Raw genomic sequence first — 60948 nt, forward strand, 5'->3', positions numbered from 1 at the left:
CCTCAAAAAAAAAAAAAAAAAAAAAAAAAAAAGATGAGGTTTGCAGGGATTGGGGACAGGTTTGGTGACGTGGAGGGAAGATGCATCCATTCAATCGTTCACTCAACGAATATTATGTATTGAGGGCTCCCTATGTGACAGTGTTGAAGACCCTGGAGATAAAATTGGTTTTGTTTTTGTTTTTTAATTTTATTTATTTATTTATTTATTGGCTGCATTGGGTCTTCGTTGCTGCGCGCGGGCTTTCTCTAGTTGCGGTGATCGGGAGCTACTCTTCTTTGCGGTGTGCGGGCTTCCCATTGCAGTGGCTTCTCTTGTTGTGGAGCATGGGTTCTAGGCACACAGGCTCAGTAGTTGTGGCACATGGGCTTAGTTGCTCCGTGGCATGTGGGATCTTCCTGGACCAGGGCTCGAACCCGTGTCCCCTGCATTAGCAGGCGGATTCTTAACCACTGCGCCACCAGGGAAGTCCCTGGAGATAAAGTTCTAAACAAAACAGACTAAAACACTTGCCCTCATGGAGTTTCCATTCTAGTGGGAGGTGGGGCTGGGGGCAGCCAGTGTCAGATGGTGAAAAGGGTAATATTAGGGGGGAAGAGAGCTAGAGAGTGAGGGATGGTTGCAATTTTTTTAAAGGGTGGTCAGAGAAGGCCTCAATGAGAAAGTGACACTTGAGCAAAAAACCCAAAGAAGGGGAGGGAGTGACCCATAGAGTGATTTGGGGGAAAAGAGTCCGGGCAGAAGAAACAGCAAGTGCAAAGGCCCAGAGGCAGGAGGGAGCCTAACAAGTCCAAGAAATAACAAGGACAACAGAGTGGCTAGAGCAGAGCAGCAAGGGGGAGAATAATCACAGGAGAGGGGCCAGGGAGGGAACGGGCCCCGGGTTCAGTAGGGCTTTGTAGGTCATTGAAAGGGCTTTGACTTTGAGTGAGATGAGAGCCCTTGGGAGTTTGGGGCAGAGGATGACATGAATTGACTTCTGTTTGATCAGTACCACACTGGCTGCTGAAGGAACAACAGACAGGTCGGGGGGATGAGGATGAATGGAAGTGGGAGACCAGGGAGGGGGCCACTGCAACGAATCAGGTAAGAGAAAGGATGGCTTAGAGCTGGCTGGTACTGGTTTAAGTGATATTTATATTCTCCAATTTTTCATCAGGAAAATATCCAAACATATGGCCAAGTTGAACTTTACAGTGAATACCTATCTACCCAGGATTCTAGTTATATTTTGAAAGAAGAGTCAGTGGGATTTGTTGAGCATGTGAGCCTTCTGGGACACCTCCGGGAGGTTGCTACAGACAGTTGGATATTTCGTACTGGAACGAGAAGTGGAGCCCAGGTCTGCCCCATCACAACAGACTCAGAAACCCACTTTTTCTAAAAAGGATCATATGTTATAGACACTCTGCTAGTCTGTTGGTACCTAATCTTTATTGCATCATAAACCCAATAAACTGTGAACAGTCTGAACCCTCTTTAGGAAAATGCACAGAAAATTATTTGTAAACAATTGCAGAGGAATTGTGAAAGACATAAAATGTAGTCTGTTTCACTCAATGAAAAAATATTCAGTTTGGCAGAATCACTGTGAGTTAACGTTACTAATCTCTAGTGAGCTGTGAAGACCAGAGCCTCACAGGCAATCCCCTGCCTTGTCCCCAGAGTCCGCATTCCTCTGTCTGTGTGGCCTTTGGGCAACAGTAAGGAACATGCCATGCAGAGGGAGTGGGGAGGAAGGTACTGTGTTACAGAATTCCCTGTAACCTGGAGGACGCCCCTCTGAATATTGGGAGGATCAGGGCCCCAAGGCTAGTGTTAAAAAGAGGCTTAGGGCCGAGCGAGCCTTCGAACCAGGGTCTGTCTCCAAGTGATGCTCCCCCAGGGCAGGGGGGTGCGGGGGCATGGGAATGGCACCCAAGCGGGTTGGAGCCTGGGCCCTGCCAGCTTCAGAGCTTTGAGGTCAGGAAATCCGGAGGCAGAGGAGGGGGACAACGTTGCCACATCCCTCTGCCCCTTTAAGACCCCCGAGGCAGGAAGGCTGCCCGGGCCTCACCAGCTTCCCTCCTAGGCTCCTTCCTGGGAGGAAGGGGCTGCCCATGCCAGCTTCAACAATGCAAGGGCGGGAAGGAGGCTGGGCAGGTGTTGCAATCCGCAGCCCCTGCGCCTGTCAGAGGCCGAGCCATTAACGACAGGGCTGGGGAGAACAGCCGGGCTGTGGCTGTTTTCAGGAACTTGCCTTGAAGAGGAGAGCAGAGACCAGGGAGGCCAGGCGGGCGCCCAGCCGCAGGCTCCAACGTGAGTAGGGGAGCCCCAGGGAGGGCTGGGTCTTGGGCTCGAGGGGACCCTGGAGTCCCAGTTATGCTCCCCCCACCTCTGTCAAGGGCGTGCATATGCAGGGGGCCTGGGAGCAGAGCTCCTGCCTTTAGGATTTGTCCCTTGGTATCAAGAGCCCTGGACACTGAGTTACTTTTCCCAGGGTGCCCCTACTTTTATTTGCATTGGGGAAGTCACAGACAAATATCTCTTTGAGGACACTGTTCTGGGCTCAGGAAAGGGCTGGACTCAGCGAAGGGCATACTCATTGTCCCTCTCCCCGTCTCTCTCTCAGAACCTGTGTCTTACCTGCTCCCGGTCTCCATCCCTGTCTATTTCACTCTCCATCTCTCTTTCCTCCTCAGCCCCTCTCTGGCTTGCCATGCCTCTGAGCTTCTGTCTGTCTCAGAGTCTCTCTGTGCTTCTCTTTTTGTCTCTCACGGTTCCCTTTGTCTCTTGAATCTTAAAATCTCGAGTATCTCTTGCTTCTCGGCCTCTGAGTGCCTCGGTCTCTGTGTATCAGCATTCTTGTCTCCGGCTCTTTTCTCTCTCCTGCCTCAGTCTTTATCTCTGTGAGTCTCTCTCCATCGTTTTGGTCTGTGTATCTCACTTTCCTACTTTTTCCGCCCGTCTCCCTCTGTCTGAACCACATCTGGGAAGTCCTCTCCCTTTGTTCATTGCCAGCCTCCTCCTCCCCCCAACCCTCTTCCCATGGAAAGAATCCACGTGAAGGGGAGTAGAAAGGACAGGCGAGAGAGGGGTGTGAACTGGAGAAGGCTGAATGTGATGGGAGGGAAAGGAGAGGAAAGCAGAAAGGAGTGGGGGGTGATGCAGTGACCCCAGGGGCCAGCGTGGTGTGCTGGGACTCAGAGAGAGGCCAGAGAGTGAGCCGAGATGGCTGGAGCAAGAGGGGAGACTGGGGGGCCAAGGAGCAGGGGACTCAGAAATGGGGCTTTGGAACGTGCAGTGTGACACGGACAAAAGCAAGGTGGCAGTCCTAGGAGGCTGTGACCACGCAGCCTGTAAGCAGGGCAGGGAGGCACTAAACCATGCTGATTCCACAAGGCGGTGTCCCGCTTTATGGCATGTGAAAATAACATGGTTATTAAGTGCTTCCTCTTTGCAGGCTCCATATTAAGTGCTTTTATCAGGGACCATCTCATTTCATCCTCACCACAACCCTGAGAAGTGAGTGCTATTGTTATCCCTCTTTCACAGATGGGGTAACTGAGGCTCAGAAGAGTGAAGTAACTTGTCCAAGGTCACCAAGCTGGTAAGTGGCAGAGCCGGGGTTCAGACCAGGTGGTCTGACTCAGTGCTGGGCCCCCAGAGAGTGAGACCATGCTCTACCTGGCCCCAGATCCCCCTCAGCTGGGTAGGGAGCACCCAGGGCTGCCGTGGGGGACCAGGGACCGATGCCAAATGTGCCAACCCTTGGCAACCCTGGGAGAGGATGCCTGGGCCCCTGGGGGTTTGAGGTTGCATTGCCCACTCTGGACAGGAGCCAATGGAGAGGGATGAAGTGGTAATTCGCTGGGCAGGAGGGCTGGGATATGATCAAAAATACATGGAGATGGGCACCAGTGTCCCAAAATCTGGGCCAAGGAGGCTAAATCTTCCCCAACAAGTGTGCATGGTGGATAATCATACTGGCATGCTGTAAGAAGAAAGTTGCCAACCACTGATTGGTAGACTGGGGTGCTCTGAACAGTTGTGCAGGTTTCTCACTGCACAAAGCTGCCCAGCAAGCGGAGGTTGAAATTCAGCCTGTTCTCTAGTTGCCAGGTCCTAGTGTGGGGCTGCATTCATCCAGAGGAAGGGGCGCTTTTTTCTTGATTTGCAAAAAGGTGACTTATGGGCTAGCATTCACCTGGTGTCCTGATACTGCAACACATAAGGACAGACCAGGGGTTTAAGTAAGACCCAGGCAGGCAGGAATAGCCTTGGGTATCTGGGCATTTCTTATTCCCACCTCTGTCTTGGAGGGAGAGAAAAGGGAGAGGAGTTTAATTCTTTCTGAGCACAGGGGATCAGCTGAGACACCACGTACATGTATGTGTTCATGTATGTACAGGCTGGTGATTCCCACTGACCTGCCACCAAGAGCGTCAATTAGTGCTGGAGGATCAGGTGTCTGGCCCCGAGACCCCAGTGGGAGCAGAGTGGAAAGGCTGGAAGCCCACCCCAGCGGTAGAAACCCATGCATACTTCCTGAGACTAATGAACTAATTAGAGGGAACTAATGCTCCCTCCATCTGGGCACTGTCGCCATGACCACAGGATGCCTGGCCCCAGAAGGCCTCCAGAGGTCTGTGCCCAGAATTGGGGGTATCCTCCAGCCCACCTTCCCTTTAGCCATCTCTGCGGCAGCCAGCTTCCCAAGGTGTAACCTGTCCTCAGCTACTCTGTGGAGTTGTCCCTTTCTGCCAGGGAGCGTCTCTGATATTCACCAGCGTCAGAGGAAAGGACTTTGAGCATGGCTCACCCAGGAGAACCTGCCTGGTACTCATGCATGTGCAACATGGACATGCCAGAGAATTAATACACCAAGGGACAGCCCTTGACCAACGGGGGGCAGGAACTGGTGAATAAATGTTCCCATTCTCTCAGCCAGCCAAGGGATGAATTGTCCCTTGGGTGGACAGTTCTTGAGGCGTGTTCTACATGGCTCCTTGGAAGGTTCCAGCAGGACTGAGCCCCAGTTGTCCATAAATGTGACTGGCTTGATGACGAACCCTTGTGTTGGCTTTCCCTCCTTACCCATTTCATTCTCCCCACTCCCTCACTCTGCTCCTGGAACCTTCCCAAAAGAAACTCCCTTAATGCAAGCCTTCATCTCAGCCTCTGCTTTGTGGGGGAAACCCAGCTAAGACAGAACGGAAGTGGAGAAGAATACTGTTCCCTGCGGCTCCTTTCCCTGCTCTCTCCTGGAAGGCAAATAGAATAATCACAGTGGCTGTCACTTACAGAGTCGTCTCCTATGTGCCAGGCCCTGCGTGAAGCCCTTGACTTGTATCATTTTGGGTCCTCCCCCCAAAACCCTATGCAGTATAGGCTGTTGTTACCTCAATTTTGCAATGAAACTAGGCTCGGAGAGATCAAGTAACCTGGCCGAAGCCACACTGTGGCAGAGCAAGGACTAAGCTCAGCTCTGACTCCGAAGCCCATGACTTTAACCATCCCCCTCTGCCTCCAGGTGAGCACCAAGCCGGCACTATGGCGGGGCTGGGAGCCTGGAACCTAGCGAGAGCCGCTCTGATCGTCCTGCTGCTCCCCAGAAGTGAGTGTGGCCAGGAGCGAGGGTGCCGAGGGGAGGGGGGAGCACAGGGAGAGATGCTGGGGGTGGAGGAGGGAGGCATTTCCCAGCACTGCCACAGTGCTCCTGGGACTCCCAGAGAATCCCAAAAGAATCAACTGGGCCACAGATGTGGGGTAGCCAGGCTCCCATGCATAGACCTCTGTAGGCAAACCACCACCTCTGAGGAAAAGTGAGAGGACCTGGGCTGGCCAGCCCGGAGAAGGTGGGGTAGACCAAGGTCTTGCCTGCAAATCTGTGCCGTGTTGTCAGAAGGAACCCCTGAGTCCTGTGCAGCCTTCACGGGCAGCAAAGGGATCAGGGTGGAAGACGTAAGGAGGCAGCTTTAATCCTGAAATATAGAATCCCAGGGAATTCCCTGCCAGTCCAGTGGTTAGGACTCTACGCTTCCACTGCAGGGGGCATGGGTTTGATCCCTCCTCATGAAACTAAGATCCCGCATGCCACATGGCACGGCCAAAAAATAAATAAATAAAATAAAATAAAAAGAATCCCAGGTAGAGCTCTCCAGACTATGGAAACTCTATCTTGAGAGGTGGAGAGCCTCCCATCTCTGGGGGTATGCAAGCCAAGGCACAGCAGGGGTCGGCAAACTTTGATGTAATGTTCAGCTTTGCAGGCCACATACAGTCTCTGTTGCATGTTCTTGTTTGGTTTTTGTTTGGTTTGGTTTTCAACCCTTTAGACATATAAAAAATGTTCTTAGCTGGCAGGCCATACAAAACTAGGCCATCCTAGCCCTGCTGTGGAGGACTCAGTATCATGTGGAGTTTTGAAGTGAACAGTTGGCAAGTTTCCTTCTAGTCTGAAATTCTGAGTCTGTGGAGTAGTACAAGCCTCCATGAACTTGCTCTGTGACCCTAAACAAATTGCTCCTCCTCTTAAGGGCTCAGCATCCCCATCAGCAAAATGGGCTGAAGAACACCTGGGAGAGGAGAGAAGGCATCGTGGGCAAAGTGCAGTGCTTACTCATTTATTCCACATGTATCCACCAAGGGCCTGCTCTGGGCTAGGTGCTGGGAATGCAGCAATGAGTGAAACACCCAAGGTCTCTGGCCTCACAAAACCCATGGTCTAGTTTGGGGGACAAACAAGCAAATAATCACATGACTACATAATTATGAAGGACAATAAGAGCTTTGGGAAAGTTCAAGGGGCTTGGCCTGGTCTGGTTGGTCAGAACCTGACCAGGTTCAGGTCTGGTTCCCCGCAAGACGCCTAAATGTTAACCAGGTGAAGGAGGGGTGGGAGAGAAGCAAAGGAGCACCTCCAAAAGGATCAGCAGGTACAAAGATCCGGAGATTGGAGGGAGCATGGCGCTTTCAAGAAATAGCAAGAAGGCCAGAGTGATGGGAGCTGGAAAAGGATGGTCTGAGCTGGAACAAGGAGGGCTAGGCAGGGCCCAGGCCACAAGGGCTGTGAGAAGGATCTGAGTCTTTATCCTAATCACGGCAGCAAATATTTACATGACAGGCACTATTCTAAGTGCCTTACATGTGTTCTCACATCTAATCCTTCCAGCAAAACTAAGGTAGGGACTTTTTTATCCCCATTTTACAGATGAGAAAACTGAGGCACAGAAAGTCTCAGTGACACATCAAGGTCACATAATTAATAAGCAATAGAACCAGGCTCTAAACCTAGGCAGTCTAGTTCCAACATCCATGCTCTTACCCACATACCATACTGCCTTTCAGAGGAATAACGTACCATTGAAGTGCTATAATCAAGATGGGGTAACAGATTTGAAATCTGAAAAGATTGCTGTGGCTGTGGGGTTCTTATCATTCTAACCATTGTTTCACCACTGCTGGGGAGGGGAGTAATCTCCCATCTGGTGGCGTGCTGGGGTTGGCTTGCAAGCGCTGACTGTGTACATCTCTTCCCGGGTTCACATTCAGTGATGTCACACTGGTAGCTTGCAATCAGCCACGGTGGGAATATTTACACCAGGGAAAGCAGTCCAGGCTACAAACCAGGATCTGTCTCTCTCTGTATAGCCAGCTGATAAACATTTACCCACACACCGCTATCTTGATCTCACCCCCAGAGCCTCTCACGGTCCCCATACACATCCTCCCCATTCCAGTGACACATCTTGGGAGGTAAAGCATGAAGGTAACGGCACAGAGTCTAGGGGTACTGAGTCTAGGAGCCCAGCTCTGCCAGGCAGAGGAGTCACTTACGGCCCCTTCTCTTCCACCCCAGGCATGGAGCAGTGCGGGCACATCAGCCTCTCAGCCCCCATCGTCCGCCTGGGGGATCCAATCACAGCCTCCTGCACCATCAGCCAGAACTGCAGCCGCCTGGACTCGGAATCGCACATTGTATGGAAGTTGGAAGCAGAGCTTCAGCCCGGGGAGAGGCAGCAGTACCTGCCAAATGGGACCCTGCAGTCCACCATCACCTTGCCCCACCTCAACCGCTCTCGGGCCCTTCTCTCCTGCTGCCTGCACTGGGGCAACAGCCTGCAGATCCTGGACCAGGCTGAGCTACAGGCAGGCTGTGAGTCCCTGCAGCCATCCACCCACTCTGCCTCCAATGCCCTCCTGCCAATACTAATAAGAACTATTCTTTCTTAAGCTCTTGCTCAAGAAGCACTTTAAAGGCACAATATCATGTCATCTTCCCTACCAGTGGGTAGTGTTATTTAGCCCCATTTTGCAGATGGGGAAACCGAGGCTCGGGGAGGGTAAGTGACATGCTAAAGGTCACAAACCAATAAGGATGGAGCCAAGATTTATAACAGGCAGTGGGGCTCGAAAGCCAGTATAGTAACCACTACTCCATATGGCTGCCGAGTAAGCCCAAGCCCTCAGCCATAGGAGAGTGTCTCCAGGGAGGATATTCTCTATGAGCTGGGCTTGCTCCCAGCTTCTCCCCTACCCCAGTCTCAGCCTTCTGTTCAAACTGAGAAGGATGGATTTGGGCCAAGCCAATGCATAACTAAAAACAAAGAAAGACCAAGGTTCTCATTTAAGAATCAACAACAGTGAAAGCTAACACCACAGAGCACTCACTATATGCCAGGCACTGCTCCGAGCACTGTATACATAGTAAGTCACTCAGCCCTCACAAGAACCCTAGGGGGTAGGTACATTACCATTACCCCATTTTCCAGATGAGGAGACTGAGGCACAGAGCCGTTAGGTGACTTCAAGATCACACAGCTAATGAATGGCAGAACCAGGATGAAAACCAGATGCTACACTGTTACTGTCAAAGGGGACAGAGTTGAGAGGGTTGGAGACTCTGTGGTACTTATCCCTGTATGTGCCTGTAACTTAGCTTCCCCCAGGGCTGCCCCTCTGGGGTCACCCTGCATGGAGACAAGGGAATGACCCAGGGCAAGGAAACGAGGCCAAGTGGTCCCAGTAGGAGTTTTCTGAGTGGTCTTACCTGAAGCCCTCACTCTCCCCACCCCATACACAGACCCTCCCGCCACACCCCACAACCTGTCCTGCCTCATGAACCTCACAACCAACAGCCTCACCTGCCAGTGGGAGCCAGGCCCTAACACCCACCTGTCCACCAACTTCACCCTGAAGAGCTTCAAGTGAGTAGGGCTCTCTACGCCAGCCCCCATTCCTTTGGGTCCTGGGACAGAGCATGGGTAGGACTGTAGGGGTGGGGAGCGAGAGCCAGAGACGGGAGGGAGAAGGGAGCCTCTCTTTCTTCCCCCGCCTGACACCCAAGCCTGGTCCGTTGGCAGGAGCCGGGGCAACTGTCAGAGCCGGGAGGACTCCATCCCGGACTGTGTGCCTGAGGACGGGCAGAGCCACTGCTCCATCCCCCGCAAACACCTACAGCTGTACCAGAACATGGGCATCTGGGTGCAGGCCAAGAACGCGCTGGGAACCAGCGTGTCCCCGAAGCTGTGCCTTGTCCCCATGGACGTCGGTGGGTGACACTGAGTGTGGGGGAGGGGAGCGGCCCCCACCATGGGCGGACACAGAGAGGCACGGGGAGGGAAACACAGACCCAGCGACAGGCAATGAGACGCTGCAAGATCTAGAGGTAGAGGAGGAGGAGAGAGAAAAACAAAGTGGATGCAGTCGTAGACAGAGCTGTGGAGACCCAGACAAGGAGGCAGAAGAAACACAGAGGCAAAGAGATACACTCATTAATTCTTTCTGCAAATTTCTTGAAGTGCCCACTCTGCACTAGGCACTGTTCTAGGTGCTGGGGATATGGCAGTAAACAAAAAGGCAAAACCCTTGCCCCTGAAATGTTACATTCTAGTGGGCAAAATAGACAAAATAGAATGTCGGGTAACGGCAAGCATGAGGAGGAAATTGAGCAGGGGGACGCGACGGGGAGAGGGGGCTATTACTATTTCAGGAAGGTGGTCAGGGAAGGCCTCACTGAGAAGGTGACATTTGAGAAGATCCTTGGAGGAAATGAGGGAGCAAGCCGCTGGATATCCAGAAGGTAAGTGCTCCAGGCAGAGAGAACAACCAGTGCAAAGGCCCTGGGGCAAGAGTATGAAACAGAGAGAGAAACAGACACATATACAGAGACAGACCTGCAGAAACAGGATGACACAGAGATGAAGAGACACAGAGAGAAACAGAAAGACACAGAGATCCCATAAATGGAGACCCAGAGAAGAAATGGAACCACAGACAGGGAGACAAGTGGAAGCTAGGATAGAGCCCGATAGGACTGATCAGAGAAGGGGTCTGACTACACCTCTCTTTGCAGTGAAACTGGAGCCCCCCACACTGTGGGCCCTGGGGCCCAGCCCTGAGGTGGCCCCGCCCCAGCCAGGCTGCCTGAGGTTGCGCTGGGAGACCTGGAAGCCAAGCCTACACATAGATCAGAAGTGTGAGTTGCGCCATCAGCCTCTGCTTGGAGAAGCCAGCTGGGACCTGGTGAGGCGGAGGGCAACCTCAGGAGACTGGGGTGGGGCTGGCTGAGGGCAGGGTAAGTTGAGCTGGCATCGAAGGGCACAGAGATCCAGGCTCAGAGCCACACACACCCCCCACCAGGTGGGCGCCCTGCCCTCCAGGACCCTCCAGTATGAGCTATGCGGGCTCCTCCCATCCACAGCCTACGCCCTGCAGATGCGCTGCACCCGCTGGCGCCTGCCTGGCCACTGGAGCAACTGGAGCCCCAGCCTGGAGCTGACCACCACACAACGGGGTAAGTGGGTGGTGACAGGCTGGGAGCGACCATCAGGACCCAGTCTGGCCTCCAGGGCCCTCCCTGACCCTCTCTTCCTGCTCCACCCACAGCCCCCACTGTCAGAATGGACACATGGTGGCGGCAGAGGCAGCTGGACCCCAGGACGGTGAACGTGCAGCTGTTCTGGCAGGTAACCCCCTCTGAACGCCATCCCTCCACCTCTTTCAACCCAAACAGACCCCTGCAAGCTGGGGCTCAGGACCCCAACAGGTTTCCGAGGCTTGGATGCATTTGTAGGTGATTTGCACTCACTTTGCATGTGCCTGGGTAGGAAGCTGGGTAGGGCCCTTCTGGAGAGACTACAGTGGAGGACTCATCTAGTTTGCTGCCTGCTGCATACACCGACTTGCTTTTTCCTTCCCTCCTTCCTAGGACCTGGCACAGAGGGAGGAGGGCTGGCTCCCAGCCTGGGGGGCTTAGTCCTTGGGACATGGCCACCCCATCTAGAAGCTCTTCCCCACTCGAGTTGGGCATCCCCTTATCTTTTTCCCCCATGCCCACTGCAGCCAGTGCCCCTGGAGGAAGACAGCGGGCAGATCCAAGGGTACCTGGTCTCCTTGAGACCCTCAGACCAGGCTGGGGCAGATCCAATGCTCTGCAACACCACGGAGCTAAACTGTACCTTCCAACTGCCTTCAGAAGCCCGGGAGGTGATCCTTGAGGCCTATAACACAGCTGGGACCTCTCATCCCACCCCAGTGGTCTTCTTGGAGAGCGGAGGTAAAGGGGGCCAGCAGCTAGCAGAGCATGATGGTTACACATGTAAATTCGGAGGCTAGACTGCCTGGGTTCAAATCTAGCCCTGTCACTTGCTAGCAATGTGATCTGGGCAAGTTACTTACCCTCTCTGGCCTCAGTTTACTCATTTAGCAAATGGGAATGATACAGTATCTAACTCAAAGCATCGCTGTGAAGATTACGAGTTAAGACATGTGCCTGGCACAAAGTAACTGCTCCGTATGTGTTAGCTATTATTATTATCATTAGCCAGAACCAGGCTAAGCCGGTGGTGGTGCCTACACACACACCGTCTATTCTGCCAAGGAAATGGGAAAGAAAGCCCGAAGTTTTTCCAGCTCGAACACAGTCCCTGAGTGAAATGCTCATTCTCAGGGGATCAGCCACTACCAACCCCAGGTGCCCCTGAACATGGGTCCTCATGAAGTGAGACTCACAATAACAATAGCTAATATTCCCATTTCCCAGCCATGTGACCCTAGGCAAGTCACTTAACCTCCCTGTCTCAGTTTTCCCATTGCTAAGATGGGGACCGTAGCTGTGCCCCACAATGGGACTGTTGGCAGACTCCGTGAATTAATACATACCGAGAACCACACAGGGTTAGCTTTCATCATCACCGAGCACTACTCCATGCCAGGCCTGTTTCATGTACCACCTCATTTAATCTGCACCATGACCCTACGAGGTAGAAACTTTTATCATCGTTTCCACTTACAGATGAGGAAACTGAGGCTCAGATGTTGACTTACCCAAGGTCACCCAGCTTGTAAGTAGCAAAGGCCAGATTGAACCCAGGCATCTGGCTCCAGGGCCTGCATTCTTTTCATCTTCATGTCATCGTCTCCTACTCTGTCTCCAGGCCCACCCCTGGGCAGACTCCACACCGTGGCTCGAGACCCTCACAGCCTCTGGGTGGGCTGGGAGCCCCCCAGCCCTCAGCCTCGGGGCTATGTCATTGAGTGGGGCCTCGGTCCCCCCAGCCCCAGCGGCAGCCCTAAGATGTGGCGGATGGAGCATAATGGAAGCATTGCAGGGACCCTGCTGCAGGGTGAGGCAGGCCTGGGGGGCTGGGCAGGTGGGCAGGGCCCGGGAGAGGGGGGAGACATTTTACCTGCCTGACAGTAGGCAAGGGGCGAGCTGAACCACCCTAAAGACGCAGATTCCCCAGTCTTTCCTGTTCTTTCACTGTTCTCATCTCACATCCTCAGAATCAGGAAGTCCCTCCTGCAGTCTAACTGGATCCTCTGTTTCCAGCCCTGACTCTGCCACCTTCCTAGCTCTCTCTTCTACTCTTTGCCCCTTACCCGCACCAAATGGTCTGAAGAAGAGACTGCAGAGGCCAGCCCTGCAGAATGAGGCCCAGGTTACCCCTGAAGTCTGAGGTTAGCCCCCGACCATCATCAGAGGCTAGCCCCTAACCAGGGTGCCCCTATTTTCTCTCTACAGAGAACATCAGGCCCTTTCAGCTCTACGAGATCACTGTGACCCCCCTGTACCAGGACACCAAAGGACCCTCCCAGCACATCTATGCTTACTCCCAAGAGATGGGTTTGTCAGCCACCAAGCCTTTTCTCAGAATCCTCTCCTCTCTCTCAAGGCCTGTCTAGGCCCCCAAAATCAGGAATACGAGGGAACATTTTCTTCCTCCCCTACCTCTGGCTCAGAAGAGGGTCTCTCCCAATCCTAAGATTACCTCTGGCTTACACTGGACCCCTGCAGCTGGAAAGAAGTCAGGTGGTGGGGTAACAGAAATTGGGCAGTGAGCACGGCAGAATTCAGGGAGCCAGTCTGGCAAAAACTGATCCGGTGTCACATGTGATAGAAATTCAACTGAGGGCCTGGCATAAACTTAGAGAGTCAGTGGCAGAAATAATGAACCAGACAAAATCAGGCCTGGCAGAAATCAGGTAGCAAGGCTTTGGAGTCAAAGAGGAGCAGGTTCAAATCCCAGCTCAACCACTTATTAGCAGTCGGTGGGATTCAGGGAAAGTTCCTGGGATAATGAGGCTTGGACATGAGTCCCCCTGGACTCTCTCCTATCACCCACCCCCACAAAGTGTCCCAGTTCTTGGGTCTGGGGAGCCACAAGAAGTCCAACTGGGCTCTCCCCGCCGCCCCGCTCCCTGTCAGCCCCTGTACCTCTCTCTTCCGGCAGCCCCCTCCCATGGCCCAGAGCTGCATCTAAGGCACATTGGCAAGACTTGGGCCCAGCTGGAGTGGGCGCCCGAGGCCCCTGAGCTGGGGAGGAGCCCCCTTACCCACTACACTATCTTCTGGACCAATGCTCAGGACCGGTCCTTCTGTGAGTCTATCTTCAGTGCCCCACAGCCCCAGAAGGCCAGGGCGGGCGGGTTCAGAAGCCTTGGGGCAGCCCAGCAGCCAACCCAGACTCACCATTCTCCTCTCCTCCCAGCCACTGTCCTGAACGCCTCCTCCCATAGCTTTGTCCTCCGCGGCCTGGAGCCTTCCAGCTTGTACCATGTCCACCTCATGGCTGCCAGCCAGGCGTGGGCCACCAACAGTACAAGCCTCACCCTGATGACCTTGGCCCTAGGTGAGGGGAGAAGGGGGCTGGCAGGACAAGGCTGGTGGGAGGGTGCCTCACCCAAAGGATCTCCATTTTGCAAGTAGATAAGCCTTGCGTGGATCCCCTGATTTGAGGGAGGAGACCCAGCCCTGCCCTTGGACCCCAGTCTGAGGCAGGAGACCCAGCCCTGCCCTTGGACCCCAGTCTGAGGCAGGAGACCCAGCCCTGCCCTTGGACCCCAGTCTGAGGGAGGAAGCCCAGCCTTACCTACGTGCACTCTTGCCTCTTCTGGCTTTCCCCTCACTCTAGAGGAGTCTGAGCTGCACATCCTCCTGGGCCTCTTCGGCCTCCTGGTCTTGCTCATCTGCCTCTGTGGGGCTGCCCAGCTCTGCTGCAGACCCAGGTGAGTCCTTCTGAGAGTGCTGACACCCAACTAACCCTGCCTGCAGGGAAGTGCAGGCCTGAGTGAGCCGGTCTAGGCTCGTCTCAGCCTTGCCAGGCCTCAGGACCCAGGTCTGGGGGTCGGGCCCTCCACCTTCTCCTCTCTACATGAAGGGGTCGTCCCTTCAGCTGCTGTGAGTAGGTGGGAGAAAGGATGGAAAGATGGGAGGGCATGCCTGACCTAGCCTTCACCTGCCCCCTTCTCCAGCAGGAAGAATCCCCTCTGGCCAAGTGTTCCAGACCCAGCCCACAGCAGCCTGGGTTCCTGGGTGCCTACCATCACAACAGAGGTGAGAACACTGGAGGGAGAGGGAAATGGGGCTGGGGGTTAGGCTCCCAGCCCAGGCTCAAAGTGAAGGGATACCCCTCTGAGGATGAGTACTCAGGCCTTCCCATCTTCCCACTTCACCTCTTTGGAGCAAAGCAGACCTAAGTGCGAATCCCTGCTCTACCCATTCAAACCCTCAGTCACCTCACTGTGAAATGGGACTAATCCCATGCAGAAGCGTTGGGGAGATTCACCAGGCCAAGTCTAAACAGCACATAACACGTGTCAGGAACATATGAGATGCTTTGCATCCTTTGAGTAACCCTTTGAGTTTCAGCAAAGAGCAGCAGGAAGTGTCTGGGGCAGATATCTGAAATGAACCAGGCCCTCACCCCACATCCTTATGTCCAGGATACCTTCCAGCTGCCCAGCCTTCGGGACTCCAGCATGCCACCCATCACCAAGATCACGGTGCTGGAGGAGGAAGAGAAGAAACCAGGACCCTGGGAGTCCAATGACAGCTCAGGGACCTGTGGCCTCCCCAGCCTGGTCCAGGCCTATGTGCTCCAGGGGGACCCAAGAGTACCTCGTATCCAGCCCCAGCCCCAGTCTGGCACCAGTGACCAGGTCCTTTACGTGCAGGTGCTGGGCAGCCCCACAGGCCCACGGCCTGGGCACTACCTCCGCTGCGACTCCACTCAGCCCCTCTTGGGGGGCCTCACCCCCAGCCCCAAGTCCTATGAGAACCTCTGGTTCCAGACCAGCCCCCTGGGGACCCCAGAGCCCCTAGTCCCAAACCCGGAGGATGACTGTATCTTTGAGCCACTGCTTGACTTCCCTCTCCTGCAGGGGCTCCGGGTCAGTGGGGTGGAGGGTCTCGGGGGCTTCTAGGGCTTCCTAGAACTCCCCACCTGGGCCTGCTTCTTGATAAGCCTGGGCTATCCAGAGAAGAGGAGGTCAGTAAGCCCTTCACTAAAAAAACCCCAGCCCCAGGAAAGGCAGAAAGTCTCCCAGTGTCCCCCTATCTCTGGCGCCTAGCATCCCTCCCCCATCCCCCCAATTTCCATGGGCTGGGCCTCCCACTTCAAAGGCCAGAGAATGTTTTTCCAAGCCCTGCCCACTAGCTTTTTGTACTTGTTTCCTATAATTTCAGTCTCTTAAACTGGTTTATGGTCTGATTTGGTTTGGCTTGGTTTTGAGAAACTCTTGAGTGTGCTTGAATCTCTGTTCTTTTTCTTTTCAGAACCCTAGAAATCGGGGCGGGGGGGGGTTACTCCTTAGAATCATTCATTTATTTATCCTTTCCTTAATTCCTTCATTCAGCCAGCCCTCACCTAGCATCTAGGCCCTGTGCTGGCAGCGGGGGTTCCAAAATGACTAGGCTCAGTCCATCCTCAAAGAGTTCCCATTCTAGGGACTTCCCTGGCGGTCCAGTGGTTGGGACACCGCGCTTCCACTGCAGGGGGCATAGGTTCAATCCCTGGTGGGGGAACTAAGATCCCACATGCTGCACGGCGAGGCCAGGAAAAAAAAAGAGTTCCCATTCTAGTGATGGAGACTTGAGAAATGACCATTAGGGCACGGTGGCCAGGGTTACCGAGGGAGTCACAGAGAACTGTGGGACATGGGGAACAGACCTCAGAAAAGAGTAGCCCCTGTTGCAGAAATGTAATTAAAAACAAAATCTCCTGCCAACCTAGAAAACCTCTCCACAAGGGTAGAAGAGGAAGAAAACTTTTTTTTAATTGGATGAGAATTAAACCAGAATGTCACAGGCAATCAGCTCAAGAGTTTGGAAAGATGAAGAGAAATTGTATCTGTTTACACAGCCAAGTGGATACAACTCATTGCATACATTTTCTCAAGATAATCACTAGTCCTCAAGCAAGAGGACTTGACAGCACTACTTGTCACACAGGGGTCATCCTAAATTCAGCTGGGAAATAGGGTAGCCACCTGGGTTTGCTAATTGCCATTAACCAAAGGAAAAATAAATTTCTCATATCTTTATGAGCGGAGGGAGGTTTGCAACTTGGAGCTGGGCACCTGCTGAAGTTAGGCTCCTACCCTCCAGCAGAAACTGGGAGACAGGGGCTCTATCTTTCTTAATGATTATATTTCAAAGAGCCGGCTCCCAGGTCCTTGAAAAACACATTCCTGGGTTGTAAAACTGGCAAGAGGCTTATTTAGCTTTTAAAAAGATTTACATAGATCTCAAAAGGGCAGAGAAAGAACTCACAGTTACAGGTATTCTAAAGTAAATGCTCTAAGAAAAGCAAGGGGCAGAAGAGTCTTTCCCTTTTTTGCACCAGAGACAATTAAGATTTATTTTTCCTACTTTTAATTGGCATTTGTCCTTACACCCCTCATTTCACAAATATCAAAGCTAGTATTTCTTGAATACTTAACTATATTCCGGGTGCTTTGCACACAACTGCCTCCGTTAATCCTCTAACAACCTAAAAGATAAGACACGGTTATTACCACTCCCATTTCATGGTTGAGTAAGCACACTGTGGCCCAGAAAGGTCGAGCGACTTGCACACAGAATCACACAGCCAGTAAACAGCTGAGCTAGGCTTCCAGCCCAGGGCTGTCCAAAATCAGCGACCTTAATCACCACGCTGCAACACTGCCAGAGAAGAGGCTGAAACCTAGTAGTTCTTACAGGGGTCCATCCTGCACTCTGGAGGGAGAGGGGGTGGAAATGCTAGGTTGGGGGAAGAAGACACGACAGGCCCCAGGGAAGCCCCCAAGATAATCGGGGCCCAAGGTCAGGAACATGGAGTAGGATTAAGGGCGGGAGGCATGCTCAAGAAAACGTGGCATCTTAAGAGTTTATACAGCACCGCACGCCACTAACGATGTCAGGCGACGACCAAGCTCCCTCAATCTCGCGCTACAGCTAACCAGACCTCTCCCCTCGACCCAACTTCGCGTCATCACTGAGTCCGGCCTGCCAATCCATCATCTCGGTCCTCATCTGCTCATCCGGTCTCGCAACTGCACTCGATTGGTCGAGCCTGAGCCAATATGGCGGCGCCCTAAACCAAGTCCGTACCGCGAAGGCGACGGCGGCCGTGGGGCGGGCCCCTCGGGGGTGAGAAGCTACCATGCTGAGGGCGGCGTGGAGGGCGCTGAGTTCGATTCGGACCCAGGCAGTGACCCAGGCCCCAGTCCTCGGGCTGCCGGGCGGAGGGTGCGCCAAGCTTCTCTCCGTCCAGCGGGACCTTCCCTCACGTCCTGGAGGTAAGGAGCTGAGAAGCCGGACAGCGGAAGTAGGGAAATGGGGTTCGGCGGAGATAGAGGGTACGCGGGAAGAGGTTGGGGGGAGGGGGGGCGGAGTGTAGCGGCAGGAGAAAGAGTGGTGGGTGGGGAACAAGTAAGGCGCGGTGGGAGAGACATGGGGTATTCGGGGTGCGGAAGAAATGGGACTGTGGTCCTCGCAGAGAGGCCAAGACCTTGGAAGAAGGGTAACGCAAGGGCCGTAGACGAGAATCGAGGCTGGACTGTTGAAGGAGAATGTCCTCAGCCCCCACCCTTTTTTGTGTAGGTTTCATCCTCCGGGCCGCCCGCGGATATGCCACCCAGAAACCAGGTAGGAGCTCTTGGGTGGGATTTGGGGCGGAAGAGAGATTAGATTGCCTGGAAAGTTTGGGGTGGCCAAGGGGACAGAGGTGTCTACGTGGAGCCACTGGGGGGGACGGGGATGCGGGGGACGGGGGGGGGGGCGGAGGTCCTGCGAAGAAGCCCACGCCCACCTTATGACAAAGCCGTGGGCCTGGAGCCTGCATGAAGGGCAAGAGGAGGGGAGGTGGAGGGTGGGATATAGCGCTTCGTGTCCGCCCTTCCGAGGGGGAGGGCCCGGTTTCCCACTCCCAGGCAGTCTGCATAGTTGTTCAGATCTCTTACTAAATCTTAGTGTTATTTAGTTAGTACTATTTGCATAGCGGCAGAGCAGGGGCTGGCTGGAGAAGACAAATTTCCGTCTCCTATGCCTCTCCCTCATCTACAAGCACACTCCAAGCCTGAGGGTTTCCTTTGATCTCTATTTGGTGTCTACAATTCAGGCATCTTAAAGTTCAGGGTCCCTTCTCAAGCCCCTTATTTCATTCATGCAGTTAGCCAGCGCGCATTAGTTGGGCGTCTATGCTGTGCTGGGCCGCAGACCAGACATGGGGGATTCAAAGGGAGTCGACCTCAGTCCGTCCACAGGAGCACCCATCCTAGCGGGACGTCTGATAACTGTAGAGCCAGACAGGTGTGTGAGAAGTGCAGGCACAGTACAGGGTCTTGGGAAAGGCCACCTACTCCCAGCATGAAATATCAAGGCAGAGGCCCACAGGATTTGCAGAGGAGAAACTGAGCCCGGGGTTACCCAGTGCCTTGCTTGAGACCGTGGATGTCTCTGACAGAGTTGGTGAGAAGAGCCAAGTCTGGGAGGATGGGCAGTGAGAGTTGACTCTGGGTGTTTTCCATCCCTCCACTTGACAGTCCAGCCCAGCCATGAAGATGACCCACCCCCTTCTATGCTGCTCAAGGACTACCAGGACATCCCCGGAATTGAGAAGTAAGCAGGAAGAAATCTCTTTGATGAGGCAGGGGGCCCTGGGAGGATTGGCAAGGAGGGGGCTTCGAGGTAGATGCTTGACGTATCTGCAGCTTGACTATGGAACAGGGCAGAGAACTATAGAAGCCCAGGAATGGTGAGGATGAGTGGGCAGCAGGGGCACATGGAGCACACCTGCTTGCCATTTTTGTGCTCTGGGTAAAGACCCTCTACCATGAGATACCAAGGAGGCACCGTGCCTCACGGGTGTTTGTAGAAATCTTTCATCTCTTGATCCTGTGAGGGAAGAAATAGTGTCCCCATTTTGTAGATTGTCAGACTGCCCAGTGTCATACAGCTCCTAAGGGGCAGAGCTGGAGTTTGAATCCAGGGCTGAAAGATACCAAAACCAGGATCCTCTGCTCAGCCCCTGTCCTGTGCAGTGGGAGCTGGGCAGTCCCTCCAGTCCCTCCCACTGTGCAGTGTGACATGAGAAAAAAACAATGATTGTAGAATTGAAGTGTCTCAAGAGAGATTGAACCATATTCCAGCTAAAATGGAAATCCTCTTTTTGCTCTCCCTGTGACAAACCTGAAACACTTGAGCTGACAGCCCCAATTTTCTGTAGTTATCACATCATTCCGTGTTCACAGCACAGCAAATCAGATCTGTGCTGACTTTGAATCCCTGAGAAATGGCACCCCGCTTCCAGAGAGACTCATGTTGTAAAAGAAATTTTCACTCATCCTTGGTTTTCAAACTAAAATGAAAACAGCATTGCTCCCCTTCCTTCTTCCCACCCACCACCCCTGCCGACACCTGTCTCTCATTGCTGTGGTTTTTCCACAGGGTTGATGATGTCGTGAAAAAACTCTTATCTTTGGAAATGGCCAACCAGGTGAGTGGCCTTTGCCAAGGCTTGGCCTCTCTCAGTCCTCTCCTCTGAGATTCTCTCCTACCCTGGTAACACCTCCCAGCCCATGCTTCTCAAGTCACAGCACTTATCCCACTCTCATTCTATATCCACTTGTCAATACCCCCAGACTGAGCACCTCCAAGGCCAGGACTGTCTTGTTTCCCATTGTACCCTTAGCACCTGACAAACAGTAGGTACTCGATAAAGATCTAATGCCTGAATGAGTGAGCACGGTTTGGGGACATTCATCCAACATTCTTCTGTCAGTGGCATTGGCCTTGGGCTCACCTAGATGTGAACAACCATGTGGTTGGCCAGAGGCCACACCCTGATGAGCAGAGTAAAGTCACGCCCTGAGCCTTATGGCCTAGTTGCTATGACTGTGGCCCTGGCCCTGGAGGTATGAGGGCAAGTTCTTACAGGGGGCAGACCTCACAGATTCTCGGTCTCTGTCTTCAACAGAAAGAGAAGCTAAAAGTCAAGAAAGAGCAGCTGATGAACAAGGTCGTGGAAAACCCTAAGGACGCCGGCTCCCTGGAGGCTCGAAGTTGGTCGGGGGGCCCTGGGGGGGTCGGGGTGCAGGGGAGTCTGCTAGCTGGTACTTAATCCAGGCCCCTCACCTGCAGATACGCTGGTATTAGATGTGGCTTGGTAAAGGGAGAGACGGGAAGGACCAAGGACAGTGAAAACTGGACTCTATCCTTGATGCTGTAGTCAGCGCCCAGGTCCTGCCTCGTACCTACCTCTGTATGAGCTCAGGCCAAGCTCCTCAGGAACCAGAGCTTGTCTCTGTCTCCACTCTGCAGCTGAGGTGGTGTGAAAGGGCATGGGGTCAGGGCCAGCGTTCCCACTGCACTCTCTGCAGTGTTCCCAGAGCTCAGTGTGTGTACGGCAAGGGCCTGCTGTAGTGACAGCCTCTCCTTGGGGCCACCTTCTGCTTTTGCCTTTGCAATATAGGTTTGAGCTAAATAAGAGGATAGCTGAGGGAAGAATATTCTGGGGCTTTAGGAGATGAGTGGGAGCTGATAATTCTGAAAACTCATTAATGAAAACACAGAGATAAGGATGGCAGCTGGAAGGGAAGAGGCAAGGAGGAGACCCTTGACAGTCTTGGGATCTTAAATTATTACATTGGTGAGGACCTCCAGGGCAGTATTGAATCATAAACCGTGACAGCAGCCATCCCAGACTAATTCCTGAATTTAACAGGAATGTTCTAAAGTTTTACCATTAAGAATGCTGATTTGGGATTTGGGGTTTGGGGATGATACCTTCATAAGATTAAGGAACTTCCCTTCCTTATACTTTGCTTTCTAAAGGAAAGATAATCCAAAGGCTTTTGAGATCTTGAAGTTCAGAGTGCTCTGGGAGTGATAGAGAGGTGTACAAGAGCTTTGGTGATTGTTATTCCTTGAGGTCTTCTTTTTTTTAATTTATTTTATTTTATTCTTGGCTGCGTTGGGTCTTCGTTGCTGCACGTGGGCTTTTCTCTGGTTGTGGTGAGCGGGGGCTACTCTTCGTTGCGGTGCACGGGCTTCTCATTGTGGTGGCTTCCCTCTTTTGCAGAGCGTGGGCTCTAGGCACGGGGGCTTCAGTAGTTGTAGCACACAGGCTCAGTAGTTGTGGCGCTCGGGCTTAGTTGGTCCGCGGCATGTGGGATCTTCCCGGACCAGGGCTCGAACCCGTGTCCCCTGCATTGGCAGGCAGATTCTCAACCACTGTGCCACCAGGGAAGCCCTTCCTTGAGGTCTTAAAACATAACCAGGGTCTGGCTCTTCCTTCCTGTGTGCCCGGCTCTCATCCTCTGTGGTTTGTGGTTTCAGTTGTTGCCTTGACTGTCAAGATCCACAGTTATGAAGCACACATGCAGAAACATCGAAAGGTAACCCTTGGGCCTCACTCACGGCTAGCTGGGGGAGAGGAGCCTGAGCACTGATGGGCTCTGGGTCCAGAGAAACAGCTTGAGAAGCCAGGTGGCTAGAGCAGCAGAGCACCCACCCCTCAGCTGCGGTGGGAAACACACTTCCCTTCCACCTCCAGGGGTGAAATGGGAGCCTTACAGGACAGTGCTGAGTGTCACTAATGGTCAAGAACACAAACTTCAAAGCAAGGGCACAGCGTGTGGCACATAGTGGGCGCTCAATAAATAGTTGTTGAATGCGTGCATGGAGTCAGATTGCCCCAAGTTCAAATCCCAGCTCTGCCACTGCCACTTAACTGGCTGTGTGGCCCTGGGGAAGTTACATGTCCAAGCCTCAATTCTCCTGTCTGTCAAACGGGGATCATAATAGTACCCACCGACAGGATTGCAAGGACTGTATGAAGTAATGGCAGCCAACATGACGCATATAAAGTATTTAGGCCTCATGCTAAATACTTCACATGCATCAGTTCATTTAACCTTTATACTTGTCTTTGTATCCCATTGTACAGAAGAATGAGCTAGGCTGGCATAATGAAGTTATCCCTCCAGGCACAGGCACACCACTAGGAAATGATGTGCTAGGACTTGAAACTTGGTGATCTTGCTCCAGGGCCCACACTCCTAACCATTCTGCTGGATCTCAGCACAGTGTCGGACACAGAGCTGCTATAATTAGGCAATTGCTGGTATTTTTAATAAACACACAGTTGTGAACACAGACTGGCCCAGCTCCACACCTAGCACCTCAGTGTTCCCTGAAGCTAGTTGAGCTGTTCCTTGGAGATCAGAGTTGGAGTATGGAATGCCAGCCCCACTGAGGGAGCAGTGCCTGGCTGAGGGCAGGGGTTTTCCTAAGCCTTCCCTCCTCTCCACCCCAGCTGATAGTTTGCTGAGCTGTGCAGAGGCTGAGTGGGTGGTACAGGGGAAAGAGCATGAGATGTGGAGTCAGACCACTAGACCTGGATTCAGGGTCTAACACAAGGTCCCGACCCAGCAGTTCTAGAACCTTTAATGAATCAGTTAACATCTATGAGCCTTTATTTTCCCATCTGTAAAATGGGAATAACAGTAACACTGCCTACCTCAGAGTTGCACTAATATTTGCCTAAGATTGTGGGGAAGTTTCATTGCCAGGGTAAAATGACCATCCTTTGCTACTGTGAAGTGGCACAGCACTTATTTACATAATACTCAAAGTAATACCAACTCTCGTACAGGACAAAGCCCACAAGCGCTATCTACTGATGAGCATTGACCAGAGGAAAAAGATGCTCAAAAACCTCCGCAAGACCAACTATGCTGTCTTTGAGAAGACGTGCAGGGAGCTGGGGATTGAGTACACCTTTCCCCCTCTGTACTACCGGAAAGCCCACCGCCGCTGGGTGACCAAGAAGGCCCTGTGCATTCGGGTACGAGTCGGGACTGCTGCTTTGGTTGCCCCACTCCAGGACCGTGGTGGGGAGAGCATAAGGGAGGGGTCGTCTGTTTCTGAGCAAGGCGTGGAGCTGGCCCCGAGGCTTTGAGGTGGCTCCCAGGGCACGAAGCCCATAGAGAAAGGCTAGGGTGACCATCGGGGGGAGTCACTTCCCACCCCAGATGCTCGAAGTCTGAGGTTTTGCATAGCATTACAAAGTTTTTTCCTGCCCTCTCTCATCCCCAGGTTTTCCAAGAGGCTCAAAAGCTGAAGAAGCAAAAAAGGGCCTTAAAAGCTGCAGCTGCAGCAGCCAGAAACAGCGCCAGAAGAACCCAGAGAGGCCTTCCAAAACTGGACCAGAGGCAATCAAAGGAAACCAATAAATGTTAAAATTATGTCTTGCTGCCTTAAAGAATAACAGTAGACAAGGTGGGGCTCTTAGTGGCCTGAGGACGAGGAAGAATTCATTCCATCATGGAACTCTGGGGTCCCGGGGATATCTGAGGCAGAGTCCCTGCCCTCACATGCCACGGGATGCATTCTCATAACGCACCTCACACACACTCACAGAAACAACCCCCTGTCCTCCAGGGGCCATTCAGTGGAGGCAAGACTGAGCACACAGCAGCACAGAGGAAGCGTGAGGAGGCCAGCATACGAACTCCCTTCTATTTGGGGCCGTATAGGATGAGTGGAAGTTCACTGGGCAGAAATGGGAGCGAGGGCATCCCGGGCAGAAGGAATTGCAGGTGCAGAGGCAAAGAAGTGTACAGGTGCATGCTGCATTCAGAGAGCAGCAGAACTGGACATACAGCTTGATGGGTAAGCTGAAGCTGGGATATGAGAGGTTTCCTATGCTGGCTGAGGAGACTGTACACGGTCCCCTACGGAGAGGGGAGACAGTTATGGTTTGAAAACCAAAGGCGTGATGATGGTAACAAGGCTGTTTGATAGTTAAGCAGCATCAGTGTGGAGGTGGATGGGAGGGAGAGAGATCAGAGCGATTGATTGATTGGGGGGCAGTGGTTTTGGTGTTCAGATTGAGAATGGTAAAAGCTACAGGTCCTGTCCCTAAAACTGCACATGTACATAACATTGCTTATAAATTCTGGGGTGTCATGGATAAGCCCTTCCCCACAAAGCCCACCCACTTACACCAAGTTAAGTGCCAAGGCCTTGAAGCCTGAGTATGCTTAGCATGTTTGAAGAACCCAAAGAAGACAGTGTGTCCAAAACTGAGTGAGCAAAGAGAAGAGTAGGAGGTCCGAGAAGCAAGCAGAAACCAGGTAATATGAAGCTTGTGGGGTGTATTAGTCTGTTCAGGCTGCCGTTTTTAAATACCATAAACTGGGACTTCCCTGGTGGTCCAGTGGTTAAGACTCTGCACTCCCCATGCAGGGGACCTGGGTTCAATCCCTGGTCAGGGAACTAGACCCTGCATGCTACAACTAAGAGCCTGCATGCCACAACTAAAAGATCCAGTGTGCCACAACTAAGATACAGTGCAGTCAAATAAAAAAAATACCATAAACCAAGCGGCTTGTACAACAAATTTATTTTCCCACAGTTCTGGAGGCTAGGAATTCCAAGATCAAGGTGCTGGTCTGTTTGGTTTCTGATGAGGAATCTCTTCCTGGCTTGCAGATGGCTGCCTCCTGACTATGTCCTCACATGTGGAAGGAGGGAGAGACGGGGAGAGAGAGTGAATCTCTTCCTCTTATAAGGGCATTAATCCCATGATGAGGGCTGTAACCTCGCGACCTAATTCTCATGATCTCCTAAAGACCCCCAAATACCATCACATTGAGGGTTAGGGCTTCAACATTTGAATTTGGGAAGGACAAATATTCAGTCCATATCACTGTGGGGAAGACCTTAGACTTCATTCTGAGTAAGAAAGGAAGCCAGAATTCATAAGCAATGTTTTTTTGTACGTGTGCAATTTTAGGGACAGGACTTGTAGCTTTTATCTGATTCTCAATCTGAACACCAGTACCCCTGCCATTGAGGAAAGCCGGAAAGGAAGGAAGGTGTGTTAAAGTGATGTCCAAAGAGCAGCTGGAGACAGGTTTGGGAGTTACGTTTAGAGTGACCCAAGCCATGGGTGTGAGTGAAATTGCCCAGGGAGGGAATGTAAACAAAGAAGAAAGGACCATGTCTGGATGGGAAGAATGATCTCTGAGGGCATAGCCTGAATCAGGAGGAGTAGCCGAGGTTAAGGGGAAGGTGAAATGAGGGTGGAACAGAGGACCTGGGATCCTGCAGAATCAGAAATGAGATGAGAGGGTCAGAACTGAAGATGAGCTGCTCAAATACCACCTCAAGAACAAGAGGGAAGGCCTTTTATGGGGCAGGACTCACAGCTACCTAAGAGGTATTGTGTGGAGGGCCAGGTGCTGACATGTAAGGGGGCTAGTGGAAAGAAGGCAAGAAAAGGAACACATTCGCACATTCGTGGAACAGGCCCTTCGGGAAAGGCATTGTTTTAAGTGCTGTGTTAGGCACATTAACTCATTTCATCTTTAAAGCCGCCTTTACCTATTTGCCCCCCCTCACCATATTGGCATAATTATCCTCATTTTACCGTGAGAGAATTAAGGCTCAGAGAGGTTAGGTAATTTGTCCAAATTCACACAGCTGGTTAGGGGCAGGCAAGGATTCAAACCCACATCTGTCTTGACTCCAAAGCCCGTGTTCTGTTCATTATCACACAGCCTAGGGCAAAAAGTGGTCTGAGAAGCTCTGGTAATTACACTGTAGCAAACTCAAAAGCCTTTAGCAATCAGGCAGACAGCATAATGCATGAAGGCCAGGTGTAAGATGATGACGCTAAGCTGCTTGTTACATTTCTATCCTAGTTATATTCCCTTTTGTGCACAGACCAGGCAAGATCAAATCAAAGCCTTGGGCTGCAGGCTTTCAATTACTGTATAGTATCCAATGCTGAGATGTCAGTTAAGGACCAAAAAGTCTTCATGGTGAAGCAGTTTCAGTAGAGTGGAGGGAGCTGAATCCAGTGGTAGTGAGGTGGGGAATGAGGATGTTATGGAAATTCAGGTTGTGAGTGTAGACTACTCTTTTTTTTTTTTTATTATTTTTATTTGTTGGCTGCATTGGGTCTTCATTGTTGCGTGCGTGCAGGCTTTCTCTAGTTGTGGGGAGTGGGGCCTACTCTGCGTTGCGGTGCACGGGCTTCTCATTGCAGTGGCTTCTCGTTGCGGAGCACGGGCTCTAGGCACACGGGCTTCAGTAGTTGCGGCATGCAGGCTCAGTAGTTGCAGCACGTGGGCTCTAGAGCGCAGGCTCAGTAGTTGTGGCGCACGGGCTTAGTTGCTCCGTGGCATATGGGATCTTCCCAGACCAGGGCTCGAACCCTAGTCTCCTGCATTGACAGGTGGATTCTTAACCACTGCGCCACCAGGGAAGTCCCTAGACTACTCTTTTTAAAACTCGGCTTTGGGCTTCCCTGGTTTCTCCATATTAATTGCTCTCTTTTCTTCTCCACGGGCCTGGCTGCTAGGCTAAATTTCAGAAGACACCACTTTTAGTATGACATCCCTTCAGTGGCTCTCTACTGTTTGGCAGATCACAGGTGAAATGCCTTTGTATGGCATTCAAGGCTGTCCACTCTGGCCAGTAGGCAGTAGAGAGCCACTGAAGGGATGTCATACTAAAAGTGGTGTCTTCTGAAATTTAGCCTAGCAGCCAGGCCCGTGGAGAAGAAAAGAGAGCAATTAATATGGAGAAACAGTAATGCAGATAGAAAGAAATGAAGAGGTAAATTTGAGAAAGATTTTGGTGGAAAAAGCAGAATTGGTGACATAAGAGGACCAGGGGGAGGGAGTTGGAAACCAAGGCTAAGGTTTCAAGTCTGATTGGCTGGAGGGGAAGATGATGAGTAGGTCATAGAAGTATTGAAATTTACAGAAATGGTTGCTCATCAAAGTAAAAATGTGCAACAGGTGATGAAAATGTGATCCTGGAGCTCAAGATGGGGGTGAAGTATGTGGTCACTGCCCTCAAAGCAGAGAATTGGATGCCAGGCCTGCTCTACAGCGTGGGGGGTAGCTTCGGAGAGCCCCCAGCACGCGTCTTCCGACAGCGGGACAGACGTGAACAGGCCTGGTTTGCTTCCCGGTGTGTGAAACAGGAGGGGGCTACACTCCAAGTAGCTTTTAGGGAGGAAATGCAAATAGGTCCTTCCCCCACCTAAAAGTCAGTTACCATTTTATTGAGTGCTTTCGTGGCATTTTGTGATCGCAGTAACTCCTCTCTGCAACCCTGGGAGGTGGGTGTCCCCTCCATTTTCCTATGAGGAAGCCCAGGCTCGAAACACCTGCCCCAAGTCAAACAGCGAGGAAACTGCAGAGCTGGGATTCAAACCCAGGTCTGTCTGCCCGGAGTCTGCTCTAAAGTTTTGCTTGGGTTTCCCTGGTTCAGGGGCACGTGGGCACGTGGGCACGTGAGCACGCGGGCCGGCGGGGTGAGGGTGACCGCGTGAAAGAAGCCGGGCCGCCAGCCCTGCCGGGTTCTCACCCATCCGTCGGGGCTCAAGAAACTCAAAACAGGCGCTGCGTGCCTAAGGCCCAAGCCGCACCCACCTCCGGCTCGGACCAATCTACCCTGTAGGTCTTCGCCGCCCCGCCCAATACGCGTCCGCCCCCTGGCTCCTCCCAACAAGCGGCCTGTTGATTGGCTCTTCTTTGCCGTCCGCCGTGTTGCCTAGCAACCGGGCTTCGAGGATGCGTCTGACGGGCCTCCAGGCCTCTGGCTACCAAACCTCCGGGCTCTGTACCAGCTGCGTTCGCTTCCGACACCATGTCGGTGCGGACGCTACCGCTGCTCTTCTTGAACCTGGGTGGGGAGATGCTTTACATCCTGGATCAGCGGCTGCGAGCCCAGAACATCCCGGGAGACAAGGCCCGAAAAGGTGAGAGGGACCAGGCCCGCACAGCCAGCCCCCGCCCCCGCTCTCGCAGCTAGAGCTCCCCAGCCAGGCCCCTTTACAGACTGACCAACACCCCTGCACCCTGCTCTCTCGTAGCCATGGACCTCTTTCACAACCCACAGCTCCATCCAGGCAGAGCTCTCATGAGCAAAGTCCCCAAAAGATAGTTTCACCGCGGAGGGATTTAATACCCCCGTTGGATATTATTAAGGAACCTGACCCCCCCCCCCCGCCATTTACTCATCCCCTTAAATTGGAGATGATTTCCCAATCTCTCTTGACAACCGGTCCCTCCCAAATGTGGGAGTCCCAGTGGCCCACCACCTGGCGACACACTCTGCTAGTCCGAGCATCTTCTTTCCCCCCAGGGAAGCTTCTGAGCCTCCATTCCTCTGTGTGGTATCCTCCTTCATAAACTGGAGGCCAGTCTTGCTAAGTTCAGAAGCTATTTCTCGAAAGGTGAGGTTCTGAAGTAACATAGATAAATAAGAAAATAGAAGACAAGTTGTAAATCTTTTCCCTTCACAATTGTTTGGAGAGAATGCAATTGTGGAAGTAATGATATGAGAGCTTCTAAAGTGCAAAATGTGCCTCCCGTGCACAGCACATCTAACCCCAGAGGAATGTCCACCCAGAACTCTCTGCCACCCCTTTTCTCTCCCTTTTTCCCCCTCTTCCCAACCAACAACTGTTTTCACCAAGTTTCCTGGATTAACTATGAAGGAGATATTATATTTCAAGGTAGAGGAAGAAAAGTTGGTACAAAGGTAACTGACATAGCCGCTGGTTAAAACATTTATTCTATCCAACAGTTTCTGTATGCTCTATTGATGTTAAACATACAAATTCAGATGTTAAGCATATATATTCAGATATTCACTACTGTATCTGTGCAACTGAGTCCAAGTCCATGCATAAAGAGATAAAAGAACTCCCTATAGCATACCTCCTCCATTCATTCTGTACGCTGCTGCCAGTGAGCTTTCTAAACTGCAAATCCTTCCACACTTCCTGCTACTTGAAACCCTTTGTCAGCTTTCCACTGCTCTCTGGATGGAAGCCAAGTCCTTGGCAGGACATTTCAGGGCCCTTCCTGATCTGACCTCTGTCCACCTCTGCAGTCCCACCTTTCACCACTGCCTGCCTCCTACTGTGTATCTTAATACCAAACTGCTTGTAGGTCTCCATTTAAAGCATGTTCATTCGTGTTTGCATGCTAGTAATTCCCATTCTACCCCACACCTCCCATTTCCATGCTAGTTATCCCCTTGCATCCTGCATTATTCAGCTTAAGAACCATCTCCCTCTCATCTCCGCATGGGAAAGGGCCTGTGCATACTCCCATAGCACCCCAGTGTGTCCCTCTCTACCTTATCGCTGGCCACATTATACTGAAATGGTCTGTATATGCGTCTGTCTCCCCCATGTGATTGTCTTATTCATCTTTGTATTCCAGCACCTAGCATAATGCCTGCAACAGAATAAATCAGTGCTTGGTAAATGTTTGTTGAACTGCTGTTTTGTATGACATTGCCATTTCTTCCTCAAAAGGGTTCTGTTTTCCTTGGCGCTATGTTATGTGATTTCATCTGGGCTATTGGCACTAGTGAGCTGACAGGTAGTTCTTGGACTGGTAGTCTACATCTTGGAAGGCAGTGTAAATTAGCAATTAAGAGCATGCTCTCTGGAGTCATACAGATATGGGTCCCAATTCCAATTTTGCCATTTAACTAGTTGTGCGACCTTGGAGTGTAACCTCTATAAGCCTGTTTCTTTCTCCATAAAAGGGGAATAATAATATGCACTTTACAATGAATTTGTAACGATCGAATGAGGTCATGTATTTAACACGTTTAACCCAATGAGTAGCAGGTGCAGTCTTTCAGGAGGCAGTCTGGGCAAGACCCTGTGAATACTAGGGGACTGGCTTCCTTTGTGTTCAGGAGCTGCAGTCCTTCTGGGTTTGCTAGATACAGCTTCAGGGAGTTTCAGCCACCTTTCATAATTCACCTTCACTCATTCCTTCCACTCATTCCTTCCACAGTTGGGTTGAGTGTCAGATGCCATGTGAGATGCTGGGTGGAGCCTGATGCAGCCCTTCTGCACATTCACTGGAGGTAGGGCTTTTGATCAGTCTGTCCAGTAACTGATTCTAAACCTGGGGGATATGTCTTCCTAATACAACAACAACAAACATTTTTTTTAATTTATTTATTTTATTTTTTTGACTGCATTGGGGCTTCGTTGCTGCACGCGGGCTTTCTCTAGTTGCGGCGAGCGGGGGCTACTCTTCATTGCAGTGCGCGGGCTTCTAATTGCGGTGGCTTCTCGTTGCAGAGCACGGGCTCTAGGTGCATGGGCTCAGTAGTTGTGGCACACGGGCTCTAGAGCGCAGGCTCAGTAGTTGTGGCACACAGGCTTAGTTGCTCCACGGCATGTGGGATCTTCCCGGACCAGGGCTCGAACCGGTGTCCCCTGCATTGGCAGGCGGATTCTTAACCACTGCGCCACGAGGGAAGCCCCAAAAAACATTTATTAAGCACTTACCATGTACCATAGACGTCTCTGAACACCTTAATCCCCACAACTATCTTATCATATAGGTAATAGTCCTGTCCCCATTTTACAGATGGAGAAAGTAGGCTAATTTGCCCAAGGTTACATAGCTGGTAAGAGGAAGAGTAAAGGATTTAAACCCAGGTCATCGGACTCCAGAGCTCATACTCTTCACCCGTATCCTTAACTGCTGCCCTGTACTTCCATACCCGAGGGGACTGTGTCAGAATCTTTGAGGGGGGAGTGGGGTAGGGAGGGGACTGGAAGATTGGGAGGAGACAGAGAGGTTTGAAAAAAAAATACAGTATAACCACTGATTTTGTAAAAGAAATGACAGAAAGTAGTTAGTTGATGAGGACCTGCAGAAGACAGAGCGAGAAAGCAGGGCAGAGAGTGCGGGATTCAAAACATCGAGAAACACTCATCTCTTCCACCACTTAGAGTTGGCGTAGCTGCAGGAGCAGGGGCCTCTGTGACAAATGCCCCTGCACAGAGGCCTATAAAACACCAGACACGGTAAACTAGTCCTCATTGAAGCTTTGAATGGAAATCGTATTTCTTCTAGATGTTTTCACTGCCTTATACAACTAATTGGTCTCCTGGAGGCCATCCTGCTCCCACAAGGCCAGTGCAGATCTTGCAGTTCTTCCCCACAGTGCAGCCTCTAGTTTAGAATTCAACAGAAAGGAAGTGCTCTCTCTGTGGGGCAACTTTTGAGTGTTGCATATTGAATGCGGTCCCATGTTTAAGCAATTGCGAGAATAATAAAAGCTGCCTTCGCCTCACTCCCACCCTCTTAAAGATACTCATCAGTAAGACCCTCTTACGTTTTGTCTACGTTCCTCAGCTGACAAGGGGAAACTGAGGCATGGGGCCATGAAGTGATTTTCCCAAGATGCGCAGATCACAGCGTAGTACTGAGCAACCGAATGCCGTGAGGTTCTGTTTTTATTTTTCTAGTTCCAGTTTAACAGGCAGCTCTGGATATCCTTGGGCCTACCTCCCACTCCAAATATAAGTAAAGTGGAATTGTCACAAACAAGTCGTCTGGAGAAATAATAGAAAAACAGGGCATCCTTTACCTTCCCCGATCCTCAGGAGGAAGTGGGCCAGGAGCACACAGCACGACAGAGACCTCTGCTGGAGCTGATTGTCACTGCCTGCGGGAGTGCCTGGTAGCCCTGGGCATGTGTTAGCCAGTTCTGTTTTGTCAGCAGCAGGTAATCACTGTCCCTTAGGGTAGGTGAGCCCCTGGCAGCCCCTCTGTTCCCAAACACACCTTCAGGAGGGTTGCAGCTCTATCTCTCTGAATTCCCACGAGCCTATCAGGCAAGACCGCCTGTAAAATAAATGCCACGAAATGATAGAAGATGCGGACATTGTGCCAAAGAAGCCAGCATCTGCTTTAAGAAGGCCAGACTCTTGGTGCTGCTTCCCCAGTGTTTTCTCTCCTAAACCCTGTGACTCTTGTGGGAGAAAGATGATGAATTTTCCCAGCGGAGTCTGACATTGCAATGGGAACCCTTTGCAGTTAGTTAGGACATGGCACTGGCTGTGCTTTCAGGCCAATCTCTTCGAAGCTGTTAGTATTGTGTACTGAAGGCACATATATGCTTTGCTTATAACCTCAGAAATCACCTCTCAAACAATCTAGTGCAAATGTTTCCAAACTACACCAAAATACAAAATGTTTTTGAAATGTGGATGTGTGTGGAGCTCTGTTTATCTGTGGGTGGTTTCTCTAGATTGTAATCTCTCCCAAAAAATTAAGGAAAAAAAAAATCACCATCCTTTATGGGTGGTGTCCAAAGTTCTGCAGTAGAGAAAGCAGAATTAGGAGAGAAGCCAGCTAAGTGCCTGATGTGTCTGTTTCATCCCCACAACAACCCTACAAGGTAGGTGCAGTTATCATCCCCCTTTCACAGATGAAGAAACTGAGGTTAAACAAGCTGTTTGAAGTTATCTAGCTAGTAAGTGGTAGAGCCAGGTCTCAACCCATAAAGGGTCTTGATTCTCACAGGTTTCTCTAGCCAAGTACATTTCTCCTTATTTGGTCTCTTCTTGGCATCTCCCTGACTACCTTTGTCCTCAGGAGCTTTCTGTACATCGTTATTTCCCTCTTTTTACATGGAAGTCACGCCTCTCTCTATAAAAAGTAAATCAGAAACAAATAGACTTTTTTCCCTATTAATTCACATTTCAAGTTTTTTTAATTTGAGCAGTTCTGTCTGTACTCTAGAAAGCAAAATCTTACAGTAATAAGAAAATCTGGTTGTGAAGAAAGAAGATCCTTTCTCTCCCTGTTCTTGGGGTTATTCTTCCTTGTGGAAGTTAGTGTTTTTAAAAGCCTTGTATTGAATGATGTGTATTTTCAGAGTGTTAGAGGGGATGACTTCTTGAGCCTTTCAAGATAAACCCCAGGGTAGCTAGTCCTCCTGAGCTTCCTCTCCTCCTAAGCCACCCTCTGTAAGATAACAGCCCCCCTAGGGCTTTTTTGGAACTTGTTGTTTAACCATCATCCTTTTTAAGAGTTTCAAATGGAAGGCAGAGCATTTGCATTAAACGTTAATGCAAACATGAAAACTAAAGTTTCATAAGCCAGGTAACTGGAATTGGTATTTTTAAAGCCTCATTGAAAATAACGTTCTTGCTTCATGAACTGGTGTTTTCTTTTTATATGCTTCATGTAGATGAATGGACAGAGGTGGACAGAAAACGAGGTATGCTATTTCGGGGCTGCATGTATTCAGTCTGCATCCACAGGTTCACCCAGTCCTTCATCAGCGGGGCTTAAAGTGGGACCACTCTAAATATTTCCAAATAAAAGAATAGGTGTGAGTTTCTCTTTAGCTGAGACATCGGTTATACATTTGAATCTTTTACTTAACTAAATACAGAGTGGAAGATGAAAACCAAGGAAACATTGGCCAAAGGACCGTATTGCACCTGAGGTATTTGTCCCTTTTCATCAGTTCCAAGCTTTGCAAGGATAGCTGGAGCAGTAGCTATATTTCTGGATAGACTGTCCTATTTAGTCATCCTTAAAACAATTCTGTGATAGCATCGTGTAGCCTAAGAGCTGTTCTGCTTAGCACACGGAGATATCTGTTGAACAACCGAGAAAAATGGAAGCCTATTGCTGCATGGCCGCTGGGATTGCGCGCAGAAGGCATGACGCGCACGCACTATGGCCTTATCATGCCAAATCTTCAGTTTCCTCTTCACCTACAACTAGCAGCAAACCTGAAAAAGCTGTCTATTCCTCAGAATAAAACCTTAGCCTTTCTCACCTTTAACTGTCACAAATATCTTCCATCATTTGACATTTGGGTATAGTTTATGCACGTCATAGCCAACGTCCTCGATATTTTAAGTGCTCTCCCCGCACCAAGTATGCTGAGGAGATAATGTATATAATATTTAAGAGCACAAGCATTAAAATCAAACAACCCCATTCTAATTTCAAGTCCACCGTCTGCTGTGTCATCTTGGACTTTAATCTTTCTAAGACTCAGTTTTCCCCCTTGACAGAATTGGATAATAATTCAGAGCTGTCCTGGGGTTTAAATGAGATAATGCATGGAAAGTTCTAAGCCCAGTACTTGGAACATAATAAGGCTTCAAAACATGGTAATCATCCAGAAGTAGTAGCTTCTCTGTTTTACCCTTGGTTCCAAGTTGTATGTTCCCATAAACAATAAAATTTACAGCAGAGGTAGCTGATAAAAACTCAGTTGCTTTCATCAAGAGAATTATTTCATCAGCCCAGGCTCGAAGAAAAGCCCAATCGAAGTGGTTGATACTCTTTTATGATATTTCACAACCATCTTTCACCACTTCTCTTGAGCAATTTTTGGCCCACCTCTTGATGCACGGCAGAAGCATGGATTTTGAAGACTCTTCATGTAAGTAATTGAATCACTGGAATTTATCTTAACTTAAGCGTCCAAAAATAATAAGCAGAACCTGACTTCATAATCTGACCCCGGTATTAGAAGCCTGTTATGTGAAGAACTCAGTTGTTGACCCTTCCAGTGAACCTGTGAAAAACCACCCCACTCCCTGGCTTTAGTCTCCTGATGAAATCTGGCTGCTAGCACATTCCTGCCTCATGAAAGTATGCAGAGCTCGCGAGAGTGCCAGAAACCAACACCGGCACCAACTGACAGATCGGGTTAAAACTATTTCTCAGGTTTAACTTGAATACGGTGCGGGCTGCTACTCTTGGGCAAGGACAAAGTTTACTTCCTCTTTGTGCCCTGCTGTTCATCTCAGTGTCTGGTACTCAGCAGGCCCACGTCAACCAAGTGCCAGGTGAAGCACACTGTGAGATATAAGCATGTTAATTTGTGCCCCCAAAGAATTAAGTGAAAGGTGGGCACTCTGGGTGCCCGGGCCCAACAGTAAAACTGCCATTTCCTCTTGGGGACATTTGTGTTCAGTGCTCTGCCCACAGGGACAGGGCCTGTTGTGCTCTCTTTCCAGCAGGAGAACTTTCTGGAAGTTCTCTTGCAAGGAGCCATGGTGATACATAGCTTGTTCACTTCCCCCCGGGGGAAAGGCTTCATTTTGCTTTTTACTTTGCCAGAGTGGCTAACAGTCACCTTGGGATTGTCTTTCCTTTAGAGCTGATTTATTTGAGTCTAAGCTAATTTCCTAGGTTCTGCTAAAGGCTCAAAGACCCTAGGGACATATTTCAGCCCCTAGGGGAATGGGAGCTCTTTGTAAGCGTGAACATAATCAGAGCTGGTGTGATTCTTTAACTTGAATTCTTCCTCTTTGGCACTCCTCCCTGGCCTACATACACCTATGGAAAATTCTTCAGATTCTCTCCTCTGAGGCTTTATACGTGTCTTTCCATTTGTAGCTATTTCCTTGCAAATTCTACATGTTATATAGGCTGTGGTAAGAAAAATGTCAGAAAGCCCAATTTATTGCAGGTCCTTGCTTGGTTAGGTCAAAGGCAAAAGGCTGTGCTTGAGGCAAACCCAGAAGAGTTCATCTGTCTCTAGGGAGACAATGGGGAAATGTTAGTGCACACCGAGGGTAAGCTGCCCCGGGTTGGAACTGTCCAGTGTGAGGGATGCCCTGTGTTGGTAATGGATGTGATTCTTCCTCACTAATGGGATGGAGTATAGAGTAAAATCCAAAGGTCAAGTGTGAGTTCAACACTTCTGGATGGAGTCAGAGTCAGTTCGTTCTTTTGTGTCTTGTGGGGGGAGTGGGGAGGGAGGTGTTTCCCTTCCCCCTCTCCCCTCTCTCTGTAGCCCTTCCATTTAAGATTTAAGTACGACTAGCCCTCAGCTCCCCGCTTCTCCCCAAAACTGCCCTTTGAGATACTTTAAAATGCTGGCCTGAGCCCTCAGTGTACGTCTCTCAGTTACTTACAGGTTGAGAGGGTGCCCGAAATCATGACCTTGCCTTCACTCTCTAAGATACAAGGCCACAGCCAGTCACCTGGTGTGTCCTCTGTGTGGCAAGAGAAAGAGGCGTCTGTATCTTTCAGCAATAATCACCCATGTTTGATAATTGATTTTGTATAATTATGTTAAGTAACAAGTTTTCTTTCAAATTTTAATTACTATGAATGTATAGTCTCAGCATCCATATACCCTCACCTTTAGGCAGGAATATATCTGGCTTAATTAAGAATAATCTGTGTTCAACCATACCCATTCTTATTTCTTGCACCAAAGGGTTTTCCTAGCCCTCAACTAATGTTATTTGAGTAGCACAAAATATCTAAATGAATGAGTGAATGAAAAACTAGAATTGTAGAAACTTTGGTGTGCACATGCCTTAGGACCTTTTATTCTCACCGTATGGACATTTTCCATCTGAACAACAGTATGAGACATATCACTACAGTATAATATCAATATTATAAATCATATATAGAAATTAAGGCATCCTAAAATGTTTATCTAAAGTACACATCTTATAGAAACATTAGAAAAGTTTTAATCTCTAACCAGTGTGTAGACTTGTCTATTTTTGTAAACTGTTTTGCAAAACAAAAAAGAGTCAATTACCATTAGAGGTCCCATTTTTATAAAATTTAATTTTAAGTAAAAATGTTATAAACTTGCTAAACAAACAAAACAGCATGATGCTGTTTATCATTTTAAGGTAGAGCTCTCATCGAAAAGAATCTTTTTTAAAGATTCTAATAGGAATCTATTTTAAAGAAAGAAGAAACTTATCCCCTATCACCAAGTGAGATAATGTATGTAAAAGTGGTTTGTAACCGTTGAAGCACAGCGTATTTGTACATTGTCACATGTGTGTTTGCCCTGAGATGTTCTCATAAAGCACTCCTGACCCTGCTTTCTACTGGGACACCTGTGTGGTTTCTCCCCAGGGAGCAGATCTCACCAAACACATCCACATCCCCACCCTACATAGGCCCAGCTCCTCCATTCCATTCATACACAGGGAGCATTTCCTGAATAAAGCTTCCGCCAGTACCTTGTTCAGCTGCATCTTCTCTTGTCTCTACAGTTCTGAATGACATCATCTCAACCATGTTCAATCGAAAGTTTATGGAGGAATTGTTCAAACCCCAAGAGCTCTACTCCAAAAAGGCCCTGAGGACAGTCTACGACCGCCTGGCTCACGCCTCCATCATGAGACTAAACCAGGCCAGCATGGATAAGGTGAGCAGACAGCTGCCTCTGTCCCCTGGGCTGCATTTCTTGTGGACGATCACAGACTGGAATCAAATGAGATGACGTATGCAGTGGTGCCCGGCAAAAGACAGGCACATGTAAACATGGGTTGTTCTTGAGTTTCAAGTGGGGAAGGACCTCAGAAGTCATCTGCACCAACCCCTGTGTTGTTTATTCCATTGTGTCACCCAAAGAGTGTGCTGATTTGCATGTCCATGTTTAGGAACACCTTAACCCAATACAAGCACCCAACCCTAAAAGCTTTAATTCTGCTTCTTCCTTAACAAAGCTCAGCTCTGCAAACCAGGCATTTTTTTTTAAAGCAAATTCAAAACTGCTCAGTCTTTATGGGGTTGGTCAGAAAGTTCGTTGGGGTTTTTCCCAAAGATGTTACGGAAGATGTAAAGATGTAAGATGTTACGGAAAAACCCAAACGAACTTTTTGGCCAACCCAATATTTATAATATATACATATCTGTTTCTTTGCGAAACCAATTTTTGGGTACTCTGATTTTAAAAGGAATAGTTCCAAATAAATAATGGCAGAGAATAGATAAATCTCCTGTTCATAAGAATTCCAAACACTTATATAGATACTCTGCCCTCAGGAATAGAGAGCATAACTCCCCACTGCTTGAATGTGGCTGCACTTGGTGACTTCCTTCCAAAGAAGACAGTATGGAAAGGAGGGGGAAAACAGCTAACTTCTCAGTGGAAAAACATGGCAAATATTACCTCAACCAGGTGATAACATCAACAGTGATAAGCCATGTGGTGGTACCCTGATATGATGTGATGAGGATAACACTTTGACTCTGTGATCTTCCTCCCAAAAACCCACAACCCCAGGCTGATCATGAAAAACACATCAGACAAATACCATTCGGGGGTCATGTTACAAAATACCTGACCAGTCGTCAAAGCTGTCAAGGCCACCAAAAACAAGGAAAGCCAGAGAAACTGCCACAGCCAAAAGGAGCCTAAGGAGACATGATGACTAAATACAATGTGTGATCCTGGAACGGAAATAAGGCACTAGGGTAAACTAATAAAATCTGAATAATACATGGACTTCAGTTAGTTTTTAAAATAATGACAATAGTAATTCCTTTTCAAGTCCCTTCATTATGTGAATTTTTATAAATCATGAGGACTGACAGTGGGTGCTAGGTGTGCAAAAATCAGCACTGTCTCATTGCTGGTACCTGGAAACCTCAGAGAGACAGACTGCCTTTAACTATGCCCTCTTACCTTCTGCCACTTACCTTTAGAAAGTTACTTGCTTTCCCTGAGCCTCCGTTTTCTCATCTATAAAATGGGGATAATAATAGCTACTTCATCAGTTAGTGGGAAGATTAAGTGAGAAACGTAGATAATAATGACACAAGAAGGCCTGGCACATAGATGTTCGATAAATGTTCGGTATCTTCTCTTCTCTGCTTGTTCCTCTCCCTCTGCCTTTAAGAAAGTTTAGGTTTCCACTGAGAAAGGACACAGAACTTGGAATAAAAAACCCTGGGGTCAAGTCTTCTTTCTACCAATAGCTTTGAGACGCAATTGACTGAATAACTCATCTGAACTTTCACTTCTTCATCCTATACCTGTTTTTATCCTTTATTCCTAGCACAGTGCCCTGTACACAACAGGTATTTAATGTTTTTTGGTTTTTATAAATTTATTTATTTGTTTATTTATGGGTGCGCTGGGTCTTCGTTGCTGCGTGCGGGCTTTCTCTAGATGCTGCGTGTGGCCTTTCTCTAGATGCGGCGAGCAGGGGCTCCTCTTCGTTGCGGTGTGCAGGCTTCTCACTGCGGTGGCTTCTCTTGTTGCAGAGCACAGGCTCTAGGCGCACAGGCTTCAGTAGTTGTGGCTCACGGGCTTAGTTGGTCCGCGGCATGTGGGATCTTCCTGGACCAGGGATCGAACCCATGTCCCCTGCATTGGCAGGTGGATTCTTAACCAGTGCACCACCAGGGACGTCCCAGGTACTTAATGTTTGATGATGATGATGGAGAGTCTTAAATCTACATCTCCAGTATCAGACACACCTGCGTGTGTGCGCACGCGCGCGCGCGCACACACACACACGCACGCACGCACGCACACACGCGCACACACGCACACACGCACGCACGCGCACACGCGCACACGCACACACACGCACGCACGCACACACACACACGCACACACCAGGCTGCTCCTGCCGTATGCCACCTTCTGAGCGAGATGTTCATCTGCATGTTGGAGAAAGGGGATCGTGTAGAGGGTTCTAGCACGTGCTTCAGGATCTGACCGTCTTTAGTTTCAAATCTCACCCTACTACTAAGTACCAGCTATGTGAAATTAGCAAGCTTCTTCATTTTTAAACTTGGGATAATACGTACCTCATAGAGTTCTTGTGAAATTAAAGGGGATCAGTTGAGGCCATGCATATCCACGTGCTCGCACAGCACCCAGGTGGCTGTAGTTTAATTCCCAAGCCCACCTCAGATGTGTCCATACCTTCTCTCCCAAACTCCCCTGCCTCTGTCGTAGCATCATGTATCTCCCAGGCACTAAGTTGGAAATGCTGTGGTCCTTTTGGACAGCGCTCAGATCGTCTCCTGAATCCAGTCAGGCGAGCACCATGTACTGACAGCTTTCCTCCTGAGGGTCACATGCTCTTCTTTTCCCTTCCTTATCCATCCCCACCATCTTTATTCCAGGCCTTCCATCTGGGTCACTCCAACAAAATTTTTTTCATTCATACAATCAGTAGATGTTATTGCCACCCTCTTAGGAGCCAGGCACCAGCTAATCCTCCCCACTCCAGTCTCTCCCTTCTCTCGCATCTCATCATGGCCAGAGTCACCAATCTCACTTAATTACTACTTTTATCACATCAGCACAGAGCATTTCAGTAGCCCCCTAATTCCTACCACATCTAGTCTAAATTATCTTGTCCATCTTTCTAAAACCTCTAATACTCCAACCTTGCCGTAGCCACCTTTATTTCCCACCACCCCGAACACAAACCATCCCCTCCAGTCAGGCTGCTCTGCTCTTTCTCCCAGGAAAATAGCATGGCTATGGCTGCCTCCAGACCCTCACGCATGCTGTTCCCCTCCACTAGAGTGCCTTTCCCCTCCCTCAGCCAGCTGGAACCTTGCCTTGAGTCTGTAGCAGGCCCAGTTCTTCCACAAAGCCTATCGTGACCACTTTGGTCCTCACCAGTGTCTCACCTCTGATCTTCACGGGTGGTCATACCATACTTGGGGCTTGTTGATCTCTTACTAAGTTTCATTTTTCATCTCATACAGTCGTGGAACTTCATTCTTGCCACTTTCACATGTGTTTTCTCATTTACTCCTCTCAGCTGTTCTGTTGGGAAATTAGGGAGTATTTTTTTTAATATTTATTTATTTATTTGGCTGTATTGGGTCTTAGTTGCGGCATGTAGGATCTTCGTTGCAGCACGCGGGCTTCTCTCTAGTTGTGGCTCTAGAGCGCACGAGCTCAGCAGTTGCGGTGCACGGGCTCCAGAGCGTGCGGGCTCAGTAGTTGCAGTGTCTGGGCTCTCTGGTTGTGGCGTGCAGGCTCCAGAGCACACGGGCTCGGTAGTTGCAGCACATGGGCTCTCTAGTTGTGACGCACAGGCTCCAGAGCGCACGGGCTCAGTAGTTGTGGCACACAGGCTCAGTAGTTGTGGCGCACGAGCTCTCTAGTTGTGGCACATGGGCTCTAGAGTGCACGGACTCAGTAGATCTGGCGTGCAGGCTTAGTTGCCCCGTGGCATGTGGGATCTTAGTTCCCCAACCAGGGATCAAACCCGTGTCCTCTGCATTGGACTCCAGGGGAGTCCCAGGAATATTTTTTACGCATGAGAAAACTCAGGCTTAGAGAGGCGAAGAGACTTGGCCGGGGCCATCCAACAAGTCAGCAGCAAGGAGGGCTTGAATTTGGGTTTTCATTCTCCACGTCCAGCACCTTGTCCAGGGCCCCCCAGCTGCCCGTACTGTTTCACGTGTGGTCCATCAACAATACATGTAAGCTGGCCAGAAATCCTGGTTTGCCCAGGAATATCCTGGTTTACTCCTGTTGTCCCAGCTTAATTATTACTATCACCCCTTTTTACTCTCAACAGTGTCTTGGTTTGAGTGATGACTAGATATGGTCACTGAGCTGCATGATAAGCCCAGAATTGGTTTCCGGTAAGTGCCGCCTGAATCATCGTTTGAGGTTCTGATGTCTGCCTTTATGGTCCTATTTCTTTTATTCATGTATGGGTTGGCAGCTCTATGACCTGATGACAATGGCTTTCAAATATCAAGTATTGCTGTGTCCTCGTCCCAAGGATGTGTTGCTGGTCACTTTCAATCATTTAGATGCCATCAAGGGATTCATCCGAGACTCCCCAACCATCCTGCATCAAGTGGATGAGACTTTCCAGCAGCTGACTGAAGTAAGCGTATCGTCAGTTTATCACCTCTCAGCCCCAATACTCGTTCTCATTCCTCTGTTAAGGACAGGCAGATTCTATGACAAAGAGAACAGGGTGAGGAATGACAAAACCTGCCTCTCCCAGAAAACTCTCAAAATCTACAGGTATCCGTTTTGGAAACACAAGAGACATTATCATCTTATACCCTCTCACTGTTGCCTTCATAATTGGGGAAGCAATGAAACAGAGCATAGCTGTTCTCCCCTAACTTTTCTGAAGGGGAGTTGGTGGTGGATGTTCTATAGAATCTTGGGGAACGGGGGAGGTAAAGTGCACGCTGCTCGGTGTGCCACCGTGGGGCTTGTCCCTCAGGCGAGGGTGCAGTGCTGGCCCTCCTGCCCCGCCTGCCCAGCAGCTGAGTCCTCTCCTTGCTCTCTGGCTCCCATCCCTGGGCACCCACCCACCCCCGCCTGTCCGCACTTTCCATCTCACTTCTGAAAGTGGAATGCCTCTATCTGCTTTGCCTCCGCAGATATACGGGGGTCTCTCTGCGGGGGAGTTCCAGCTGATCCGGCAGACGCTCCTTATCTTCTTCCAGGACCTGCACATCAGGGTGAGTGAGTCGGCGGCCTGGGAGCACCCTGCCGCTGCTGTCCTGGGGAGACAGGGTGCAAGTCTTCAGGGCAGATAAGGCTGGGATTCTGCCCAGTTAGCAACATCCTCGGTGTTTGGCTCCATGCTCATAGCAAATCTCAGCAGTTTTTCAATGGACCAAGGAAGAGAGTGATGCCACCATTCCCTCCCAGTTACCTTATGTGTTTCTTTAAAATGTGGCTTCTTCCCTTGCTTTCCCAGGCCACCAGCCTGATCTCAATTCCAAAACCTTTTCTCAAGCCTTTATCATCTTGACTTCTCCAGTGTCTGAGCTGTCAGGAGGCTGCCCTCCTGCTGCATGAAACTGTCGCCTTTCATGGAGTTTCCTGGCACCATACCGTCCTGGCCTTCCCTTACCTCTCCCATCTCTCTGTCTTTCACTCTTTCCTCCCCCTCCTGCTGTCTCCAAACCTTCCCCCTTCTGCCTCTACCCACCCCCTGCTCGTGAGGAATCGCTTTCCTCCCCACTTTGGCTGCCGACTGACCCTTCCACCTATGACTCCTACATCTAACCTCTACCCAACCCTTGCCCCAGCCCTGCCGTCCAGACCCACATCTCCACCCGCTTGGGGAGACACTCCCCCATGCCCACAACCTAATGTCTGTAGCTAAACTAGTCTCCACAATTCAAGTCCTGCCCAACTTCCGGTTTCTTTTCAGGGCGCCACCATTCCCTCACTCGCTCGGCTCAGAACCAGAGCATCACACCTTTGATTTCCCTTCTCTGATCTTCTAATTGCTTCTATGGCCCATCGAGTCTGCCTTTTCACTCTCCACGCCCTCCTTTCCACTCCTGTCGCCACCAGCCCAGCTCAGGCCTTCATACTTCTTGTTGGCTCTCGCCTCCCAGTTGACCCTGCCTCCTCCAGACAGTTCCACACCCTAACTTTGAAAAACACATTTCTGAGCTTCTGAATTTGGGGCCTGTCTCTCTGGCACAGGACTTTGTTCCTTCCCAGAATTTAACACGCTGGTATGGGAGGGTGGGTGATACAGCAAAATGAGCCCAGGCTCGGGAGTCAGGCACTCCTGTGCTTGAGTTCCACCTACAGCGCAGCTCCATGACCTTGGGCAAGTTACTTCCCTGGCGCCTTAGTTTCGTCATCTGAAAAGTGGAAATGATAGTACCTAATTTAGGGTTTTTCAGGAGGATTAAGTGAACCATCACATGTAATATATATGTATTTGCTTGTATATATATGTATACACTATAGAATGCTTCTGGAAGGATGTACAGGAAACTGGTCACAGTGGTTGGCTCCTGGGAGTGGGGAACTGCATGGAGAACAGGGATACAAGAGAGACTGACTTTCCCTCGTGTACCCTTTGAACCTTTTTTCTTCTTTTTTTTTTTTGGCCGTGCCACACGGCTTGTGGGATCTTAGTTCCCCGGCCAGGGATCGAACCTGTGCCCCCTGCATTGGAAGCACAGAGTTCTAACCACTGGACCGCCAGGGAATTCCCACCCTTTGAACCTGTTAAATTTTGTATATGTGCATGTGTAACATATTCACAAAATAAAATTCAAAAAAAGAAGAAATAGAATATGCTTAGAACCTGATTGTTATTTCCCTCCTGTGGACAGGGAAAGACAAATAGATTTCAACGCTGAGGCCAATTTTATTTTTAACCCCCATGAATAATTTCATTTGCTATGGATGGAGCAATAATAACATCAATATAAATTAAGATCTGTAATAGTCACCAATTAAAATTAAAAATATGAAAGTACAAATAAGATTAAGTTTCACATTGCTTTAAATATTAAAAACTCTGCATCATATGGTTGTCAAGACTGCATATTTGGACATTAGTTTATGGACTGTAGTAATATAAGCAGCCTATTGATTTCTCGGTTCTGGCAAGATAAAATTCGTTATGATAAAAAGACTTTCCTAATAATAAGCCTATAACAAAATCATTAAAATATATTAAACCACAAAATACATTAAGCTTTAATTGCTAAATGGGCAGGCAATGAAACATCAGAATGTTCATCAAGAGAAATCGGAATCACATATCCTGACGTTACTCAGCCACTGGTCTGTAACATCCGGCTGCTTTTCCAAATCTGGTCTTTAATGGTATTTCTGCTCAGCTGCAAGTTATGATTGCCTATACAGATTCTCTCTGTGCTCAAAACAACCTTCATAGCTTTTAGATTTTGTTAGCAAAACTAATTAAATCAAGAAAACACAGCTCCGAAAACTCCCTTGCTCATTGTTTAACCAAAGCAAATGCAAGACTCCTCACCCTCATGTCCAAAGCTTTCTGTGATATCACAAAACAACGTGAAGTGGGCTGACCTGTGCCCCAGGCCCCAGAGGCTGCACGAAGACCGATTCCATTTGGAGTCGTGAGCAGTTATGTACAACCATCTCCAGTCCCAACCCCCTTCAGCTCTCCAGAGCCCCTCCAGAGTTGCCTCCTAAAAGGTGGGCCCTCAGGTCACCCACCCCGTTCCGAATGCTCCTTCCCACACGTGCGTCTTCTATCATGGACTTTCTTCCTGCACTCCCCCTCTTCCAGTTGTTGGAAAACAACTCCATCTTCGCCTCTTCACAGCATGGTCCTTACACCTCCACTCCATTATCCACTCCACCTGGAAACAGTTCATCCCTGGAAAACTAGGCCGTCTAACAAATACACCAGGCAGTTTTCAGTCCTGAGATACAGAAGTGAACGAGGCAGAGGCCCTGCCCTGAGGAGGTTCCGTGCTAGTAGGTAGAGACAAGGGGGACACGTAAATCGTGTTATGGCTCTGATAACTCTTAGGAAGGTGGCCATATACAGTAAAGTTATAGAAGGCAACTGGGACAGGATGTTGCCTTAGACCAGCACTGTCCAACAGAGCTTCCTGTCGGTGATGGAAATGTTCTGTATCTGTGCTATCCAATATGAGAGCCACTAGCCACATGTGGTTGTTGAGTACTTGAAATATAGCTAGTTCAACAGAGAAACTGAATTACTGATTTAATTTAAATTTAAATAGTCATGCTTAACTGGTAGCTACCATTACTGGACGGTACATCCGTAGACGATAGAGGCAAGGACAGCCTTTCTGAGGACAGATATTTCAGTTGAGAGTGTAATAACAAAGATCTCAGGGGAGAGCATCTAACCTGAAGGGACAGCTGGTTCAAACGCCATTAGGTAGGAAAAAGCATGATATGCTCCTTGGACAGAGCGAAAGCCAATGAGGATGGAGCATATCTAGGCAGGGGTGATATTTAAAATAAAGTTAACCACCTGTGCAGCATGGGCACTAACTAATCAGAAGAGATGCCAGTCATGAATAAACTGGTACCTACCTACCAGTTGACTTAGCTTTAGACCCTAGTAAAGGAGTTTATTATAAGAGTAAAACAGAGGTCTGGAGCATCTTAAGGTGAGTGGTAACATGACTTGTGTCTGGAAGATGAATTAAATGGGACAAGGGTACAGGTAGGACAGCGGTTACAAAATCTAGGTAAAAATGAAAGCACTGGGATTAGGTGCCAGCAGTGGAGACACATATGGAATATACCTTCGGGGCAGGGCCAGTAAGATTTACTAAGAGATTAGATGTGGGGAATGAGGGGAAGAAGAAGAAAGAGAAACTCCTAAGTGGCTGGTGCCGTTTTTCTGAGTGGGGGAAGGGCTGAAGGGAAGTGTATTTGAGTAGAAAAAATAATCAATTCTATTTAAATTGGATTTGCTCTCCCAGTAGCAGAGTCAAGTAGGTAGTTGAATACCTAATCCTGGAGCTCAGAGGAGAGCGCCAAGCTGGAGACATAAATGTGGGAATCCTCAGCGTACAGCAGAGAGACGGTGTGCGAAGTCTTCTGGCCACCTGAAGGAGGCCGGTCATTCTCCCTCATCCATAGGCAGGATGTGAGAAGCAGAGTCAGTCATTCCGCCAGCTTCTCCCCCTCACCTTCCGATCATTATTTTCCTGCCCTCACAAACTTAGCCCTCCTCTTGTAAGGCCAGTCCAGCAACCATTACACCATCCAAAGCCCTGCACTCATCCCTCACTGCTGAAACCGACTGCCAAGCCACTCACCCACATTCACCAAGCATTTACATCCCTGGCTCACTTCCTCTTGGCCACCTGACTCCTACCATCGTCCTGTGGAATGTGGGTGCTCATGGAGATGTCTCATCCAGCACTCCAGCCCCACAGCTCCGTGACCTTCATTCCCTCTTTCCATAGGAAACGTGGGTCCTGGCTTCAGGACCTCATCAGAGAAGGGCAAGTGCACTAAGTACCTTGGGTATGTTTGGTTCTGACCCAGAAGAGTGTGAAGAGAGAGGACACAACGTGGGCCATGGCCACCTCTACCCAAGAGCATCAGGGAGTCTTCATAGAGGATCCAATAGCTTTTAAAAGAAATAGGTTTGGGGGCCCTGGCAGTCCAATGGTTAGGACTCCATGCTTCCACTGCAGTGGGCTCGGATTTGATCCCTGGTCGGGGAACTAAGATCCCACAAGCCATGTGGTGTGGCCACAAAAAGAAAGAACAAAAGAAAAGAAATAGGTTTGCACCAGGACCATGGGAAAACAGGAGGAGGGGTTAAGAGGACACCATCTCAGTAAAGGCACAGGCATGTAACCACCTGGTGTAATTGGCGCGGGGGGCCGGCTGCAAGCAATCGAGTATGGCGAGAACACAGGGTTCAGGGAGGAGCGTGGCTGCGGAGAGGAGCAAGGGTCAACTGGACATTATCTGCCAGGCAGCAGAGAGCCAGCGAAGCAGGAGAGGGACACGGTCAGATAGGAGTTTAGAAGAGTCTCTCTAACAGCAAAGTGGAGGATGGATGAAACACAGAGGAGAGCGGAGGCAGGGAGACCAGTGTGGAGGCCAGGCTGGAGGTGATGAAGGTCTGCACTAGGGAGCAGGGTAGAGAGGAGGGGCCAGACACAGAAGTGATCACCAGGTGGGCAGGGCTTGGCCACTGAAGGGCCATGGGAAGGTGGTGGGCAGGGAACTCAGACTGCTGACTTGGTGACCTGATGGTGTCATTCACTGGGATCAGGTTAGGGAAGACAGCTTGAGCCCTGTTCTGAGCAGGGTGAATTGGAGGTGCATCCCATGGAACCCATAGGTGGACACGTTTAATAGGCAATGGGGTAGATGGGTCAGATGCCCGGGGGGGAAGACGGAGTGGAAGCTCCAGATCTGGGAGCCATCAGCGCAGAGGTGAATACTGGCACGTGGGTGTAGATGAGATCACCTCGGAATAAAAAGGGTGGAGTGAGAGGAACAGGGCACGGGAGAGTCACCCCTACAGCTGAGGGCCAGCAGAGGGGCTGGGCAAGCAGGCAGACCCCAAAGTCCCATCCAGCCAAGGACAGATTCTCAGGTCAACACACTTAAATTTGTACATTTCAGATCTATGATATAGTCAACCCTGTTAGAATTAGCTAACAGAGAGTCCAGTACCTACATATGGTCTCACTTCTCTCTCAAAATTTTCCTTCTCCATGCTTATATTCATATCCCTTGGTCACAGAATCTCAAGGTTAAGAATTCCTTAAAGCCAAACCTTCCAACCAACCCAGTGTACACATTTTCCCCAAAACATGCCTTGTGCCTGCCCATCTCTGCTTCTGAAGTGTCTTCACACCCACCTTCCTCCTCCAGGCCCAGCTCCAAACCCGCAGTTGCACCTACCCACCCCCTCTGCCTGTGGTCATTCTCCTCAGTGGGCTCATCTGCATATTCCATTCAGCATATCGTGTTTTATAGTGTCGTCGTTTTTCCATTCTATGCTGTGCCCTGTGCCCAATTAGACTGTGATACTGAGAATATTAGTTAGCTCTTATTGAGCACTTACTATGTGTCAGGCTCTGTGATGAGTGCTTTTTGTTCATCATCTGACATAGTGGTCAACTAACCCATTGAATAGGTTCTGTTATTATCCCCAGTTTACCAAAGAGAAAGGTGGTGTAACTTACCAAAAAACCCCGAGCCAAGGAGAGGCCCAGCTGAGCTGTGAGCCTGGGCAGTCTAACGTCGGCAGGCCCGACCGCCAGCATACAAATCCTTACCACTTGGCGCTTTCACTGCCTTGCATGCAACAGATGTTTATTCTTGATGATATTACTAATGTAATCTTGTAGAATTTTAGAGTTTCAAGGGACCTTCAAATGTATCTCACTTTACAGATGAGGAAGCTAAGCTCCAATAAAACTGATTTATTTATTTATTCATTTATTTTTTGGCGGTGCTGCACAGCTTGCGGGATCTTAGTTCCCCGACCAGGGATTGAACCCAGACCACAGCAGTGAAAGCACCGAGTCCTAACCACTGGACAGCCAGGGAAGTCCCCAATAAAATTGATTAACTGCTACAATCTTGATGGGATTTAACCTGCCCAAGACCTGAATACAGAGCGCACAAAGCAAGGGGTAGAAGTAAGCATCACGTGGGGTTTTCAGGCACAGAGGAGACCTTCAGACTCTAATGCCAGCTGGATCCACCGGTCCAGCACATAGCTGAGAGCTTGGCGTCAGAAACACCAGGGCTTGAATCCTCAGCCCTGCCCCTTATGAGCTGGCTGGCCTAGAGGAAGTGTCTTAACCTCTGAACCACCAATTCCTCATCTGTAAAACGGAGATAATGAGGTTCTTATAGCTCAAGCCTCACAGCTGTATGGAAAGTTTGCAAGGAACCAAGGAATGGGTGTGGAATTTGGAGTCAACCTTGGTTTTGAATCCTGGTCCTGTCTCTTTTTGTTCTCTTTGGGCGAGTCATTTCACTCTGTGAACCTCAGCCTCCTCATTAAGGCAGGGGGGTAGCACTACTCACCTGGAAGATTTGATGTGTGGCGCCAAAGAAGTTCTGTGTAAAAACACTACACCTCTGCAGGTGTTAGTTACGGTGAGTTTTTCTCTCTCAGGTAGCATTCTTAAGCCATTACACACTTTCCATCCTCAGAATGCATATGTCTATGGAAATATACCAAGAAAAATGACAATAAGTATTTTTTTTCCAGGTGTCCATATTTCTAAAGGACAAAGTTCAGAATTCCAACGGTCGCTTTGTGTTGCCAGTGTCTGGGCCTCTTCCCTGGGGAACCAAAGTTCCCGGACTCATCAGGTAAATTCTCAACAGTAATTGTCAGACCAATGTTTGGGGTGCTGGGAAACCAGTATGTGGGCCACCACGTAGAATGTAGCCCTGCTGGGGCCCCTCCTTTTCTTCAGTTGAGCACAGCAGTGAGGAGGTGAGGTTTAATCCCAGCTTGTCACCTCGCAGACACTTGAAACAAACCACCCAGTTCTCCAGGATTTATTTCTTCATCTATTGAACGTTTACTGTGAGGATGAATAAGATAATACTGTAATGCTCCAAAGTGCTACACAGCACCCGGCACATAACATGTACTCAATAAATATTATTAGTAGTAGTATATTACTATCATTATATCAACCAGCATCTTTTTCTTGAAGCAGTGCGTGAATTCCCTTTGGTCCCATAGTACCAAGATTAAAGAAGCCTCCGGGACTCTCCAAGCTTGGAGAACACGTCATCACGTCCTATTTTGTATTGTAGGACGTTCAACAACAAAGGCGAAGAAGTGAGGAAGGTAGAATTCAAGCACGGCGGGAGCTATGTCGCTGCCCCCAAAGAAGGGTCTTTTGAACTCTATGGAGACCGAGTCCTGAAACTGGGAACTAATATGTAAGCAAATTCCTCCTTCCCCAAATGAATTCAAGTCCAACGGAGGTCCCTTCACTTAAAAAACCAGCTTGACTTCTGCTGTGAAAAATCCCTGCTGACAATTGGAGGAATTTCCCCTTAGATATACAGCATGCAGAGCCCCAATGTTTCCAAAGGGCACCTCAGATTTCCCAACGTAAGGTAACTTAACAAGTTGAAAAGATAAATAATGTTAAATAGCCATGCAAGAGAGCTAGCCAAAACCTTTGTTGCAGTGGCGATCCAAAAGGGCCTGGCCTTCACGTACCGATCATGTTTTTTCAGTGATACACATTATTTTGCCAGAGAAAAAATTTCCACACAGCTTCCCAGATATTTTGTTTGGGGAAGAAGCAAAATTTGAGTGGTTGACACCCACTTAGTTGTATTCTGTATTCCCAGCACCTTTCTGGACACTTTTTAATGCCTCAAAATAAAAACTATGCACTATATTTACGAGTTAGAAGGAAGTCAGGGTAAAAGGGCTGGACAATGTTTTTGTGGTTTTCTGTTGCCACCAGGTACAGTGTGAACCGGCCCGTGGAAACCCATATGTCTGGAGCATCAGAGAACTTAGCTGCACAGACACAGGTAAGCTTCTGCCTCCCTTGTTTACCTTCATAGCTTATTTCTAGATACAAGGGTCTGGACGGGGAGAGAGAGGGATCTCTAGATTTCAGAGCTGGCCAACATTTCCCTCATTGTTTGCAATCTTCTCCATTCCGCCTTACCAGTACACAGGTTTTTTGTTTTTAAATTGTATTTGTTTATTTATTTATTTATGGCTGCGTTGGGTCTTCATTGCTGTGCACGGGCTTTCTCTAGTTGCAGCGAGCGGGGGCTACTCTTCATTGAGGCGCATGGGCTTCTCATTGCGGTGGCTTCTCTTGTTGTGGAGCACGGGCTCTAGGCACATGGACTTCAGTAGCTGCGGCACGTGGGCTCAGTAGTTGTGGCTCACGGGCTCTAGAGCGCAGGCTCAGTAGTTGTGGCGCACGGGCTTAGTTGCTCCGCAGCATGTGGGATCTTCCTGGACCAGGGCTCAAACCCGTGACCCCTGCATTGGCAGGCGGATTCTTAACCACTGTACCACCAGGGAAGTCCCCATCACACAGGTTTTTAATTACAGTTTCTCATGGAGACTTCCAGTGATCTGACTAATTAGGTAATTTTAAACTTGGCTCCCACCATAATTAAGCAGGAACCACACACCAGGACATGTGAAATAGCATTGTACCGGTGTCACGAGGTCTGTGGTTGCTGAGTTTAGCACTTGTGTGTATTCTGATCCTTAAAACATCCCTTTTCAATGCTTTCCTGTGTAATGATGCGGAAGCTAAGTTGAAAATGGGGTTTTTGCTTCTCTGAATTCTGTTGTACAAATTTTCACTGAACTAGCTACCAGCTAGCTATAGGACAAATCATGGAATATTCAGTCATTCTGTAAACATTTACTGAACTACGTCTATGGGCTGGGTTCCCAGGACACAGAGCTGGCTTAGATGTGGTCCCATCCTGAAGGGGCTTATAAAGACGGTGATGGAACAAATAACTACAACACGGCGGAAGACGAAAGACGCTCGCTGAGCATTCTGAGTAAAGAGCTGTGTCAGAACACATGTCCTGTGGGGGGGGGGGCGGGGAGCGGGGGACAGGGAACAAGAAGGCTTTTCAGCGGAGGAGACATTCAAGCGAGGCTGTAGAGTGAAGAAGATACTAAATAGCCCAGAGGGAGAAACAGGCATACAAACCCAGGTGACAGCATGAGCAAAGGTACCCAGAGGCACAGTGCTGGGGGAAGCGGGGAGGCAGCGTCTCTCCCACATGGCTAGATCATAACGTGATAGCAGCAGTGGTCAGAGATTCGCCTGGGCAGGGACATGGGGCCTGATTCAAGAGGCAAAGCAGCGAAAGGCTGGGTTAGAGAGAGCCGGTTAGGAGGAGGGGGGAAGGCTGCAGTGGGACCAGGCAGTGTGAGTGGAAGCCACAGGACGGAAGGGATTCGGTGGGGGGACAGGGGGAGGGACTGTGCACGGGCACCACCTGAGCGCAGTGTGGTCACTCCCGTGGAATGAGTGCCCTTGGACCTGGAGCCTCCTACTTGTAAAGGCTGGGGGAACTAGATTGCCTGAAGGAGAAGCAACGTTCTCCTTCAAGGAGGAAGGTAATTTGAGGAGAATGGGGGTCCCTGGGGCCTTCCCCTCATCTTGAGATTCTCTGGTTTGTGCCTTGTTAGAGTGCCTCTGCCTCTGACAGAGGTTATTTCTCTCTTGGTTAAACCTGTTTTCTATGTTTCATTTGGACCCAGTCCTTCCCAGAAGTAATTTAAACTGTTATCGTTTTGCCTTGTTATATAATACCACCCCAGGGCTCTGGGGTCTCAGCAGAAAATGTGATCTCCTTCATGTGGCTAAAAATCATGAAATTGTTCCTGCAGGAAAGCATTGCTCCAAACCCTCTTGCTAAAGAAGAGCTGAATCTCTTGGCCAGGCTGATAGGAGGCATGGAGATTAAGAAACCCAGTGGCCCTGAGCCAGGATTCCGGTTGAATCTCTTCACCACTGACGAAGAGGAAGAGTATGTTTTCAGCCTGTTTCTTTAAAGACCTATATAAAAATCCTAAGTGTGATAAGAACCGAAAAATGACTGTTATAAACCAATGACACTTATAAACACAGATGTAAAGACCACAAATGAAATCCCAGCAAACTCAATAACCTAGTTAAAGAAGAATCCACCAGTATTAAATAGCCTGAACTTTGTGGATTCATTCAAAAAACAGTTCTAATGTTTCATTTAGCAAAGTACAACTCAATGAGAGAATTGGAAGTCAAGATAATCACGTGAACAAAAGACTGGTAAACCGGAAGGAGGTCGGAGCATGATATCTTTGGGATCAGTCTCCCCCGGAACCAATAGTGGTGGCAATTCACTGAGACTGACACAGCGCTCTCCAGTTTACAGAGCGCCTCTGCCTTCGTGACCTCATGTGATGCTCCTCACAACCGAATATTTGGGGTGGGGTTGCCTTCTATTTCCCTCTCCCCTGAAGCGGCAGGTGCTGTGGTACGTGTGGGGACCCGCAGATGGAGCGGAAGACCTGGGACCTGTCCTCAGGCACCCCCAGTGTCGTAGGAGCACGAACACGTGCACAAGTCACTCGAGCGCCATGTCATAAACACTCCAGTGGGGGACACGGCGACTGACTTTGCGCCCGCGGATTGAAGGAGTTGGCAACCGAGCTGGGTCTTGGAGTTTGCCAAGCAGAGGAAGGGGAAAAACGTTCTTGGCAGTAGTACGTGCAAAGGCACAGAGACATAAAAGGACTTCTTGGAGTGTGGGGTGCCCTGGTTGGGGACAGGGTAGAAAGTGGAATGGAAAGGGCAGAAGCTGAGGCAGAAAAAATAGGTTGCCAAATTATCAAGGGCCAGTTTGCCACACTAGCAGGGAGAAAACCCTAACCTTTGACCCATTTCTCTACCATCTTGTGCAGACAGGCAGCGCTAACCAGGCCAGAAGAGTTATTCTATGAAGTTATCAACATCCAAGCTACTCAGGTGTGTGCAGGAGATTACACAAGTCAAATCTTATTCCCCTCCTCATCTTATAATAACATTGAACTTCAAAGGCCCTCCCTTCTCCTCTCTAATCCGCACGTAATGTAGTCCCTATTCTGACAAACAGGTGAGGAACTGAAATGCGTCACAGTGGTGGGAAAATTAACTACCAACTGCACAAAGAGGCCATGGTGCCCACACATCCTCCTCATTCCCTTCCACCTCTCATTTCTCTCACAGGACCAGCAGACGAACGAAGAGCTGGCTCGGATCATGGGGGAGTTTGAGATCTTGGACCAGCCAAGGCGGAGCGCCAGCAAGGGCGATGACCTGCTTGCCATGATGGATGAGTTATAGCTGTGCTGACCAGGCACGACCCTCCCCCTGCGGAGAGGCTGCTTGATGAGGACCCTGGGGGACGTCCCCAGGGAGCCAAATGATGCTGCTAGTTTTCTACTAAGTGAAGCCCTTCCTTACCTCTTGTTCCTGTTCATGTCCTAATGAACTGTGCGGGTCTCCCTCAGGGAGCACAGTCTCTGGAAGGCACACACACATTCATATTTTCAGCAAAATATATTCTGGCTTTTAAACTGGACCTTTCCCATGTTCTTGCTAGTTTTATGGCAATCAAAGCATCCGGAGCCACAGGGTCACGCCTGAGAGTCAGGAAGAGGGCGCTCCTGTTGCCGTTTTCATTACAGCTTTGCCCGGGGGACCTACCGCTCACAGTTGCCTGTGAATCATCACAAAACTTCGGAGCTTTCCCGGATGTATTCTGCCTTGTGAGTTTGACGTAAGTGGAAAAGGCAGTTGCCTCAAGCAGTCGGGGCCCAGTTTATACAGCCCTCCTCTCCCTGGCACACTGCGAACTGTCACCTCAGAGGCAGAGGAAGCAAGGCCGTGACGGGGAAGCCTCAGGCAGGCCCCGCGCAGAGCGTGTGGGTGTCTGTGGTTCTCCGCACGTCTCTCTATCCATATGTAGTGTGGACTTATCCCATATGGAAATGCGTACCAAGGAAACAGTTGGCTTTTTAAGAATGATACGTCCTCCTTACCCCCAGAGTCTTCCTCTGCCACTTAGTGTTCTTGCCTTCTAAAGACACCCAGCATGATGTGTCATGACATGTGTCTCCTCTGCTTCGCCATTAGCGGCCAAGCAGAGCCTTAAGTTTGATGTACGGGAGGTGCACACGGTGCACCACTTTCCCATCCGTGCACCAGATGAGTGACTTAATTGGGCTCCATGAGAACTGTCTCAGGCCAGGGCTGCCCCGATTGCTTCAGGAAGGAGGGTCAGCCCTCCACCTCGTATTCATCCTGAATTGAGTAACTAACTGGCGGGCTCGGGATCAGCCAATATCCAGAGGCCAAGGTACATTCAGTCCCGTGGAAGCAAATATCCAGGACGGCAGACGGTAGGAGAGAAACTGAGCTGAGCTGCTCATTGCCTGAGATTGAGCCACAGCCACCAGGACCACTCGGGACCCTGGCACCTCAGCAAGAGTTGAGGCGAACGTATTTCTGGAATGCAAGGGTGCCTGTGCTTTAGCTTACCCAAGGCATAGGGTTTGGATACAGAAGGGTAACTCGCCCAATAAAGTTGCTTCCTACCCATGAAAGTGACTCTTTCTTACCCACCAAAGCCCCCAAAAGGTCCGCTGAGGAGGAGAAGCACACCGTGCTGGGTAAGCTACTTCTTACAGGCTTACCAGGTGCCTTCAAACTGTTTTAGTCTCTTTTAAGCAATCTGGCCACCGGTTGGGGTGGCCTGACTGGATGACAAGTGAAGGGGAAGGCTCTGTCTTAGGTCTGGCTGCCACCGCACTGCCACAAACCTGAACTTCACTGTCTGCTCCAAGCTTGTCCTGGGGCCTTGGAGGTGGGCCACGGGCTGCTGAGAAGCAGCCTCCTGCCTCCACCTATCCCAGAGCCGTGCTGATGATTTCAAACCTATCTGTTCTCTCAGTGAATAAACAAGATACAGGTCTCTGGTAAGGCAGCCTGGTGATGAGGCAGTCTTTGGGTTTCATGTCTCTAGACTTGCACAAATGTTGAGAAAAACAAGTTTATTTGCATGGTGATTCAGGGTACCCAGAGAAAGCAGGGGAGTCGGGAGGGAGCAAAGGAAAGAGAAGGCAAGGATTACCCGGGCAAGAATGTGGCCTGAGTACTGACAAGGCATCATTGTTCATTTAACACCAGGCCACGGGGTCTGAGGGTGTCACACAACAGTGCCCAGTGCGCTCCGAGGGAAGGCACACCGTGGTCCCCTTCCCTTCCCCGAATTCACCACGGCGTCTTAGGCAGTTACCCTCACCGAGGCTCAGTTCTCTCATCTGTAAGAAAGGAAAAGAACTAGTTCATTGACTCAAAGCCAGCTTGCCCCAGCTAAGTTGCTGAGTTTACAGATTCTTAGCCCCTGCCCCAGGTGGGGTCTGAGGACTGGAATTTTACCCACACCGCACTCCCCCACCCCACTCCATGCTTTGGGAGTATATCTGCTCTCTTTCAGCAATTCTGTGACTTAACCTCTTCTCAACTAAGTTTTAAACTGTCCTGCTCTTGTCCTTATCATAGTGTTGGAAGGCCCCGTAGAACATGCAAGGCATGTTCTAGAAAAGCCTTCTGAACAAAAGTACTTTAATGGCTCCCAGAAGAAAGGTGTAATAAAAATTGAGAGTGAAGGGGAAGAAAAAAAGGAGGAAATGTATTTAGCCCTTAGTTCTAGGATGAAAGTCATCCCATGCAGTCCACATACGTATGTAACAATTTTAAAAGATAAACTCACTTTTTTCCTTTGATCCAGATCCTGGTAGGCGAGAAACAAATTCAAACATCATAACCAGATCCTGGAGATCCCCAAGTCTGAACGGGATCAGATTCCCTCATCCTCTTCCACCTGTTTTGTCACTCTGGTTTACATCCATGGAGACCAACTCAAGCCTCAGGAAACCACAGAAAGACAAATGCAAATCGTAGGGGGAAAAAAATATATATATTAGCATAATACCGAATCGTAAAGACCCAAATTAAAATCCAAAAACTGATACACTGTTTACCTCCCCCTTCCTCCCTTTGAATTATGCCCTGGAAAACTCCTCGTCAGCTGCCACATTCCTGGACAGCTGGCAGCAGAGGGAGTGAAAAGAAGTGTTTTCAAGGGACTGGGCTGGAGAACCCTCTTCACAGTTGAATCTTCCCTGCCCAGTTTCATGATTCAACCTGAAGCAAATTCTCAGATCATAGCCACCTCTTTCCAGATGAGAAGGTCAAGATGCGTTCCAAGGGCCGATGGAGATTATTCTGAATTACTTGATCCCCTTAACACCCCCCACCACCCCACATACACAACACTGTGTTCTTTTTGTTTCCGGCCAGTCGCTCCTCTGATGTCAAAAATAACATTACCTTCTCTGTTAGTTCCCAGAACCACAGGAAACCCCAGCTGCCTGAGGCCTAGCGAGGCCACACCACTAGGTGTGGCCTTTTTTTTTTTTTTTTTAATTTCATTATGAAGGTGAAGGACCTGCCAGGTGGGTCATTGACACTAGTCCCAGTATCCTGGGAGAAAAATAAGAGGAAGAAAAGAAAAGTGACTTCTTGAAAGTCACAGAGACAGCTGAAATTACAATAAAGGAAGTTGTTTAAATTCCCATCTCTTACATAATTCATCCAAAACCACTGTCTATAAACTTCAAATATTGTTTCTTTATTTTAGGGTTACTTGATACATACAACTTTAAAACACACAAAGGATAAAATAAGTATTATAAACAAAGCTTTATAGAGCTCGGGGCAGACCCAAGACTCCTAAATCCTAGATGTGCACATTGGCTTCAGATCACTCCACCCTCCTGCTCTTTATAAAATTCCCCAGGGGCTGACTTTTTTTTCAAGTATTCAAGGGGAAGGTCAAGGATGCTTGACTTGGGTTTTCTGGATATCCAGAAGGCCTCTCAGCTTCAGTTACAACTGAGAAGATAATACCTGTGTCAGATGCCCTCCCTCGCCTCTCCTCTCTACCTCACCACATCTTTTATCTCTTTTTCCCTACCCAGACCCCTTTCTGCACCTCAGAAGTTCACCAGGGACTTCCCTGGTGGTGCAGTGGTTAAGAATCCGCCTGCCACTGCAGGGGATACAGGTTCCATCCCTGGTCCGGGAAGATCCCGCATGCCTCAGACCAGCTAAGCCTGTGCACCACAATTACTGAGCCTGCGCTCTAGAGCCCACGAGCCACAACTACTGAGCCCGCGAGCCAAAACTACTGAAGCCCCCGTGCCCAGAGCCCGTGCCCCGCAACAAGAGAAACCACCGCCATGAGAAGCCTGCACACAGCAACGAAGAGTAGCCCCCACTCGCCGCGACTGGAGAAAGCCCGTGTGCAGCAATGAAGACCCAACGCAGTCAAAAATTAATTAATTAATTGTTTTTAAAAGTTCACCAAATGGCAGCCGGGGAGCTCCTCGGTCCCAGCCGCTCCCATGCAGCACGGCCTCTGCTCCTCCAGGGCCTCCTCAGCTCACTCACCAGCTCTACAGTCTTCCGAGCTGCCTCGCCTTCCTCCCTCCTGCCCCCCATAGCTCCTGCCACTACACAGGTAGGTCCCTTCTCAAGTCTCCAGGCCTCAACTTTGCTGGACCCCCCACCACCTTCTCTGCTCCCCATTCTCCTTGGCCCTGCTCAAGACCCTTTTCTTCCTAAAACTCTCTCACCCTTGCCTCGGGGGCTCCAATCTTACTAATTCTTTTCTTTCCCCCACCCCACCAGCCACGCCAGGCCCACTTGCAGGATCTTAGCTCCCCGACCAGGGATCGAACCCGTGCCCCCTGCAGTGGAAGTGCGGAGTCTTAATCACTGGACCACCAGGAAAGTCCCAGATCCTAGTGATTTCTGACCACACTTCTCCTCTCTCCCCCGGTGGCTTCTGATTGAGGATGGCCCGTCTTTGATGCAGGCATTAACGTAGCTGTTTCTAAGTCTGTCAGAACGGCCAGGGCAACTGCTGGAGGATCCTTATTTCATCCCTGGCGTTTTCCCCCACCCCCATCCTCACTCTCACCTCATCTGTCTCGCACACTCCATTTCTCACCTTCACCCTGTCCCTTACCCTCACCCCAGTGCTCTTGCCCCGTGCTGACCAAATGTTTCATGTGCCCTGCAGTGCTCAGTCTGTGCTCTTCTGCAAATTGTTTTGCATCCCTTTTTTCAGAGAGGCCATTATTTTCAACCAGTACTATTAACTCACAAATCTCTGTATCCCCCACCTCACCTTGACTGCAGACTCACTTTCCCTGAGACGCTCCATCACCCTAAGCTTAGTGTCTAACACTGACGTCATTTTTATTTATTCAGGACATTTATTTCACTTTTGAAAGGCATGAAGAAACTTCTTAAATATAATACGAAATAAGACAGTTCTCCATAGAAAAGAACCAGAAGTGATGGGTAGAAGTTACCCAAAACTTCTCAACAATGGAGTAAAACAGCTGGCACAGGAGCGAGCTGCTGGTCACTGGAGTCTCGGGCAGTGGTTACAGGGGGATCTGTGGGGGGGTGGAGTGGGAATTTGGACTCTGGGTGGTAAGTTGGAGCAGGTGACCAGGGAATCGCCCTAACTCTCAGGATTCTGTGATCCTCTGACAAAGGGATACAGAACCACAACAGAGCTCATCTAAAGGGAACAGGGAAATTCAAGGCTCTTGAACTCAATTCAAGTGGACCCTTGTCTGGGTTTGAGGTTGCAAAAAACATTGGAAGTAATTCTGGCTACTTAGGTAGAGAAGGAATCTACTGAAAGTGCCTTCAGGCAACTCACAGTTGTCAGGAAGACTGAAGGACCATGGGAAATGGCCAGGAACCGAGGAAGGGCAGGCAGCATAGGAAAGCACTGCAGCACCAGCAGCACCCCCAGGAATGAGGCACTGGATGACGCAGACACCAGGACGGAGGCTAAACAGTTCCTGCGGGTTCATGTCACTTGCTCCAGATTTAGAATCTGATAATGCCTGAGTTTATGTCACAAGCCCATGCCATACCTGACAAGGCCTTTAAATCATCTGGAGTGGGAAGCAGAACCTCACCTCCCACTGAAATTCACAGAATGTCAGATTTCCCCGAATGGGAAAGGAGTTCGGTGGCTGAGTAGCCAAAAACTGAGATACCCTCCACAGGCATGACCCCCCAACCCTCTTATTCCTATCAGTGGACCACCACCTCTCTGGATACACAGTGTTAAAATTTAAATCATTGATTCCCCCTCTGCAAACCACGCTCCAGATTTCATCAGCCCCCAAGGATTCTGATTAGCTCCCCTCAGAGTCTGTAACACTCATCCCTTCTTTCCACCCCACTGCCACCAATTCATTCAGATCCCCATCACCTTCTCACCACATTCATAAAACCAGTCCCTCCCGCAACTGCTATTTGTAGGGTGAAGCATTTGTGCCTCTTAGGACCTTCTCCCTGTCTCAACACCCAAGAGATGAGCAGGAGAAACAAGATTTACGTAAATAACTATGGTGAAACTGCATGCAACCAGCAAACATATACCAAGCAATACGATATCAGCGTCACTCCCAATTGGGGTAATCAGGGAAGACTTCAGAAAGGTACAGCAATGGAGACAGCCTTTGAAGGAGGGATTGGACTTAACATCTATAGAGAAAAAGAGAAGATCCCAGGCAGATGGAGCAGGATAGCAAAGGCAGAGACAAGAGTGCAGGGCTTGTCTGGGGGTTGCTGAGTCTGACTAGAAAGGAGGGCAGCACGTCTCCAATTGTAGTGTACACTGTTAGATGTGCAGATCCCCGAGCTCCACTCCTGAGTCTGTAGGTATGGGGTTGGGTTTAACAAGCA

The 60948-nt window shown here is 49.6% G+C and overlaps 3 protein-coding genes across 13 annotated transcripts; all 3 read left to right on the top strand.

Moving 5' to 3' along the window:
• The first annotated feature begins 2058 nt into the window (after positions 1-2058).
• Positions 2059-15908, top strand: CSF3R (colony stimulating factor 3 receptor). 6 transcript variants are annotated; one of them, XM_070046690.1, is made up of 17 exons: positions 2059-2298; positions 3535-3589; positions 5513-5596; positions 7841-8137; positions 9065-9188; positions 9345-9532; positions 10337-10506; positions 10624-10777; positions 10870-10949; positions 11326-11539; positions 12420-12608; positions 13007-13108; positions 13716-13862; positions 13974-14114; positions 14397-14490; positions 14737-14818; positions 15181-15908. In XM_070046690.1, the coding sequence occupies exons 3-17, from the start codon at positions 5533-5535 to the stop codon at positions 15685-15687; spliced, it is 2553 nt and encodes an 850-aa protein (XP_069902791.1). In that variant the 5' UTR covers positions 2059-2298; positions 3535-3589; positions 5513-5532; the 3' UTR covers positions 15688-15908. The 6 variants fall into 6 exon arrangements, with proteins under 6 accessions (XP_069902791.1, XP_030724955.1, XP_069902796.1 ...); XM_030869095.3 differs by having other exon boundaries at positions 15208-15908; XM_070046695.1 differs by having other exon boundaries at positions 15220-15908.
• Positions 15909-17819: 1911 nt separating this feature from the next.
• MRPS15 (mitochondrial ribosomal protein S15) lies at positions 17820-23994 on the top strand. The gene is given in 9 exon segments (XM_030869118.2): positions 17820-18045; positions 18350-18394; positions 19291-19366; positions 20195-20243; positions 20724-20808; positions 22085-22143; positions 23403-23594; positions 23846-23908; positions 23911-23994. Coding segments are annotated over 9 exon segments (777 nt in total). The 5' UTR covers positions 17820-17909; the 3' UTR covers positions 23983-23994.
• A 4319-nt stretch (positions 23995-28313) lies between these two features.
• On the top strand, positions 28314-56034 carry OSCP1 (organic solute carrier partner 1). Of its 6 annotated transcripts, XM_030869135.3 has the most exons (12): positions 28392-28529; positions 30592-30664; positions 33794-33823; positions 37605-37759; positions 42045-42212; positions 42724-42804; positions 49827-49930; positions 50387-50515; positions 51055-51124; positions 52971-53110; positions 54027-54090; positions 54331-55726. In XM_030869135.3, the coding sequence occupies exons 2-12, from the start codon at positions 30637-30639 to the stop codon at positions 54445-54447; spliced, it is 1086 nt and encodes a 361-aa protein (XP_030724995.1). In that variant the 5' UTR covers positions 28392-28529; positions 30592-30636; the 3' UTR covers positions 54448-55726. The 6 variants fall into 6 exon arrangements, with proteins under 6 accessions (XP_030725018.1, XP_060163778.1, XP_060163766.1 ...); XM_030869158.3 differs by lacking the exon at positions 30592-30664 and having other exon boundaries at positions 28314-28529; positions 54331-55727; XM_030869151.3 differs by lacking the exon at positions 33794-33823 and having other exon boundaries at positions 54331-55724.
• Positions 56035-60948: the final 4914 nt, after the last annotated feature.

The sequence above is a fragment of the Globicephala melas genome, chromosome 1, assembly GCF_963455315.2.
Source record: "Globicephala melas chromosome 1, mGloMel1.2, whole genome shotgun sequence".
NCBI lineage: Eukaryota > Metazoa > Chordata > Mammalia > Artiodactyla > Delphinidae > Globicephala > Globicephala melas.

What these genes read in the sequence shown, in the direction of transcription:
- CSF3R (XM_070046690.1), top strand. Translation starts at nt 5,533, where the DNA reads ATGGCGGGGCTGGGAGCCTGGAACCTAGCGAGAGCCGCTCTGATCGTC. An exon ending in CCTTGTCCCCATGGACGTCG is followed by an intron (nt 9,533 to 10,336) that starts GTGGGTGACACT and finishes CTCTCTTTGCAG; the next exon opens with TGAAACTGGAGCCCCCCACA. An exon ending in TGCCTACCATCACAACAGAG is followed by an intron (nt 14,819 to 15,180) that starts GTGAGAACACTG and finishes GAAATGAACCAG; the next exon opens with GCCCTCACCCCACATCCTTA.
- OSCP1 (XM_030869158.3), top strand. Translation starts at nt 28,418, where the DNA reads ATGTCGGTGCGGACGCTACCGCTGCTCTTCTTGAACCTGGGTGGGGAG. An exon ending in CTTTCCAGCAGCTGACTGAA is followed by an intron (nt 42,213 to 42,723) that starts GTAAGCGTATCG and finishes TTGCCTCCGCAG; the next exon opens with ATATACGGGGGTCTCTCTGC. An exon ending in ACCACTGACGAAGAGGAAGA is followed by an intron (nt 53,111 to 54,026) that starts GTATGTTTTCAG and finishes CATCTTGTGCAG; the next exon opens with ACAGGCAGCGCTAACCAGGC.